We start from the raw sequence: 67,830 nt of genomic DNA on the forward strand, positions 1-67,830 counted from the left end.
GTGGGGCGCTCTTTTTGAGCGCGAGGAGGAGAATGAGTGATTGCTTAGTCTCTCCCTTGTGTTATGTAATCCCCGCTCGGTCGTATAGTACACCCGAAGCCTTAGTGCACCGCGGTTTACAAAGTCTCCTCCCCCGGCTCTAAAATTTTGGGGTGGCGCCGTGATTTATAAAATGGGATGTGGCGGAAAAAGCTTTATTTTCGTATGGTTATATCCTGCCGCGGTGGGCGCCATGTTTATCCCAGGGACTATTTTCTCTAGATTCTTAGCACCTTCTGAAAAGGAGTGATGTTGATCCACCTGCTTTCTCTTCATTCTGCGAGTTTTCCTGATTTCCTCTTCTGTCAGACGCGGGATTCTCTCAAATTGTTAATAATACTGGACGTTTCTCTCATTGTCTTGGATATTTTCAGCTCAGAAAAAGGTAGAGCTGGAAAGAGTAAGTCGTTTAGCCCAGATCTCTTTTTCGAGATGGAAATTGAGATACAGGTGTCCTATCGGAACAGCCGTCGTTCTGTTGCAGACTGTGGCCCAGCCCTCTACACTCTTTTAGAGACCTCCCACCGCAGCTCAAAACCCCACAGAAGTACAATTTTACTTTCAAAGGAATTTTCCCATCTAGATGAAGGGAAACGGCGGGGCCGGGGGGGCTGCTTCTTGGCGAACGACGTTGAATTTTGAGACCCCTTGCTTTTGGAAATGGGAATTGGACTTTGAACTACTTAAGCACAATCGTTCTTAACTTCGGGGTGCATAAAAAGTACCTTGCATATCGCTAAAAGTGCGGTTTGGGGGGGCCTCATCTCCAAGCTTTTTTGGATGGGATGGGGAGAGGGGTATCGTCTCTACATTTTTAATCTGCAGTCCTTCAGCTGAGACTGATTAGGGTAACCACCATATTGAGTTTTTGATCCAGCGTAAAGGTGCTCAGACTATAATCTTCGAACAATTAAGTGGCAATCTATGCCCTTGATTTCCTTCCCCTTTCGTATATTATGGTTATACCGTACCAGCTATGCTGATGTATCTCAAACTAAAGGAACTAACAGAATGAAGACTCTTGGGATGAACAGAATTTTGTTAGTTTCCACCCCCACCTTGAACCAGTGGTATAATCTAGAAAAGCAGTTCCCAGAATGTGGTCTGCTGACCCCTGGGAATCCCCTCAGGCCCATTCAGGAGAGCTTCGAGGTCATAACTGTTTTCAAAGTGATACTGAGACACTGTTTATCTTTTTCACTGACATTTGCACTTATCCAAAAGCAACACTTGATAAAACTACTGCAGGAAACTCTATACTTACTTGAGAATGTCCTTGATGAAGCAGTAAAAATAATTAGTTTTATTAAATTTCAGCCCTTTAGTACATGTCTTTTTAATTTATAAGAATCTATGACCAAATGGGAAGTGTGCTTGAAGCACTTAACACCGCCTGCTGAGGTTTTAGTTGTGAGTTACTTGTTTCCTGGAACAGCATTTTTACTTGAAAGAACGACTGATAAACTACAGTTTTTAACACTTGAGTGTTTGTAGATATTTTCTTGAAAAAAGTGTGAGCTTGTCACTTCAAGGAAAACGATAGTATTTGTTCCCAGTGATAAAAATTTGAGAGTGAAAATTAGAATTTTTAAAAAGTTGATACCTCAACAACTTCCTGGTACTTGAAAGACTTTTCTTATAACGTCAGTTTTAATGACTATGTTTTTTTATATTGTATGATGAAATGTGTCAATAGTTGGAAGATAGGCATAATTCAGTAAATCTGTATTTTCCAAATGACCATTGCATGAAGTTTGAAAGTCACCATGAGTAAGAAATCATTTCAAAATTTAAGGTACATCAATGGATTTTAACATAACATTCATTGACAGGGTTTCAGATTCCAAGATGCAGTTATCCTTTAAGAAACTATCATTTGTCTAGTTTTAGTACTATATCAATATACAAGCTATCTGAAAAGGTTTTTAGAATACTTTTCCCTTTTTCTATCTGTGTGACAGCAGATCTTTGCTATATACTTAACCAAAACAACATAGAACCACAGACTGAATGCAGAAGCAGTTATGAGAATCAAACTCTTCTATTAACCTAGACATGAAAGATTTGCAAAAATGTAAAACAACGTTATTTCACTCTTTGGGGGAAAAATAGTAATTTTTAATTGAAAATGTTATTTAAGTTAACATGTAATGGGTTTGTTTTTGAATATACTGATAAGTATTTACATTTTTTACGTTTTAATTTCTAATGTAAATATCAAAAGGTAAAGTCCACATAAAAAAAAGCTCTTTGGGATCCTTAATAATTTTAAGAATGTAAAGGGGTCCCGAGACCAAAAACTGGGTCTTTCCTGTCCTTCTCCTTAAATCATCCAAATCTGTCTCCCTATAGAAACTTCCGGAGAATTCAGAAATGTTGGAGTTAATAATGGAAGAGGCAATGACTTGGGGAAGAATTCCAGAGCAAAAAAAGCTTAGTAAATATCCCAGCCAGGATTCAAACTAGCTGTAACCTAGGGCAAGTTACTTGAACTCTCTAAACCTCGTTTTGACCTTATCTATAAAATGTATTACTTAGGGTATATAGTGAGAATTAATTGTGATAATGAATGTAAAGTGCATAATGCCTGTTATTAGATCATAGTAAAATAAAATGTATTCCAGATAATGTTTCAGTCTTTATTCTCCATATATGTCTTTTGGTTGAAAGTGGAGATTTCTGATTTAAATTACAAACCCTAGAGCTGGTGGTGTCTTTGTCATAATATCAGTATGGTAAGACTTTGATAGATTCTTTGGCAGTCTGGTTTGTGATAATAAGCCATATCCACAAAAACGTATTTTTACATGTAACTCCAGAGGAGAGGAGAAAGGACTAATGTTTTGCTAGTATTTGGCAGAGTTAAATGAAATTGAGTAGAAATGGAATTTAGACAACATACAACTGTCAGTGAAGAAGAACTTTTCTTGGGAGAAGAACTGAATATTGTACCCTTTAAAAATAGGAAACTTAGGGCTTCCCTGATGGCGCAGTGGTTGAGAGTCCGCCTGCCGATGCAGGGGACACGGGGTCGTGCCCCGGTCTGGGAGGATCCCACATGCCGCGGAGCGGCTGGGCCCGTGAGCCATGGCCGCTGAGCCTGCGCATCCGGAGCCTGTGCTCCGCAACGGGAGAGGCCACAACAGTGAGAGGCCCGCATACCGCGGGGGGGAAAAAAAAAAAAAGGAAACTTAACTGCTCACTTTAGTTGTTGTTTTAGTAAAGAACCCATAATGAATATATTTGGGGTCTTCTTTTTTTTTTTTTTGAAGTTGTAAGTTTACTCGGGGATACAGGACAGAACAATAATCAAAACATATTATGAAAAATGTTGGGTTCTTCTTGATAGGAGATTTGCTCTCAGATAAGTGGAAAGTATTTTATGTTTGAGAATATTAGGCAGATTATTAAGACTATTTAAGAACCCATTGTGAATATTATATGTGAGGTTCTACAGCAGTTACTGTGAGCGACAAAATGGGCCATACGGAAGACTGGGTAAATAAATGCTTCTTGTTACAAGTTTAACAATAATTAGTTTTATAGCCATACTAAGTATTCAGCCCTGTAGGTTTTCTGGAATTAATCCCTTTTAAAGTCAAAAATTGAAGTAACTTGAATACAGATTTTTTTGAGGATTATTATTGTTTATTTCTAACTCAGGAGCAAGAGTATTCTTAAATTTGTTGTTTAAGACATTTTTTCTGTTCCAAATGTTCTTTTTATCTTGATTTATGTATGAGTGGGTATGCGCTAGCAGTGAATTGAAAATGTTAGATACTGAATTCTTCATTCCTGGAGTTTACTTTAGAGCTGTAAAAGAACCAGACAAATTAAAGGAATTCAGCGCTTCAAGAGCCAAATCTGTCTGGAGAGTTTTGGTAGAAAACATGTTTTCCTAATCTTATTTGAGGTGAAGATAGGTAGACATTTCTGCCCATTAAATACTTCAGAGGTAGACTGACAGTTGTAACTGAGGGATTCTTTTTGCTGCTTTTAAATAAGATTGTATAAAGAGTCTCTTTGTATCTTGCTTTTCAGTTATGTAGGCTTTTACTGACTAGCTGATTTTATAGGACCTGAGTATAAGGTAGACTACCATATTTGCCAGCATTTAAGATACAATTCAGTCCTCCCTAGAAAGGTATGTATCTGGTACACCCATATTATGGATGGAAAAATGAATGCCAAAGACTTAAAGACTGTGGGAATCACTAACAGTCCCGTGTGAGTTGCAGTGTTGAGTAAAACCTACTGAGTGCACGAAAATCATGTTACCAGTGTAATTACTGCTACAAAATACAGAAACCAGATAGGTTACCAAGATGTCAGATAATCATGATGCGTTGATTCATGGAAGATGGCAGTGTTCATCTCATCTTACAGTACCTCCTTGGTAACCTGTATAACTCAACTTCGATTTATTTTTTCTGACATTTAATTATGGTGCAACATCTTTAGAAATGTGTATATTATAATCTATGTGAAGATTGCTCCTAGAAATGAGAACAAGTTAACAGAAAATTCAACCCATGAGGCTACCAGTTTGATTTAGTAAATGGCAAAAAGAAAATGGCAGAATATAGTAGAACAAAATATCACAACCAAGATACGAGTAGGTAGTTATTCCCCATTACTTGTTTTCTTTTCTTTTTCAAATTTCAGCTTTATTGAGGTGTAATTGACGTATAAAATTGTATGATGTTAAACTGTACATCATGGTGATTTCATATACATAAATATTGTGAAAGGATTCCCCCCATTCAGTTAATTAACACATCCATCACCTCACATATTTATCTTGTGTGTATGTGAACATTCTACTCTTTTAGCAAATATCAATTATAGTGTTATCAACTATAGCCACCATATTTTATGTTAGATTCCCAGACCTTGTTCCTCTGATCCCCCCAACTTTTTATCTTAAGAAAATTTCATGCATGTAAAAAAGGTGAAAGAATACTACAAGGAGTATCTACAATGAACCCACCACCTAGACACAACGATTTTTTTTCATAAATTTATCCATTTATTTTTGGCTGCGTTGGGTCTTCGTTGCTGCGTGCAGGCTTTCTCTAGTTGTGGTGAGCGGGGGCTACTCTTCACTGCGGAGCGGGGGCGTCTCTTGTTGCGGAGCACAGGCTCTAGGCGCACGGGCTTCAGTACTTATGGCTCGTAGGCTCTAGAGCACAGGCTCAGTAGTTGTAGTACACAGGCTTAGTTGCTCTGCGGCATGTGGGATCTTTCCGGACCAGGGCTCGAGCCCACATCCTCTGGATTGGCAGGCGGATTCTTAACCAACAGTGCCACCAGGGAAGTCCCGACACAACCATTTTTCATGTTGGCATATTTGATGTCTGTAAGAAAACGCCAAAATATATATTTGCTGAACCACCTGAAAGTCACAGTCATGATACTTCCATGCATTTGCTAAGAATAAATATGTTCTCCTACATAACTCTAATACCACTATTCTTTCTAAGAAAATTAAAAATAATTTCCAAATATCGTCTTGTATCTAGTCTATATTCAAATGTTCCGGTTCTCCCCAATATGTCATTTATATCTTTTTTATGAACCAGAATCCAGTAAAGGTTTACATGTTGCATTTTGTTACATTGCTTTAGTTTCTTTCAGTCTGGTTTAGTCTTCTCACTCTGTGTGTGGGCATGCACGTATATATACATGGGTGTGTGAGATTGACATTTTAAAACTGTTAGTAGTTTTATAAAATATTCCATATTCTGCACTTGTCTTATTTCCTTTTAAAATGTCCCACTTTTTGGATTTATCTCATTATTTCCTTGAGGTGCTACTTAACTTATTCCTCTACTGCTGTATTTCCTAAAAACTGGAAGTTAAAATTTAAGTGCTTGGTTTGATTCAGGTTAAACATTATTGTTAATAGTTTTTGTTTGTTTACAAAAGAATAAGCCACTGACGACAGAGTTTGTATTATTGGCTAACATTTTTCTGTTTAAACTTATTACTGTCATAACTTTTGGCTTTGAGACATAGAGCTACTTCCGTAATTTTAAGTTTAAGCATAACAATAGGACTTTGAGAAGGACCACAGAAATAAGTTTGCATCGTGTCATTTTGGTTCACTGCCCTCTGAGAAAATGATTGGAAAGTTGAAGAGGCAATAAGAGCTGATATATTTAGCAAAAGCAACCCACAGAGGAATAGTAAAGGGGTGAAAACCAGAAATTTTAGAAATGGAGATTTTGGGACTTTGGGAAATTATTTTCACCAAGATTATTTACCAGTTAATACTGATAGTAACCATAAATTTACAGAACTAACATCATAATGCTAAAGTTTTATAAGGAGAAATTACATACCTAGGCAGGAACAAGTTTCACAGGTAGATCATTATAGGGTGAAACAAACTAGTTGTATATGAGTTTTATAAAAATGTTTTTACTGTGTTAAGATGTAACCGTTTGAACAATTCATAGGGATCTTGTTCTCATCTTTTCTGTTGCAGAGAGGATAATTATTTTAAAAAGAAATGAGAAAATTAACATAACATTGTAAGTCAACTATATTTCAATTTAAAAAAAGAGAAATGAGAATTCTTTATGCATAGGACGTTGGATGATTTTTTAAAAAATTTTCCCCTTCAGAACATGGATTCAGTTTGATCAGGGTTTCTCAGTCTTGGCACTATTAACATTTTGTGCCAGATATGTCCCCGTCTGTCTCGTGCATTGTAGGATGTTTAGTAGCACCCCTGGCCACTTGCCACTAGATAGATGCCAGTAGCACCCTTCCCCAACCCCACCCCTAGTTATGACTACCAAAAATGTCTCCAGACATTGCCATATGTCTTCTGGGGGCAGATTATCCCTGTTTGAGTATTACTGAGTTGGATAAAAGCCACTGGCATATGTGGATTCCTTAATGATCTAGGTTTCCCTTTATATAACCTATGTACAGACTTTGAACACAGTTCCCTTCTGCAGATATGCTGCACAGCTTGGACTGTGCTTAGTATATGTTGGAGAACACTGGAATATGATGACATTTTTTAGCTCTATTGGAAATTTTGTTGAACCTAGAAATGAGCTCTTCATTTGTAAGGTGTGGGTCTTTTGCTTTATCTCATCCCCCTCCCATCTCCCAGTTTGCTTGGAAAAGAACCTTATTAGCTATGTGTTATGGGTAAAGTTTTTGTTAGGAGTAGTTGATAAATTTGATATTTTTGAGGTGATCTGTTTACATCTTGGCATTCAAGAAAAGACAGTCTTTAAAAAAATAGCTACTGGGGACTATATTCAATATTTTGTAATAACCTGTAAGGGAAAAGAATCTGAAAAAATATATATATATTATACATATGTATATTACATCCATATATATTTTATATATATGTATGTATAACTGAATCACTTTACTGACACAACATTGTAAATCAGTTGTACTTCAGTTTAATAAATAAGAAAGACATGGTTCCTGCCCTCTCAAATGTTTCAGTCTAGTAGTTAAGGGAAGAATGTTAAATTGAGTATCTTACATGTTAGTTAAATATGAATATTCCTGTTGTTTCAGAGTATCAGCTGAGGGCCCCAAACTAAGAGTCATAGGAGCTAAGCAACCCCACATTATAAAGTATGTTACGGGGACTTCCCTGGCAGTCCAGTGGTTAAGACTCCATGCTTCCAATGCAGGGGGCGTGGATTCGATCCCTGGTCAGGGAACTAAGATCTTGCATGCCCTGTGGCATGACAATAAATGGATAGATAGATAGTAAGTTACAAGACCATCTCTGCAGGACTTGTAAATTGGGTAAGTCAGAAGCTACTTAGGCTAGTGTTTGAAAAATTCGCCATTTCTTTGGAAGTTGAACATACACTTATCCTGTGGCCCAGAAATTCCTCTCCTAGTTATTTATCCAAAATAATGAAAACATATGCACATACAAAGACTTGTGCCCAAATGTTCATAGCAGGTTTATTCATAATAGCCTGAAAAATTGAAAACAACTATCTGTCAACATGTGGATGGATAGTTTATCCATAAATGGAGCACTACTCAGTAATAAAAAATGAACAAACTACTGAAAAATGCAACAAAACATAGATGATTATGTTAAGGTAATGAAGGCAGCCTCAAAAAAAGTTACTTGCTAAAGGGCTTGGTTAAACTACGTGCTGTGTCCTCTTTGTTAATCTTTGATCTTAAAAAAATTTTTTTTAACTATATGTAAATTCTGCATATAGAATTTATAGGGAAAGGTTGGAAAAAGAGTGGAAGTAATGAGAATTAGTTAGTAAAGTTTAAAAGATTGAAACATCTCCAGTAAGAATCTCAGGAGAAAATAGAAGTTTGTTTTAAGTTTCTAAGACAAGTCTTATTTGTAGATTTGGAATTTTTCTGCCAAATGACATAGAAGCGAAATTGAAGGTAGCTGACTAATAGTTGGGGGTTGATATGGAGATAATTTTATGTTTAAAATGAGCAGAGGGACATCCCTGGTGGTCCAGTGGTTAAGAGTCCGCCTTCCAATGCATGGGATGTGGGTTCGATCCCTGGTCCAGGAACTAAGATCCCACATGCTGCAGAGCAGCTAAGCCTGTGCACTCTAGAGCCTGCATGCATCACAGCTAGAGAGCCCGTGTGCCGCAACTACTGAGCCCACACACTCTAGAGCCCTCGCGCCGCAACTAGAGAGAAGCCCATGCGCCGCAACGAAAGATCCCGCGTGCTGCAACTAAGACCCGACGCAGCCAAATAATTTTTTTTTTTTTTAATCAGCAGAGAAGTCACTAGCATCTAGACTGTGATCTTGGAATATCATTCCACACCAAAAGGAATCAGGGTTCCTTAGAGAAATGGCTGAATCAGGGGCAAGAATGTATGAGATGAACCTGAAACTTACAGCCAGGATTTTATCAAACACAAGGGTTGTGTCAGAAGGACTCAGGAGCTAACTGAGAAGTTCCCAGTAGCCAAACTAGGACACTTTGAGTATCAATAAGGATAACTGCAGTGGATCAAAACATATCAAATATGTTTAAATTGATGTGTCATATGATGTGATATAATGGTAGTTTAAGAACAAGCTTATTGGACTTCCCTGGTGGCGCAGTGGTTAAGAATCCGCCTGCCAATGCAGGGGACACGGGTTCGAGCCCTGGTCCAGGAGGATCCCACATGCCATGGAGCAACTAAGCCCGTCTGCCACAACTGCTGAGCCTGCGCTCTATAGGCCACGAGCCACAACTACTGAGCCTGCGTGCCACAGCTACTGAAGCCTGTGCATCCAGAGCCTGTGCTCTGCAACAAGAGAAGCCATCGCAAGAAGTCTGTGCACCGCGACAAAGAGTAGCCCCGGCTCACCGCAACTAGAGAAAGCCTGCGTGCAGCAACAAAGACCCAACATAGCCAAAAATAAAATTAATTAATTAATTAATTTTTAAAAAAAGAACAACCTCATTGGTCACTTTGAGGAAGTGCTAGTAAAACAGATCATTATTTTGAAAACTGGTAAATAAAGGGAAAGAAGCAAGATGGAAAGAGTCGAGACTTTTACTATATGAACTGCACCACTGGGTAACCAAATAGTAGATATGTTTTGTTTTGTTTTTTAAATCAAGGTGTTTCAGTTAATAAATGAAAAGGGAATGATAGATTTAGAATGACTAGATCAAGGCATTGAGCCTGGATGGAAGGATTCCTGTTGGAAGAAAATCCTGCCCTTGTGAGTAGTCTTGGGGTAAAAAAAATGTTAAACTTGTATCTAATCATGTCTGTAGATCCAGCTATCAATTTCAGGATATACAGAGGCCAGAGGCATATATTAAATGCCATGTGTATGTAATCAACAATATCCAGACTGTAGAAATTGCAAGAGGTGACCTGGTTCTTCAACAGATAAATTACAAGGTGGGGGGAAAAAGATGAAGGAAGATCTATAAATTAAAAGAGACCTGGGCTTCCCTGGTGGTGCAGTGGTTGAGAGTCCACCTGCCGATGCAGGGAACACAGGTTCGTGCCCTGGTCTGGGAAGATCCCACATGCCACGGAGCGGCCAGGCCCCTGAGCCATGGCCTCTGAGCCTGCGCATCTGGAGCCTGTGCTCCACAACGGGAGAGGCCACAACAGTGAGAGGCCCGCATACTGCAAAAAAAAAAAGAGAGAGACCTAAGAAACTTATCAAATAATCATAATATGTGGACCTTATTTGAATCTGAACCAAACAAACTTTTAAGAAATATGGTATTTAGTTAAGACATCGAAGCAACCTAAATGTCTATCAGCAGAGGAATGGGTAAAGAAGATGTGGTACATGTATACAATGGAATATTACTCAGCCATAAAAAAGAATGAAATAATGCCATTTGCAGCAACATGCATGGACCTGGAGATTATCATACTAAGTGAAGTAAGTCAGAGAAAGACAAATATGTGATATCACTTATTTGTGGAATCTAAAAAATGATACAAATGAACTTACTTACAAAACAGAAGCAGACTCACAGACTTCAAGAACAAATTTATGGTTACCAAAGGAGAAAGGTAGGGGGAGGGATAAATTAGGAGTTTGGGATTAACATACACACACTACTATATATAAAACAGATAATCAACAAAGACCTACTATATAGTACAGAAAACTACTCAGTATTCTGTAATAACCTATATGGGAAAAGAATCTGAAAAGAAATGGATATATGAATATGTATAACTGAACCACTGCTGTACACCTGAAACTAACACAGTATTGTATATTAGCTATATTCCAATATAAAATAAATTTAAAAAGAAATAAGGCGTTTGAGAGAATTTGAGATTTCAGTGTTGACTAGATATTTGATATTGAGACTATAAATCTTTTAGGCATATTAATGGTACTATGATTTATTTATTTATTTTAAAATTTGGCCATGCAGCTTGCGGGATCTCAGTTCCCCAACCAGGGATCAGACCCGGCCCCAGCAGTGAAAGCACTGTGTCCTAACCACTGGCTGACCAAGGAATTCTCTATGATTTTTTTGGTACATGATCTTTTCAAGTCCTTATCTTTTAGAGCTACATAATAAAATATTTATAAATATGATATTAGAGATTAGTTTCAAAATAATATGAAGAAGAGAGGACATAGATGAAACAAGATTGGTTGATAATTTTTGAAGCTGGGTGATGGATACATGTCTACTTTTTTTTTTTTTTTTTTACTGGGAATCCCCATGTCTACTCTTGTATATAATTTTTTTTTTTTGGCCCCAATCAAGGATCAAACCCAGGCCCCCTGAAGTGGAAGCATGGAGTCCTAACCACTGGACTGCCAGGGAATTCCCTACTCTTGTATATAATTAAAATTGATATCTCATTTTAGGAATAGCAGAAAAGGAATCACTACAGTCTTGATTCAGAGGTTCATAGTTGTAATATGATGAAAGTTTGCCCCTTTACTTGGTTACAGTATATGATTCTCAAATTTACTACCTGTGCAAGTTTTCCTCTTGATGTAGCATGGTGTTCCCTATGTGCTGGCTTTTAATTTCTGAAATTCAGGTTTTTACCTGGCACTTTTTCAGAAGAAATGAAAATGTCCCAAAACTGAGTAAGGATTGAAGCTCAATGTAAGATTTTTGGTTTTGTTATTTATTTATTCGGCTGCATCTGGTCTTAGTTGCGGTTCGTGGGATCTTTCCTTGTGGCCTGCAAGTTTCTCTCTAGTTGTGGTGTGCGGGCTCTAGAGTGTGCAGCCTCAGTAGTTGTGGTGCATGGGCTGTAGAGCATGAGGGCTTAGTAGTTGCAGCTGCGGGCTTAGTTGCCTTGTGGCATGTGGGATCTTAGTACCCTGTCCAGGGATCAAACCTGCGTCCCCTACATTGGAAGCTGGATTCTTTTTTTTTCTTAATAAATTTATTTATTTTATTCATTTTATTTTTGGCTGTGTTGGGTCTTCGTTGCTGCGTGCAGGCTTTCTCTAGTTGCTGTGAGCAGAGGCTACTCTTCGTTGCAGCGCGTGGGCTCCTCATTGCGGTGGCTTCCTTGTTGCGGAGCACGGGCTTTAGGTACACGGGCTTCAGTAGTTGTGGCACGTGGGCTCAGTAGTTGTGGCTCATGGGTTCTAGAGCGCAGGCTCAGTAGTTGAGGCGCACAGGCTTAGTTGATCCGCGGCATGTGGGATCTTCCTGGACCAGGACTCGAACCCGTGTCCCCTGCATTGGCAGGCGGATTCTTAACCACTGGACCACCAAGGAAGTCATTGTTTGTTTTTGCATGTGAGATGTATTCCAAGCCTATGAGTACATTTATCCTTTATAGCAAAATAATAGGGTAGAGAGGGGAAAATTCCAGATTTTTCTTTTTCTTGTGAGAAATTAAGTTGAAGGTTTGGTGTAGAAAGAAGTTAAACATGAGTAGACTGATAGTTTGGGAAGATTTACCTATTTAGTAATTCCTATCTTCTTTGATCAAATATAGTTGAAAGGTGGTTATAGGCCATGGATCACTTGGAATACCGCAGAGAAAGATGGTGTTCCTTGAGCATCTTGGTAGAGATATTAAATATAGCATTTCATTATATTAATGAAGATTCCTTTTTGATAGCTGGAAAACTACTGAAGGGTGCTAAATTTGCATTTTTTAATTTTAAAGTTTATAAGGAATTTAATTCAGGTTGATACCTCTATTGTGGTATGGCCCATCTTTTCAACAGAGTTAATTCGTTGACCCTGAGCTATAGGTGCTGAAATGAAAGGAATGATCACATTCTGAGATAGAAGAGGCTAGATCAGAAACAAGGACTGTTTGGAAAACTTGGTTTCAGTGTCTTTCAGAGATGTTTTGCTGTGAGTCATAAAATATGCTCAGTCAGCAGATTTATTATTTTTGAGTTGTCAGACCTTGTTGGTTAACTGTCTTCTCCATTGTAAAAACCTTGAAAAATATTTTCTAAGTGTAATTTTCTTTCCATTTTGAATCTTTTAATTTACATTGGTTGTCTTGGCAGAGCTTATATCTGAGGAGTTATTTTTCTTTCTCACTTGGTCAAAAGTAGTTAGGACATAAACATTCTTCTTTGCCATCGTTTCACATCTGCCTTTTCCACTCTGTTTCTTAGAATACCTTGTTCATGGTAGGAATAACATAATTTGACTCCCGTCAGATGGAAGAATCTTTCATTATTTTTATTATTCTTCATTGTTTGACAGGATAAAACGTGAACTAAGTCTTTTATGATACTATAAATAGTTGAGGTAAAAGACCAGCCTTTGGATGTGCTATTAAAATATCCATAAGCATGACATTGAAAACCACAACTTGCATTCATATAGCTCTGCTTATTCCTAAGGAAAGTTTTCTACAGATTGCTCAGCGTATGTATGGAGAGTTTGCTTGCAGCTGGTCACAGCTAAAAGAAGGTCCTTGAAAACCGTCCGTAGAGGTTATCCACAGTTTATATTCATTCTGCTGGATGTTTGATAGTATGCATTAATTGTCTGTTGGCTGTGGGCTCTAAGAAAGTTACACAGCAAACAAAGAACAATAGTATAAAATTAAGCAGTTAGAAAAGAGTTGTTTAGAATGTTACCTCTTTCAGTGGAACTAGACTGGAAAATACAAAAGTGTGTTGTGTAGTCTTGACCCAAAGAATGCCTTTGATATGGATTTGGCTTCTTTTTAATTCGGTTTCTGGCTAGCATTGTCTTTTGTATATGTAAATTAAATACAAAACTAAGAAAATTTAAGTTGACACTTTAGAGCTTTTTCTTACCCTGCTCATACCTTCTTTCCTTTGTGGTTTTGGTTTGGGAACACAGAAATAATTAAAATAGAATATTAGAGACCAATTAGAATCAAATGAAGCACTTTACCCATTAAAACTGTGGGCACATCTCCTTTATCCGTTCATCCGATGATGGGCACTTAGGTTGTTTCCATCTCCGGGCTATTGTAAATAGAGCTGCAATGAACATTTTGGTACATGACTCTATTTGATTTATGGTTTTCTCAGGGTATATGCCCAGTAATGGGATTAGCTGGGTCATATGGTAGTTCTATTTGTAGTTTTTTAAGGAACCTCCATACTGTTCTCCATAGTGGCTGAACCAATTCACATTCCCACCAGCAGTGCAGGAGTGTTCCCTTTTCTCCACACCGTCTCCAGCATTTATTGTTTCTAGATTTTTTGATGATGGCCATTCTGACTGATGTGAGATGGTATCTCATTGTAGTTTTGATATACAATGGAATATTACTCAGCCATAAAAGGAAATGAAATTGAGCTATTTGTAATGAGGTGGATAGACCTAGAGTCTGTCATACAGAGTGAAGTAAGTCAGAAAGAGAAAGACAAATACCGTATGCTAACACATACATATGGAATTTAAGAAAAAAATGTCATGAAGAACCTAGGGGTAAGACAGGAATAAAGACACAGACCTACTGGAGAACGGACTTGAGGATATGGGGAGGGGGAAGGGTAAGCTGTGACAAAGCGAGAGAGAGGCATGGACATATATACACTACCAAACGTAAGGTAGATAGCTAGTGGGAAGCAGCCGCATAGCACAGGCATATTAGCTCGGTGCTTTGTGACCGCCTGGAGGGGTAGGATAGGGAGGGTGGGAGGGAGGGAGACGCAAGAGGGAAGAGATATGGGAACATATGTATATGTATAACTGATTCACTTTGTTATAAAGCAGAAACTAACACACCACTGTAAAGCAATTATACCCCAATAAAGATGTTAAAAAAACAAAAACAAAAACTGTGGGCACTTGACTAGCCAACTTACTGCGGCATTGCTGGAATATTTTAAATTTTCAAGGGGACAACGCCATCTGTTGGGCATCTTGCAAAGTAATACTATCAAATTGTAGGGACCTAACTATTTAAACACAAAGGTTAGGTTGGTTGTTTTGTTTTGGTTTTGCTTTTGGGGTGTGGTGAAAAATTTTCTGAGATACTAAGGGCACCGAGAGTCCTTGCCTTAAAAGTTTTGTTTGAACATTGAGCAGTAATGCTACTTCCATTCCAAGACAAAGAAATTGACTTTTAGTCAACTAATACTGGAGAGCAGCATAGTAATAATAACTCTTTATTTGCATTATAAAGATGAATGTAGTTTAAGCAGTGTTTAAGCAGTGTTTTCAAATTAAAGGCTGACTCCCAAAATCATGGAGTTTAAGGTAGTAGCAGGGTTGGAATTAGATTGTGACAAGTGAGGTTCTCACTTAAGTGCAAAAAAGCTCAGTAATCAAGATAAAATACTATTTTAATGTATCATTTTTATGCTATTATTTTTATTTTATTTACATTTAAATTTCACCAAACACAGAGCTCAAGTATATCCTGGCCCTTTGTTCAGATTCTTGAAACAAAGATAAATGGACAGACAGCTTTAAGGATGCAATGTATTTTACATTGCACAATATATTAAATGATTGGAGAAAATTTAGAGGGTGGTATAACTATATACCTTTATACATTTAGTAGCACAAATATAGGGACAAGCCATGCAATTGAGGAAAAACCCATTAAGGACTGAACAGAGAGGTCTTGGTTGCTGACAGAATCTCCCGTTGACTTCAGACTTGAGACAAACCAAGGAGTCTATCAGTATACAAAAACCACTGAGTTCAGAACGGTAACAACAGGATAGATATTAAGGAACTGGCTCTTGCCAGTTAGGATTGTGGGGGCCAGTCTGAAGCAAGCAGGGTTGGCTGGAGGCTGGAAATGTTGCCGCTCAAGTCCAGAATCAGTAGAACAGCAGTCTAGAGACAGAATGGTTAGCGCTTTCTTCAAAAATTCTCGGTTTTCCAAACAAGTTCCTAGGGTACTTTGCTCAAACAGCAAATGTATCATTTTTTAAAGCTCAATATTATTGCAAAAAATTTCATAATGAGCAAAATATCAATTTTAAATAAAGCAGGATCTGACCCTCCACTCGCATGATTCGCCTCACCCTAATCCCAGCCCTGGGTATTATAGATTAAATTTTCATAACCCTAATTATTAAATAATTTGCTGTGGACTCTTCCACATTAATTTTTTTTTTTCAAGAATAAAAGTTATACTTCTGGAATCTTGGAAATGGGGGGAGGTTAGGGGAAATGGTGGAGGGAGCACAAGGGAATAGGTTACCAATAGATTCAGGAATCTGATTCCATATTTTATATAAAACTATTTCTCCCATTCTGAGGTCAATATCTTATTCAATCTTCTTCTTCTTGTAGCATGGCGGACACCGACCTCTTTATGGAATGTGAGGAGGAGGAGTTGGAGCCATGGCAGAAAATCAGTGATGTCATTGAGGATTCTGTAGTTGAGGATTATAATTCAGTGGATAAAACTACTACAGGTAACAAAAATTCTTTTGCTCTTAGATCATTGTTACATTGACTGAATTGAATGGCATTTTTGTTAAAGTGTGAGGTGGAAGAAGACTTCAAGAATCCAGGGTTGCTTCACTGTGGCACTGGTGCTACCTTTTTCCGCCATGCTCTGGTCTGTAAGTGCTTTGGTTTCCTTGTACATAAAGCTAGAAACACATATTTAATAAATTGAAAACATTGAGAATTGGATTAACCAATGTTTATCAAACACATAAGCAATCCTCTTACCAAATGATGTATGAACAAGAATGCAAAGGTGTGTGTCAGTGCTCATTTATATACCCAGTCAAAAACAGGTTCCCATAGCCTTGGGGGGTTTTTTGTTTGTTTTACTTGAACTTGGTTTCCTTTGTGAGCTGAGCAGAATTCGCTTCGTGTCTGCCTCCATGGACAGTTTACAAACTTAGGCTTGTTAGCTTCTCTTTCAAAAAGGTGATGTTGCAGGGTCAAATTCTAGATTGCCCTGAATTCAGAAACTGAGTGGTAGTTCTTTTCCCCTCTAAATTGTATCTGTTGCTCTTTTAATTTTTTTTATCTTTCCTGCCTTGAGAACTGAAGATGGCATTGGTTTGGGCTGAAACAGGACAGTTCAGGGTCTTGTGGACGGCTTACTAATGCATGGTTATGAATACCAGTAGTGGAGATAATAAGCCTTTGAGTTCTAGAGGTTTGCTTGTGCTATATAAGCAAAACAGTAAAATCCGGGTTCAGTGAGCTCATAATCTAACTTAATTTACCAGGAAATGTGAGGCTAAGAAGAAGGCATTGTGTCTAATTTGTGGTGTGAGGGACACATAGGAGAAATCAGATGAACAGTTGGATTTACGAATAAAGCAGGAAAGTTTTTGGCTATAGAGACCCACAGTAAGATGAAAAGGGAAGATTAGAACAGTATCCTTTAGTGTCATCTGTCCCTGTCTCCAAGTGACTGTGCCTCCCCTTCCCCACAGTTTCTGTGAGCCAGCAGCCTGTCTCGGCTCCAGTGCCCATCGCTGCCCATGCTTCTGTTGCTGGGCACCTCTCTACATCCACCACCGTTAGTAGCAGCGGGGCACAGAACAGCGACAGTACAAAGAAGACTCTTGTCACACTAATTGCCAACAACAATGGTAAGTGGGATTATTGGGAACTTCTTCCTGGGCTAGAGGGGTGAGAGACTAAAAAAGGTCTTAGGAACAGCTGTACCTGTTCAGTTTTAGGTACTGATGTGGTTCTGCTGGTGTTGGAGTGAGTTTAGTCCTGATTCTCTGTTACGGAAGTAAGTGGTGCTGTTCCTTCTGATTTAGTGCTGAATCGATGCTAGTGTTTCAAGTCAGAGGACAGCTGAGTCTTTTTGCTGATAATTCTAGGAAAGAAAATGTAAACCCCAAATTCCTAACTATTAAAGAGATGTGTGGGGGGGGTTGTTTGATTGTTTATGTTTTTTAATTAGAAGAGCCCCACTAGTCTGCTAAGAATTCTCCGAGGGCAGCTTTGTTCCATATTTTCTTTGGCAGATTCATTTGGTTATTGGTTCCTCGGTATGAAAAATAGGATAGGGTTGTTGTCTACCTGAAGAAATGGTGAAAGAGAAGTGGTTTTTAGTGAGTTTATTGACTAGAGAAGTTATATAGTATTGGTTTCTGTTTCATTTCTGATGACTGTTTTTACATTCTGAAAGTGAGTTACTGGCAAGTTATGTCTCAAGATTCATGTGTAGAATAAGCACCTTCATAGAATCATTGCATTGCTATAAAGGACTTATTTAATTCCTTTAGCTTTATTAATACAAGAATAATATATGCATTGTAGAAAAAGTGGACAGTAAAAAAAAAAAAAATTTTTAACTGTAATCTCACTACCTGGAGATAACCATTTGTAACTTACTCTGTACATATGTACTTTTATGTACATTTATATGCTATGTGCAGTGATTCACTTTTTATAAAAATAGATCCATACAGATTGTACTTGTTTTTTTCCCTCAATATGTAGTGAATATCTTCTCATTTTAATAAATCTTTTTGTAACATTTTGATGACTATTTCCCATTGTTTGGCTAACTGTTATTAGCAATAGGTTGTAAAGCCGTGTACTACTACTTTAAAGGGCTATTGTGAACATCTCTGTCTCTCTTGTCTCTCTTGTCTTTTCTCACATCCATAGTTCTGAGAATACATTTCTAAATGTCAGATTGTTGGATCAAAGTTTATCACAATCTTTAAGGATTTTGATCAATATTTTTCCTGGATTGGCCATCTAGAAATGGTGTATCCATTTACATTTCCATTAGAGGTGCACCTGGTGTTCTTAGTGTTGGATATAACCATTTACCTCCCTTATTGTTGGACATTTACTACAATCCCATTTTTTTGTGATTACAAACAGTGCTGCAGTGAACATTCTCAGACATTGTACCTGTGCCCACTGTGTAAGCATATCTGTAAGGTAAAGTGAGATTGCTGGGTCAGGCATTTAAAATTTGTTAGCGTCAAATTGCCATAATAGATTGCTCTACATAAGTGGATACTGAAAAAATAAAAATTTTTTTATTTATTTATTTTGGCTGTGCTGGGTCTTTGTTGCAGCTCACAGGCTCTTCGGTGCAGTGTGCAGGCTTAGTTGCAGTATGTGGGAAGTTGTGGTGCACGGGCTCCCTAGTTGCAACGCGCGGGCTCTAGAGCACGTGGGCTCAGTAGTTGCATCGTGCAGGCCTAGTTGCAGTATGTGGGATCTTAGTTCCCCGACCAGAGACTGAACCCAGGCCCCCTGCGTTGGGAGCTCAGAGTCTTAACCACTGGACTACCAGGGAAGTCCCTGAAAAAATAATTTTTATCACATGAAAAATCCTTAGAATTTTTTTAAACCTATAGTGACCCTCATATATATAAAGATGAGGAACCGCTATCTAGAGATTTTCTCATTTTTACAGATGCAGAAACCAAGGCGTGGAGAGTCTAAATAATGTACTTAAGGTCAAATAGTAAGCGACTAAACTGGATTTGAATTATTTAGACTGCAAAACTTGTGGCCTTCCCACTGTATTATACTACTTTCCTATGTTTCTCTTAAAATAAGCTGTCAAAGTGGCTATTAGCCACCAGTTTAGCTGAATTTTTCTTTGATCCCAGCATTCCAAGGCCCATGATGAGCATCTCATGACACACTGATGTGACCTACTCTCTTTGAATGGACCCTTGATTCCTGTGGCCTGTGTACAAAAATTTTTTGAAATATGAAAATGGATTTTATTTACTTTAGAAAGCCCTAGTATTCAAATTAAAATGTTAACCTGTGTTCATGGTTTAAAAAAAAAGTGGGGAGCTTCCCTGGTGGCACAGTGGTTGAGAGTCCACCTGACGATGCAGGGGACACGGGTTCGTGCACCAGTCCGGGAAGATCCCACACGCCGCGAAGCAGCTAGGCCCGTGAGCCATGGCCGCTGAGCCTGCACGTCCAGAGCCTGTGCTCCGCAATGGGAGAGGCTACAACAGTGTCTCGGCCCGCATACCGGAAAAAAAAAAAAAAAAAAACTGGTAACCACAGTTACATATGTCTTGTGTGTTCATCCAAAAATTCTTTCATGCTGGGAGTTCCCTGGTGGTCCAGTGGTTAGGACTCTGTGCTTTCACTGCCGAGGGCCCGGGTTCAATCCCTGGTTGGGGAGCTAAGATCCTATAGGCCATGCAGTGTGGCCAAAAAAAAAGGGTGGGCTCCAAACTTCTTTTATGCGTAGATAAGCACACAATTGTGTGACTTTCTAAAATCAGATACTCTTGAAGTGCCAGCGTTATTCATTATAGCCCGGAATTGGAAACAACCTAAGATGTTGAATGAATAAGCAAAATGTGGGACTTCCCTGGTGGCGCAGTAGTTAAGAATCTGCCTGCCAATGCAGGGGACACGGGTTTGATCCCTGGTCCGGGAAGATCCCACATGCCATGGAGCAACTAAGCCCGTACGCCACAACTACAGAGCCTGCGCTCTAGATCCCAAGAGCCACAACTACTGAGCCTGAGTGCCAGAACTACTGAAGCCCGTGCACCCAGAGCCCGTGCTCTGCAACAAGAGAAGCCACCGCAATGAGAAACCCGCGCACTGCAACGAAGAGTAGCCCCCACTCGCTGCAACTAAAGAAAGCCTGCACGCAGCAACGAAGACCCAACACAGCCAAAAATAGATAGATAGGTAGGTAGATAGATAGATAGATAGATAGATATCAAAAAGGCCACATATATGACCCCATTGTTATGAAATGCCCATAATAGACAAATCTGTAGAGACAGAAAGTTAGATTGTTCGTTGCCAGGGCTGGGGGGAGGAGAATGGGGAATAACTGCTAATGGGTGTAAGGTTTCTTCTTGAGGTGCTGAAAATGTTCTGGAATTAAATAGTGGTGATGATTGCACAAACCTTGTGAATATACTAAAAGCCTCTAAATTGTACACTTTAAATGGGTGATAAAATATGTATGGTATGTGAATTATATCTCAATAAGGCTTTTTTCTTTAACAGAGTGTTAGGAATAAAATTTTAGAACATTTTTACTATTTTTGCTGTTCTTCAGAATCCACCACTCAGCATTTAGAAATTATTCCTATAGTTCTGACTGATCATACGTTTGCATTGGAAAGGAACATTATGAAGTGAAATGAACCACTGCTTAATTCTGAGCTGTGAATGATATGAATTTAATGTTATACATTTTTTACTGTAACTATGATTTTCAATTCCTGTTTGGCCCATTTCAACTCCATTTAGCCCTCTTATCTCTGGGGTTTAAGGCTGTGTAAGTGAACGTAAAAGAATGAAGAAAAAAAAATCAAGACCTTCAGATTTGTAAAACAAACAGAACATGTTGTGAGAGAAGCTGCTAAATCTTCTGTTATTTAATCAGTTTATGGCTGTGGTACCTAGTTTATTGGAGAACAAACTTACAGGTAGGGGATTGGTCAGATAATTCTTTTAAAGGCTTTTTTTTTTTTTTTTTGTGGTACGCGGGCCTCTCACTGTTGTGGCCTCTCCCGTTGCGGAGCACAGGCTCTGGACGTGCAGGCTCAGCGGCCATGGCTCATGGGTACAGACACTCTGCGGCATGTGGGATCTTCCCGGATTGGGGCACGAACCCGTGTCCCCTGCATCGGCAGGCGGACTCTCAACCACTGTGCCACCAGGGAAGCCCGTTTTTAAAGGCTTTTTTAAGTCTCAGGGTTCTAACTTCCTCTTTCATTCTCTGGAAATAGAACTTCATAAGACCTTTGAATTGTCAGAATTTCTTTTAGGAAAGACTTAATAAGAATGCAGAAATCATTAAAAACAACTCATTTGTTAGAATTGGAATTATTATAATTCATTAGAATTATAAGAATGAATTTATAGAATACATTAAATAAATATTTACTGTGTGACTTTAGTTTACCCAGTGTGACTTGCCGTATGCTGGTTTTTGCTTTCAGTTGAATTGTAAACCTAGTCTAGGCTTAGAAACCTACTTTTTTGTTTGCACTTTATTTTTGGAAAGGTCCTAACAATCCACCAAAATTCAGACATGACCCTGATGTCAGAGAGAATATTTGCAGAAAATGCTTGTGTTAGCATTCTTTATAGTAGTAGAGTATGTGCAGATTTCATGGGAACAAGGCCTGTCTTTTGAGACTTGCTAATGCTGGTTGATTTCACATAAATGCAAAAAATTTTCCATCCTTCCCTTCCTATATTTAGTTGAAATGTTGAGTCAGTGATTATCTTAAGAATTCTTAGGCTTAGATAAATAACCGATAATTTATTTTCTTTTACCCTAGCAGTTAAAATAGTGAATAGAAAATACATGTTTTTGCTTAGTCAATATTTTCAACCGTAAATTGCAGAGGAGTAAAAAAGAGATGGATGGGGAACCTATATATTAAAAGAGATTGAAGAGGTATGTCATCAGTTATACTTTATGAACCCTTTTGTAACATAATTCAAACAAAAAAATGTAATTGTCAATTTGAATTCTAACTGGGTATTTGATATTAAAGAATTGTTCATTCATTCATTCATTCATTTATTGCCGCACAGTGCGGCATGTGGGATCTTAGTTCCCCCAGCAGGGATGGAACCCGTGCCCCCTGCAGTGGAAGTGCAGAGTCCTAACCACTGGACTGCCAAGGAAGCTCCCAAGAATTGTTGTATATATTTAACTTTATTGAGGTATAATTGACAAATAAAATTGTAAGATATTTAATGTGTACATTGTGGTGATTTGGTATATGTATGCATTGTGCAAGGATTCCCACTATCTAGTTAATTAACACATCCATCACCTCACATATTTATCCTCTTTTGGGGGTAGGGATAGGGGGTAGTGAGAACATTTAAGTTCTGTTCTCTCAGCAAACTTCAATTATATCATACAGTATTATCCACTCTAGTTACAGAATTATTATAATATTTTTTAGGAGTGATAATGGTGTTGATATTTCCTCTTTTTTTAAAGTCCTTATCTTTTAGAGATATATGCTGAAATATTTATAGATGAAGTGATATGATCTGAAGCTTGTATCAACATAATATGGGAGCTGGTAAGAGAATGGGAAGTATAGATGAAACAAGATTGATTAAGTTGATAATTATTGAAGCTGGTATAGGTACATAGAGATTTATTATAGTGTTCTATTTTTATATGTATTTGAACATCTCCATAATAAAATATTTAAGTTAAAAATATATAGAGAGACAGTCAATAAATTGCCAGTGTAATTAGCATAGCTAGAATTTGGAATTTTTTATCTGTCAACATCTATAATTACTAGTCTGCTGGCCCAGTAACTATGAGGGTCTAGTCCACTGATGGACTGTCAGTTTCTGGGAGAACATGGGACAATCCAAGGTTGGCCCATTAATAGCCACCTGTATACCCACTTTGGTGGTCTAGCTCTGTAGCTAACTGTAGTGACACCATTTGTCAAGTGGAACTTAAAGCTTCAGGGGAGTCCATCCCATTCTGGTGGTTTGAGGTAAAAAAGTTGCAGTATTTTGCTTGAATCTTTGATTTAGGTATTGGGTTGGCCAAAAAGTTCCTTTGGTTTCAAAATAAAAATAAAAGACACATTTTTCATTTTCACCAAGAACATTATTGAACAACGTATTCACCATTTTGTTCCACTACCTTCTGCCATTTTTCAGGCAACTTCATAATTCCATCTTCCCAAAATTTTTTATCTTTTTGAGCAAAGAACTGTTCCAGGTACCTTTTACAGTCTTCCAGGGAATTGAAATTTTTTCCATTCGGAGAATTTTGTAAAGACTGAAATAAATGGAAATCCGAAGGTGCAATGTCTGGTGAATACAGTGGATGAATCACAACTCCCCAGCCAAGCTGTAACAGTTTTTGCCTGGTCATCAAAGAAACGCAGTCTTGTGTTATCCTGATGGAAGACTATGCATTTTCTGTTGACTAATTCTGGATACTTTTTGTCGAGTGCTGCTTTCATTTGGTCTAATTGGGAGCAGTACTTGTTGGAATTAATCGTTTGGATTTCCAGAAGGAGCTCATAACAGAGGACTCCCTTCCAATCCCACCATATACACAACATCACCTTCTTGGGATGAAGACCGGCCTTTGCTGTGGTTGGTGCTGGTTCATTTTGCTTGCCCCACGATCTCTTCCGTTCCACATTATTGTACAATATCCACTTTTCATCGCCCATCACAATTTTTCCGTTTTAAAAACGGAATATTTTTGTTGCATTTAAGTAGAGAATCACATGCAGAAATAAGGTCAGGAATGTTTTTTTCACCTAACTTATGTGGAACCCAAACATCAAAACGATTAACATAACCAAGCTGGTGCAAGTGATTTTCAGTGCTTGATTTAGATATTTTGAGTATGTCAGCTATCTCCCACGTGATATAACGGTGATTGTTCTAAGCTAATGTCTGGATTTGATCGCCGTCAACTTCAACTGGGCTACCCAGCCGTGGAGCGTTGTCCAGCGAGAAATCTCCAGCACGAAACTTCGCAAACCAATTTTGACAACGTTTGGTCAGTCACGGCACCTTCTCCATACACTGCACAAATCTTTTTTTGCATATCAGCATTTTTACCTTTCTTGAAATAATAAAGCATAATATTGCCAAAAATGTAAATTTTTTTCTTCCATCTTCAGTATTAAAATGGCTACACAAATAGTCAACAATCTTGATAAGTTTTTTTTAAATGCACGCTATGGCACCTGTCCCAATACAGTCTAACAAAATTGTTTTGAATGAAGTTAAAGACAACTAAGTGCTACTAGAGCCATCTTACAGAAAAAAAGAACGTGCTTTTTGGCAAACCCAATGTTTTGGCTCTCTGAAATAGAATTTCTGTTTTGGAGTATTCTTTGTAAATCAGGAAACTTAGTATAAATGATTTTTTAGCCAATTGTAGCAAATACAGGACTTAAAAACATTACAAAATTACTCTTAACACACATGAAAAAGAATTTAAAATATTTCCAAAAAATTAGCCAGTGTTTTAATATTTATGATATTTGTTACTATTTATTAATGAATGAATCTTCTTAAGTCATATCAGTTTTACTTGGTGTTGATTAGTTTTGGCCAGGTCTTTTCTTTATCAGTTCTGATGACATAAAAAAGGTAACCTGTCAGTCTCTGTGTTCCCATACCTATTAAAGACAATGGATGTTTAGAGAATCTGTTGCATTTCTGAGATTTGATGCGCTAGGAAGAGATCCCATTTTTTAGATTCTGTGTACTTGCTGAATTAATGTTTGTAGATGAATATACCTCTTTTTAAAATATAAGGTGGCTTAGCTAACAACAAATTACATTCTGATAAAATAGGTTTTTACCTAGTTAAAATGTGGGGAAGGAACTTATATCTTACTTTGTTTTGCTGATTTGGTATGGGGAGATTATTTGCGGTCACTTAAATCATCAGAGTCAAAGTGATAGCCATGTAGAAGTCTTACTGTGTGTGTTAAGACATCCCTAGTTAAGATATATGGGGGAGATTTTAGTGAACTTTCCCTTCCTGTGTATTTTTCTGTTAGTTGTAGCTTTGGGTGAAGCTTAAATATTTGGTAAGTTTGCTGACATTAAACCTGAGGTGAGTGACAGTCTTGGATATCTTGATATATGGGAACACCATTTCTTATCTAAGACCATTGTGTTGCTTATAATGGTGGGTTTATTTTCTCTTACATTGTTTTTTTTTCCTCTTCCCTTTAGCTGGCAATTCTTTGGTCCAACAAGGTGGACAGCCGCTCATCCTAACCCAGAATCCAACCTCAGGTCTGGGTACAATGGTTACTCAACCAGTATTGAGGCCTGTCCAGGTCATGCAGAATGCCAATCATGTGACTAGTTCCCCTGTGGCCTCACAACCAATATTCATCACTACACAGGTAAGTAGGACTCTGAATTCTACTGAATTCAGACATGGTAGAGGAGAGAAAGACTATGGGAACCTTTGAAGGCTCTGACTTAAGAGTCTTTATCATCATTAGAAGTGGTTCTAAGTCCTATCTTTTGATTTGGCTTTCTCATTTGCTAGTTTTTAATTTGATGCTGACTTTAGCAGAAAGCCCAACATAGTGTACAGCTGGGTAATCTCCTCTTTATACCCCTGGAGGGCTATTAAGTAATTTGATTGAGGTCTAGGCAGGAAAGAGTGGGAAGCTTGCATTAGGAAGCCTTAACACTTGGTCCTCAAGGATTCTCACCCTTTGCTTGGGCTATTTTTCTTAAAATGGGGTGAGTTAGTTGACTTATGGAAATATACATGCAAGATTGGTGAAGTGCCGGGAGATCTTTGGAAGAGAAGGAAGATGACTTATTTGATATAAATGTGAATTGGAGTTGAAAGCCTAATGCTGGTATGGAATGTAAAGGCAAATGCTTTTTTCTGCCTTGTCTAACAAATTTCCCAGAGGTGTATGGCCTTTGAAGTGGACTTTGGGAACAGTTTCGTACAGTTGTTTGTATGTTGAATCACTCCAGTGAATACTGTTAGTGTCATTTTTTTGCATTCTATGCCTTTAGCAATTGAGGGGCCAGTTTGTGGATGAGTTTTTTTTTTTTTTTTTTTTTGCGGTATGCGGGCCTCTCACTGTTGTGGCCTCTCCCGTTGAGGAGCACAGGCGCTCCGGATGCGCAGGCTCAGCGGCCATGGCTCATGGGCCTAGCCGCTCCGCGGCATGTGGGATCTTCCCGGACCGGGGCACGAACCCGTGTCCCCTGCATCGGCAGGCGGACTCTCAACCACTGCGCCACCAGGGAAGCCCCTGTGGAGGAGCTTTTTAAGCTGAGGTTCTCTTAAGACAAGAAGTAGGTTTTCATTTTTGTTCATATGTACCAAAGCTCATTCTCCAGTTTTAATATTTGCCACTCAGAAGTTTGCCAGAAGTCCAAAATTTCTCCATCTCAGTCATTTAAAAGCTCTAGTTCTAGAGAGAGAATCATTAGGTAAGGGTGTGGGCATTTTTTTGGATATAGGTCTTAATGCAGTCTCTGCTAGTGTTAGCTGATCTCCATGTTAAAGATCATTTTGCTTTTTAATGCAGGGATTTCCTGTAAGAAATGTCCGGCCTGTACAAAATGCAATGAATCAGGTTGGGATTGTGCTGAACGTACAGCAAGGCCAAACAGTTAGACCAATTACACTAGTCCCAGGTAAGGAAAAATGTCTACCCATTTGGAATAAACCAGCATCCAGAAGACTTGTTTTTGTTGTCTCAAAATATTCAAGGTCATTTAAAAAGTGTATTTAACGGAAATCTAAAACTACAAAAATCATACTGATTTAAGCCCCATTTTTAAAAAACTCTAACCTTTGGCCAGGGTGGCGGTTTTATTTTTTTAACCTTTTACCACCCTTCATAAGGCAGTAAAACAGGGTTTATATAGTTATTTTTCTGTTTCTGCTGTTTTATTCAGCTATTAAGTTTGTTATCCTGAAGAACTATTATTAATGCAAACTCCCAAATTCTGTATTCCTTATAAGTCTACTCACTTACATGGTGGGATTATAAACTTATTTTGCTTTACTTTTATAGCATAGATTTGGAATATAAATTAAACAAATGGCATACATATCCTTTGAGGATAAATATTGACAATGGCTAGTTGTTTTTTTTTAAGAAACCAAATTGAAAGATAATTTTTAAAAATCTTGTAATTTTCCCCCAGTTCCATATTTAGTGTCTATAAGTTTACTACAATTCAGGCCAAAAAAGGGTATCTTAATTTAGTTGTAGTAAAGGTATCTCTGTAGCTTGTCTTCCTAAGTTTTTGTTGTTGTTCTGAGAGCCCATAGGGGTTTTTGGCCTTCAGTCTCATGAGCCTATCCTATCTAGTTCTGATATTTCTTAAATGTTTGTCAGTGAAATTGTCTATAGTTGAGCCAGGAGACTCACCTTTGGGACATCCTAGTAGAATGGCATAGTCTGTCTTCTATTTGAGTTTGTATAAGAGAATGAAAGACTCCTTTAGTATTCTGAGAAAGATCACTTTTTTCAGAGCCAGCTCTGCCCTTTGGCCTATATATACCCATACTGCTTCCCACTCTATACCTATTATTCTCTTCCAATAACAAAGGTCAAGCTACTCATGATTGTATTCTTGGAATAGAAAAGGCAGTGTGGTAAGGTGTTTTGGGAGGAGTTGATGGGACTCTTCTTTCACTTTAATGTTTTCAGGGCTGATTACTAAGGCTAACTTGTTTTATCAGTTTGTGATACCTGTTGTCTTACACATTAGAATATATGCTTCCCTTGGGAACCTGACAGTCACCAATCAGTTTGGGGAGATAATCTTTTCCTATTCCAATATTTCCAGTAAAGACATGGAGAATGTATTACAGGTGAGCTCGTTGACCAAGTTTTGGTATTTTTGTCTCTCTTTTGAAGCCCCAGGTACCCAGTTTGTTAAGCCGACAGTTGGAGTCCCACAAGTGTTCTCTCAGATGACCCCTGTGAGGCCAGGCTCCACAATGCCTGTGCGGCCCACCACCAACACCTTCACCACCGTCATCCCAGCCACTCTCACCATTCGAAGCACCGTCCCACAGTCCCAGTCCCAGCAGACCAAGTCCACTCCCAGCACTTCTACCACTCCCACTGCCACACAGCCGACCTCATTGGGGCACCTTGCTGTTCAGCCTCCAGGCCAATCCAACCAGACTCAGAATCCCAAACTAGGTGAGGCTTGGGAAGAGGAGATGGCAGAGCTGGGATGGGTGGTGGGTGGAGAACAGATGATTATCACTTGGCCAACAAAGCTCCCTCCTTCCCCTCTCCACCTGCAGTGAGCATTGCCAGCTTTGTCACTGTGAAGCGACCTGGGGTTACAGGTGAAAATAGCAATGAAGTGGCCAAACTGGTGAATACCCTTAACACCATCCCTTCCCTGGGCCAGAGTCCTGGGCCAATGGTGGTATCCAACAACAGCTCTGCGCATGGCTCTCAGAGAACCAGCGGGCCTGAGTCTTCAATGAAAGGTATGATAACCAGAAAGACTCTGGGCAGCCAGTCATTCAAAAACATTAATAAAGTATTTGTTGTATCAGAACTCTATACTATGAAATAGAGAAATAAAATAAGGTATAGTTGCTATAGTGTGTTCTCACAGAAACTTTAGTGTAGTAAAGAGGATTGCCACTTGTGAAAAGTGTAACTGAATCAGCCAGAAGGAGTTTTGTGTTAATTGTTCTTTGGAGATTAGTAAAATGGATTGGTTGATCAGAGATCAGTGGGATAATCAAAAGATAGTTCATGGAGGAGGTGGATTTCTGAACAAGATTTTATTTTATTTTTTAATTTAATTTATTTATTTTTGGCCGCATTGGGTCTTCATTGCTGCACGCGGGCTTTCACTAGCTGTGGCGAGTGGGGGCTATCTTCATTGCGGTACACAGTCTTCTCATTGCAGTGGTTTCTCTTGTTGCGGAGCACGGGCTCTAGGCTCATGGGCTTCAGTAGTTATGGCTTGCGGGCTCTAGAGCGCAGGCTCAGTAGTTGTGGCGCACAGGCTTAGTTGCTCTGCGGCATGTGGGATCTTCCCAGACCAGGGATCGAACCCGTGTCCCCTGCATTGGCAGGCAGATTCTTAACCACTGCACCACCAGGAAAGTCCCTGAACAAGATTTTAAAGTTGATATTTAGTAGAGAGGTTTTCAGATGTAGAAGGATATGAGCATAAGGATTTTCAACGGTCTGGAGCAGAGCTTGACAGACTTTTTCTGTAAAGGACCAGATAGTAAATATTTTAGGTTTTATGTACAATATGGTCTCTGTCACAACTACTTAACTCTGCCATTGTGGTACAAAAGCAGCCACAGACAATATGTAAATAATCTACTCCACTAAAACTATTTATGGATTCTGAATTTTGAGTTTAATTTTCATGTGTCAGAAGATCATTTCTTTTGCTTTTATTTCAACCCTTTAAAAATACAAAAACCTTTAACAAATGGTGTTGAGAAAACTGGATATCCCCGTGCAAAAAAAATGAAGTTGGACCCTTTACCATGCACCATATTACAAAAACTAACTCAATGAATTAAAGACCTAAACAAAAGAACTAAAACCATAAAACTCTTAGAAGAAAGCATAGGGGAAAAGCTTTATGACACTGGGTTTGGCAGTGCTTTCTTGCATATGATACCAAAAGCATAAGCAACAAAAGGAAAAATAAATGGGACTACATCAAAATTTAAAACTTTAGGGCATCAAAGGGTTAGCGTTAGGGAGAGTGAAAAGGTAACCCACTAAATGGGAGAAAATTTTTTAAGAGTACTTTAAATCATATATCTGATAAGGGCTTAATATCCAGAATATATAAAGAACTTCTACAGCTCAACCAACAACAAAAGAACAAACAATCCAATTAAAAAATGGGCCAAGGATCTGAATAGAGATTTCTCGAGATACACAGATGGCCGTTAAACACCCAAAAAGATGCTAAACCTCACTCACTAATCATTACGGAAATGCACATCAAAATTACAATAAGATACCGCTTCACACCCATTAGGATAGCTCTTATCCAAAAAACAGAAAATAATAAGTGTTGGTGAGGATGCAGAGAAATTGGAACCCTCGTACGTTGTGGGTGGGAATGTAAAATGGGGTGATGGTCCCTCAAAAAATGACACATGAAATTACCATATGTTCCAGCATTCCACTTTGAAGTATATACCCAGAAGAATTGAAAACAGGGACCCAAACAGATATTCGTACCCCCATGTTCACAGCAACATTTCACAATAGCCTAAAGGTAGAAGCATCCCAGATGTCCATCAGCTGATGAATGGATAAACAAAATATGGTATATACATACAATGGTATATTGTTCAGGCTTAAAAAGGAAAGAAATTCTGACACATGCTACAACACTGATTAACCTTGAGGACATTATGCTAAGTGAAATAAGCCAGATACAAGAGGACAAATACTCTGTGAATCCACTTACATGAGGTACCTAGAGTAGTCAGACTCACAGAGACAAGAGAGAATGGCGATTGCTAGGGTCTAGGAGGAGGGGGCAATGGGGAATTATTTAATGGGTGTAGAGTTTCAAGTTTTGCAAGATGAAAAGAGTTTTGGAGATTGCTTGCACAAAAATGTGAATGTTCTTAACTGAACTGAACACTTAAAAATGGTTAAGAGGAAACTTTATGTTAAGTATCTGTTACCACAATTAAAGAAAAATCTTATATAACCACCACCACAACAAAAAATGTAAAAGCTGTTCTTAGTTCATGAGCCAAACAGAAACTGGCAGCTGGCTGGATTTGGTCTACTAGCTGTGATTTGCTGACCCCTGGCCTACAGTTAGAAGAATGGTAGAAGGAATGTGCCTCATAGCAGTTTCTCATGCTTGCTTACCAACCTTAATATACCCTTCAGGAAGTGTTTAACCTTTTTCCAAAAGGCCAGTAGTCTTTTTCCAGTATTATCTTATTAATCTTATTGATGTTCTCACTTCCAGTGACCTCTTCCATCCCAGTGTTTGACCTCCAGGATGGTGGACGGAAGATATGTCCACGGTGTAATGCTCAATTCCGTGTTACTGAAGCTTTGAGGGGTCACATGTGTGTAAGTGATCACCTGTGATGGAGATTCAGCTTAAATGGCTACCACTCACTGTATACCTCCTGTAGTGTAGTGTTGGGAGCTTGTGAAGCAAGGACTCTGAAATGGCTTGGAAGCTTTTTAAAGGGTTACTCTCTTTCGGCCTGTTTTAGAATGAACTCAGAAATGTGATAGGATATATTTAAAGACCCTCAAATAGGTCAGAACATATGTGACCTTAATTCCTTAGTTCGTAGATTTTGAACTGCACAGGAGGACAGGCCAACTTGGCCTCAGTCCATTTTCTATTTATTGTGTCATTGGATGAATCAGGAGCTATTAACCAATTTCTAATTCTAGTCTTTTCATTTTTTGGTATTAGTCCAGATGCAAAGGTTGAGACTTCTTCCTACCAGGGAGCTCAGAGCCAGGTTATGCTAGTGAGTGGTTAAAGGATCTAAGACAGGAAGAAGTACAAAGTATGGTGTTTGGAGTGGCATATAGCTGTAAATACACACACACACACACACACAAAAAAGAGTGAAACCTGGAAGCATTTTAGAAAACTGCAGGGTGAAAGCTGGTTGAGAATACCTAGAACCAAACACTTACAGAGAAATGTTAGTGAAGTTGAGGAGTTAGCACATCTCAGCCCCCAGGAGAACCAGGATGATCAGATGTCTTCTTTCTTTATAGTACTGTTGCCCAGAAATGGTTGAATACCAGAAGAAAGGAAAGTCTTTGGATTCAGAACCCAGTGTCCCATCAGCAGCAAAGCCCCCATCCCCTGAGAAAACAACTCCTGTTGCTTCCACTCCCTCTTCTACACCTATTCCTGCTCTGTCACCACCTACCAAAGTACCAGAGCCAAATGAGAATGTGGGTGATGCCGTCCAGACCAAGCTCATTATGCTAGTAGATGACTTCTACTATGGACGGGATGGTGGCAAAGTAGCCCAGCTCACAAACTTCCCTAAGGTCGCCACATCTTTCCGATGCCCACATTGTACCAAAAGGCTAAAAAACAACATTCGGTGAGTGTTGAAGAGCCTTGGAGCTCACCTTGGACAAGTGAAGTCTGAAAGCTTCTTACATGTTTAAGTCTCTGGAGAATGGCCCTAATTACTATCCTTTCTTGCTAAGGATTATCATTAAATCAATAACTAGTACTGTAGAAGGAGATATTGTGGTAATAAATAAAAGATAACTTTGGGTAGAGTGAGACCAGTGCATCTCCTTCCCCAGAAAACTTTCGAGATCTCTCTTAATTTCTGGGCTCAGAAGATGTCCCAAAAAGAGGAAGTTGGGTGGGAGGGTGGAGGGGGAAACATGTAATGTCTGTTCTGTGATTTCGCTGGTACATTTCTCCAAGGCTTCTGATTTTTTATGTTGTCTGTACTTTTCCTTTGTGCCGTGCTACAGATTTATGAACCATATGAAACATCACGTAGAACTTGATCAGCAGAACGGTGAGGTGGATGGTCATACTATCTGCCAGCACTGTTATCGTCAGTTTTCCACTCCCTTCCAGCTCCAGTGCCACTTGGAAAATGTTCATAGTCCCTATGAATCAACTAGTAAGTTTGGAAATTCTTAAACTCTAGGGGTATACTTCATTTTTCATTCAGTGAATGGCACTGGTGGGAGCCCATTATGTTTGTTTATATGTGGGTAACAGTGTCGAGGAAGTTCTTTGCATATTCGTAGTCAGTTTCTTACCTCACTTACCCTATTATCTTACAAGCCTGACTTCTATTCTGTTCAAGCATGAGTCGAGTTCAGTGCTTGATTCTAAATTAAGGGGCTTTCTTTCAGGACCACTGTAGAGATGTATATGTAAAGAGTTTATTACCTAGATCCTTTTATAGAAGAAGCAGGCATCTGTATTTGGGTCTCCATTTTAGTTAGTACCCTCATAGGTTTTATGAAGGATAAAAGATAATGTTATAGAATACTTTACCATTAAGACAGTGCTTTCATGAGATATAAGATGAGTTGGAGTGTTAGCTACACTGTACATCTTACGGATGAGAAACAGGCTGAATACAAGCCCAGAAACATTTAGTCATTTGCTTAAGAGCATACACTTCTAATAAGGTGAAATTGTGAGGATTTGACTGCAGTCTTGTGGAATATTTCTTTTGTCCTTTAAGGGATTTCTAGTTTTGTTGAAGAGACAAAAATTATTTAACTATAGGAAAATGTGAGAACAAGACAATATATTTGCTGTAAACATATGCATTGTATGGTACCAGTGATAGGTGAAATAGTTCAGAGAAGGGAAAAGATCCTTGTGGATTTCACAGAAAATAATGCGTAAACTTTTAGGGTCTTTAAATACAAGAAGGATTTAGATGGATGGAAAGTAGTAAGAAAAGATTTTAGGTGATAGGAAACATATAAAGACAGAAATTTTTGCTGCAAATTAAAAATCTTGACTAAAGATGGATTAAGTGTTAAGGACATCTATTATTATATGATTTAACTGAAAAGACTCAAGGTGGAGTAAGCTTCAAGCCCAGAATGCGAGTCTTCTACTTTTCAACAGTTCTCTTGGCTCTGGCTCATAGCAGGATGGTTGCGTTAGTCTCAGGAATACAGTCGGATGTAAAATTGTGCAGATGAAGAAGAGACCATATCTTCCTGTGTCTTTTCTAAGTCTGTTTCTTACAAGACAGAATTGTTTTCCCTTTATATCTCTTAGCCTTGGCCATATTGTCAAGGGAAATGGGATTGCCATGAGTGGCTCAGACTAGTGCTGGTCCACAGAAATATAATGAGTTACATATGTAATTTAAAATTTTTAGTAGTCATTTGAAATAAAAATTTTTTAAAGGCGAAATTAATTTTAATAGGGTATTTTATTTAACTCAGAATAGCCAAAATAAAATCATCTCGGTATGTAATCAGAACTTTAAAATTAATGAAATATTTACCATTCTTTTTTTTTCTTTTCTTTGTAAATATGGTGTGTATTATGACACCACAGCAAATCTCAGTTTGGGCTCACCACATTTCATGTCTTCCCTAGCCACATGTTACTGGTGGCTACCATATTAGACTGTGGAACTTTGGGCTAATCATTTGTGAGTAGAGTAGATACTGGAATCAAACATCAGAACACTACAGTGTAGTGGCAGAGTAGCCAACTTGGTCTAGGTTAGGACCCAAAATTCTTCACTGTCAGTCATGGGAAGCCCAGATAACTCATCTGAATCCCCAGTGAAAACATCTACTTTTATACAGAATCTGGTGGGGTGTGTTTTTGTTATTCCACTTATATATGTACTGTACATAAAAAGATAAATTTTTCCTAATGGGAAACAGTGCAGCACCTCATCAATCTTCTTCTCTTGGCTTACCACTCTTTTACCCTTGACTATTAATTTTTGAGTATCTTATGACTTAAAATTTACACTGATGAAAAACCTGAGAAATTGTTGATCCAAACAGGTAAATACCGTTTCTGTACTTTAGTATATATCAATCTTATTCTTGGATTCTTTTGTAATTCCCCCCCCCTTTTTTTTTTTAATAACTCCCTTTTTTTTTGCATCCATGGCAGATCCTTCATTGAAAGTAGCTTATTTTTTTTGTGTTAATATTTTGAGACCAATTGTTTTCCTTTTAGTTTTGAAAATTTCTTTTCCTTTTATTTTCTGAAGTGTTTTTAAACTAAATTATAGACATAATGATATTTCACTCCTAAATACTTCATTATGTATCTCTGAAAAGTAAGGACATTTTAAAATACATAGCCATAGTATGTTTGTCAAGACATAACAGAATTCATCATAAATGTTTCATATTATGTATCTTCATTTTCAAGTTTCCTGAATTGTCTCCAAAACATCAATGGATTATTATATTTAATTATGGTAACAGTACAATTTTTAATAGCATTATGTTTTTCTTCACACTTGTTTAAAGACAATAGACTAAGGAAGAGGTAGGGTTGAGGGAAGGATGCTTCAGGGTGATTAATCGTGTTCAGGTGTCAGGAGGGTTCTATGGAAAAAGACTGAAGAAAGGGAGAACCACTTGCTTGATAAAGTCATGGGATACGTGGAATGATGAGATCGGATGAGCCTTAGAAAGGCATAAGGAATCTGTCCTTCCAAATTTGGAAAACAGGAAGCAAAAGCTGTAGTAGTTCATGCCTGTTTTCTCAAGGCAGGAGACTATGGTAGGTGTTAGGGAGATGAGAGTGATAGTGCTGGGAGGGACAGTGTTAGGATAGCCACTTTGGAAAATCAGTTAATTCTTCCTCTTAAATCTTTTTTGACATCAACTCCAATAGGTGTGAAAGGTTACTAGAGATCTCTTAAATCCACTGATGCCTTTGGTTCGTTTCTCACTGATTTTCTTTGTATGAGATAATATATATAAATCTTAGCATGGTGTTTATGCATTAAAAATTGCTTAATAAATGTTGATGTGTGACACCTATAAGAATAGAGCGGATGTATAGGTTGTAGGAAAAGCCTTTGAGGGTAAAAGAGATTGCCCAGGGAAAACATAGAGAATAAGAAAAGCCTGGACAGAAGGTTGGGAAACACCAATGCTTAAAAGTGTTCTAGAAAAGAAAAAAAGATTAACAAATTGAATTGAGAGGTAAGGGGGAAGAAAACAGGAGAAAATATTGTCATGCCACTAGTTACTCTTTCCCAAACATGCCATGCAATACCATGCCTTTGCTCACGTTCTTCTCTCGTCTCCTCTGTCTGGCAAACCACTCGTTCAAGGTTCAGCTCGTATATCAGCTTTTCCTCATTCTAGGCAGAATTTTTAATTTCTTTATCTTGTTCTTGTATCTAATGTACCTCTAGGAAGTGGTCCTAAATGGGTTGCAGACACCTTTGAGAATAAACACAAAACTTCCCAGAAAAATACACATTTTACTCTTTTGCAGACAATTTCAGGGGCTACCTGGGTTCCCTGAGACCTCTTCCCTGGACCCCAGATTCAGACCCCTGGTTTTTGTTTTTTATATCAGCTTCACTCATTTGGGGGTACGGGGCAGGGGTTAGACATTGTCCAATAAATAAGCGCTTAGAGCTTCAAATTTACAATTTTCATGTTTGCAAAAACTTGAAAATAATTTCAGTAATGGTAATAAAAATGCAAATAACTATCATTATTTTGCCTGTATAATTCAAAATATGTAACAAAACTTTTGCCAAAAATTTAGAACTGCAGCCTTATAAAAGCTTGATAAAATGGCTAATTTTAAAGTTTAATTATCTCAGATTAGTTAATACTGAAATAACACAGTAACTTGTAAGTCAAGAAGTTCTGTTCATATTGTCAGTCTTTTAAGGACAAATCCTTCTTTGTTCTCATTTAGTAAACGTTCAATAAATGTTGAATTATTCACAGGAGATAATCATTGTCTATCCTTGAGCAGAGGGATGAAGTAATGTAGTATTTTAAAAGAATTCATTTGGCAATGGTATATAAAGAATAGATACTGTATTGGAGAGATAGGAGGTATTAAGAAGCCAGCTGATTAGCAGTAGGAAATCATATGGGCTTCTACCAAGTTTCTGCCTGTGAGAATGCAGAAGTGACAATTCCTTGATGCATTTTGAAATAATGGTGACAGAACACGGGTTTGGAATCAGATAATGCCAAAGTTTTGAGTTCAGGAGGAGGTGGGATGTGAGAAAGGAAATGATGGGAAGCAGGAGGATGCTGAATTAAGTTAGAGTAGATGGTAGAATATTATGTTTCGTAAAGAGTTCAAAATCTAGAATGGAACTTTGGTAAAGAAGTCTGAGCTAGAGACAGAAGGATAGTTTTAATCAGCAGCAAAAATGTTGAGACAGAACCATTTTAAAGAAAGACTAGAAGAGACTTCATAATTTACTGACTATTGAAAATGAAGATACAGGAGTCAGAGAAAAAGATTATGAGTCAGCAGGACTTTGGTCTTATTTTCAGGTGGATTTATTGATTATTTTTCTTCTTACAGCCAAGTGCAAGATCTGTGAGTGGGCGTTTGAGAGTGAGCCACTGTTTCTCCAGCATATGAAGGATACTCATAAGCCTGGAGAGATGCCTTATGTTTGCCAGGTATTGCCTTTTTCTCCAGGGAGATTTAGCCATTTTGCTCTCAGGCTAAATACAAAGAATCCACTAATGAACATTGCCCAGTACCTATTGCACACACTCAGTTTTAGGAACACTGAGGAAATACAGAAGAAATAGTGAACACAGGTTCTATTTTTAGGGTTTCCCATGCAGGAGAAAAACATAAAGGAATATCTGCATGTACCCAGCCGAGGAACCCAGTCTGGGAACATACATATACCTGTACTAAGGGAGTGTCTGTCTCCTGAATGTGCCCTTTGGAGATAGAAAAAAAACTCTACTCCTCTTTGTCAGAATATGGACTGTTCTCAGACTTTCCTGTCTTTCCCATTTTTATCTTATTTCACGGCTGAATTTATCACCAACATAGCCCTGCAAAAGATGTCAGAAAAATAATCTGATTTCTATACATTTAGGAAAAATTTTTTTTCGTATCTTAACATTTTTGTTGCTACCTCTTTTTTAAGGCCTCAGTTGTCCACTTCACTCTTAGCTTATTTTCCTTCTTATGTGACTCAGGTGTGTCAGTATCGCTCTTCACTCTACTCTGAGGTAGATGTCCATTTTCGGATGATCCATGAGGATACTCGGCACCTGCTCTGCCCTTATTGCTTGAAGGTCTTCAAAAATGGCAATGCATTCCAACAGCATTACATGAGGCACCAGGTACCAGGCACCAAGCAATTTCCGTGTTCGTATTTTTTAATTATGGATACAGGGGCCAGGACTGAGCTAAGCAAATAATTTTGGTAAAGAAGATAATATACATGTGTTTGAAAAATTTATTGAATTCCAGTGATGTGTGCCAGGCACTGGGCTAGATGCTAGAGATTTAGTGGTTAAACAGGACAATTAAACAGTACAATAAAGCAAGAAGAATGTTGTGTTAGGGGAAATACAAGGTTTAAAAAAGAATGTACCTATTCTGGGAGCCTAGTAAGGCTTCTAGGAAAGGGGGTGTTCAAGACCTGAAGGATGAGTAAGGATGAGCCAGATGAAGAAGTGGGATAGAAGGACAGAATGCTGTCAAAGACAGGGAAATTCAAGGAATTGAAGTTCAGTGTGGTTGGCGTGTGTAGGGTACAGGGGGAGGTTGGAAGTTAGGGAACAGATCATGGAGAATCTTGTAAGCCATATAAAAGGAATTTCAACTTTTATTATAATAAGTTGTTGGGAAGCCATTAAAGAGATTTTTAGTCCTGGAGTGATGTGTTCAAATTTGCTTTTAGTTATGATTGCACTGGCTGCTCTAAGGAGAATGAATTGAAGGAGGTTGAGACTAGAGTTAGGGAGACAAGCCAGAGGCTTTTTCAGTAGTTGAGATGAGAGATGATAGTGGCTACTAGCTTTTGAAATGAGGACAAAGAGGATAGAGATATTGAGAAGATAAGTGATATCTATGATTTAGAAATGGATTTAGGTGAAGGTAGTGAGAGAGTAGTTAAGACTAGTGCCCAGGATTCTGTCTTCGGTAATTGGATGAATGGTGGGACTGTTTATTGAGATAGGAACAGTGGAGAAAATAATTTTTGAGGGGAGGATTATAAGTTTGGATATTCTTTTTTATTACTATTATTTTTTAAAATTTTGGCCATGCCATGTGGCACACCGGATCTTATTCGTTCCTGACCAGGGATCAGACCCACACTCCCTGCAATGGAAGCATGGAGTCTTAACCACTGGACCACCAGGGAAGTCCCAAGTTTGGATATTCTTGACTTAGCAGTATCTATGGACATCAAGTATAACTGACTTTTAAATAGGTAGTTGGATATACAGGTCTGAGGCCTGGGAGAAAAGCCTGGATTGTGAAAGGTACTTAGGAATCATCATTATATAAATCAGTGGATTTTAAACTTGTAAGTGCTATGCTGCACCCCCATCCCCCACCCCCCAAATTGAGAATAAGGTGAGGCTTAGGACCATTGAAGTCTCTATCCACAAGGCCAGGACCATAGTCCTGGAAGGAAAACAAGAAGAGTCTTGGTGTCAAGGAAGCTGAGGGGACAAAAGTATTTTGAAGAAAAGAGTGTGGTCAGGTGTTACAGGAAGGTATCAGCAAGGTAGAAACTTTAGAGGCCAGCATTTAATTTAGCCGTTTTGTTGGTTAGCAAGGTGGAAGTCAGATTTCAGTGGGACAAATGATGAGAGATAAGGAAATGGAGACAACTTATTTAAAGAAATTTGTTTATGAAAAAAATAAATTAATTAAAAAATAAATTTGTTAGGGCTTCCCCGGTGGCACAGTGGTTGAGAATCCACCTGCCAATGCAGGGGACACAGGTTTGAGCCATGGTCCGGGAAGATCCCACATGCCGCGGAGCAACTAAGCCCATGAGCCACAACTACTGAGCTCGAGTGCTGTAACTACTGAAGCCGCCCGCATGCCTAGAGCCCGTGCTCCACAATAAGAGAAGCCCCCACAATAAGAGAAGCCACCACAATGAGAAGCCTGCGCGCCACAACGAAGAGTAGCCCCCGCTCGCCACAATTAGAGAAAGCCCGTGCACAGCAATGAAGACCCAACACAGCCAAAAAAATAAATAAATAAGTAAATTTGTTTATGAAGGGGAGGACCAAGGGTGGTAGATCCAGGAAAAGAGGTAGCAAGGGAGAATTTGTTGTTGCTTTTGTGTTTTGTTTTTAAGATGGAATAGGTATGCCTTTGTTTTAAAATACTGCAGGAAAGGAGCCACTGGAGGAGAAGAGTGAAGGTACATAGGGAACAGAAGAGAGAACAAGATGGGTGGGTGTACCTGTGCATAACATTCACGTGTGTGCACACGTGCCCTCACTCTTACTTGTAAGCAGGCACTTCTTAGGCTCACACTAGTGACTGCTGATAATCCACCACTAATGCATTTCCATATAGTAGCATGGAAATTATCACCTGTAACTCAGCTGAGGTTACAGAGAGAGCCTTGCTATCCTAGGGAAGAAAATCATAGACATGTCGTATTTCAATACTGGGCAGATTGAATCCTCAAAATGGCCTTGGAGGGAGGCATATCTGTATGCATTGATGTGTTAAGAGGAAAAAAACAGCACTGTGTAGAAAGGACTATCATTTTTGTTAAAGAAAGAGAAAGGAAAACAGGTGGTGATTGGAGATGTATGTGTTTGCTATATGGTTATATGCATAGACTATCTGTGAAAGAATACCCAAGAGACTTGGTAACAAGTTGTTTCTATGGAGAGGGACTGACGGTTGGAGTTGAAGGCAAGCTTACCACATGAAGGAGTACAGAATAAAAGTATGATTTTTTTTTTTTTACCACGTACATATTTATTGTATTTAAAAAGAAATAAGAATATCCAGAAGTAGTAGCACTGTCCATCCACACTGTAAAGATAAAGTAGTAGGGGCAAGTGAAGCGTAAGCCACTCAGCCAAATTGTTAAAGCAAGTCAGCGGGAGATGCTTTGAGGACCTAGTTATTCTGACTTTGAGTCTGCCTTTCTCTGGGAGCATGGGAGGTGATGATTCTCACCACCCAATAATAGGTTTGTAACTTTACTTCAAAATAAATAAAGTTATATAAAAAGATAAAAAAATACTAGGTTTGGTGTTATGTTGTGTATTTCTCTTTTTTCCTCTGTTAAATTACCAGCAGAAGGGTGGGAAGAATACGATTGGCAATGATGTACCTTCTCCTCAGGGAAGAAAATTCATTGGGAACCTTTAAAGGATTCTGTCTCTTTTTATTCCCCCTTCAGAAGAGGAATGTTTATCATTGCAACAAATGCCGGCTGCAGTTTCTCTTTGCCAAGGACAAAATTGAACACAAGCTTCAGCACCATAAAACCTTCCGTAAACCCAAGCAGCTGGAAGGTTTGAAACCAGGCACCAAGGTAAAGGGTTTGTTGACATTCTCTTTACAGATCCAAGAAGGGGAGGAATAGAGATTTTCCGCGTTCTGAGGTTTAACGTGGGTAGTGTCTAATTATCCCTTCCCTTGACTCACAGGTGACAATCCGGGCTTCCCGAGGGCAGCCACGCACTGTTCCTGTACCCTCCAGTGATGTCCCTCCCAGCACCTTGCAGGAGGCAGCACCACTGGCCTCCTCAGCGGACCCTCTGCCCGTCTTCCTTTATCCCCCTGTCCAGCGCAACGTCCAGAAGAGAGCTGTTAGGAAAATGTCAGTGCCTTCTTCTGGAGGCTGGGGGCCGGGTGGGCACAGTTATTCCTGATAGTGTAATCTGGTAGCCTTTTAGGCAGTATCTGTTGTCTAAGTCGCCTACAATTTAGGAACCCCTGAGGCAGTAATAAGAATTTTCCTTGTTTCTTGACAGGAGTGTCATGGGCCGGCAGACATGTCTGGAGTGCAGCTTTGAGATCCCAGATTTCCCTAACCATTTCCCTACTTATGTTCACTGCTCTCTATGTCGCTATAGTACCTGCTGTTCTCGAGCTTATGCCAACCACATGATCAAGTAAGTCAGGATTAAACCAATGTTCCTATGTGGGATTTCAGGTTCTCCAGAACTCAGTGCATTCCCTCCCCTGCTTCTGGGGTTTCCTTCTTCAACTTTTAGAGCTGTTTGCCCACCTGTCCTAGCAGGTAAGAGGCCAGACCCGGCTCCATTTGGCTTTGATGGTCTGTGCTCTGATTTTGTAGGACCTTGCTACCCAAAATGTGGTCCAAGGACCAGCAGCACTCATTTGGAGCTTCTTAGAAATGTAGCATCTGACCCTGGTCACCACCACGCCACCCCCAACCAGAATGTGCCTTTTAATAGATTTCCCCCCACCCCCATGATTCGTTTGCATATTAATAGGAAATATTAATGTGATAGGAAAACAGGCTTGGGTTGAGGTTAGGATTGAGTGAAGAGGCATTTCTTTTGTTGGGGCATTGTCAGTCGCTGGTGATCTCTAGTTTAGCAAGCAGAACCACGTAACTCATACCACTTTTTGTTTGTCTTCCTCAGCAATCATGTTCCACGGAAGAGCCCCAAGTATTTGGCTTTGTTTAAAAATTCTGTGAGGTAACAAAAAACTTATTGATGGTCTGTTAATTTTTCAAGTTTTTACATTAAATCCCTTTTAATATTTTGGGGGGTGGATATATGAATTAATTTGACAGAGAGGAGAAAGGAGGGACACTCTTTTTCTTTATTAAGCCTCAAAGCTTAACTCTTTCTAGTGTCACTGCTACATTTGTCTTATATACTTTTGACTCTCTTTCTTAGTGGAATCAAGCTGGCCTGCACTTCATGTACCTTTGTTACTTCTGTTGGAGATGCCATGGCTAAGCATTTGGTATTCAACCCCTCTCACAGATCCAGTAGCATCCTGCCACGGGGTAAGTAGGAGAGATGGGGATTAGGGAAAAAAGCTAAGGATACAGGTCATACCATGAGTCTGGTGCATCTCTACCTGGCCTGACCCATTCACTGTTTAGATACACTTCACCAAATTGGAAGCATTCTAACCTGAAATTTATATAAGACTGGGAAGGCAGCAGGTTTGCTTTTTTGGTTGAAATCTAAAGAACTCTTCGGAGGGTTTGTTTCTTCACTGAGCTAACATTTTTTTATTGTCTTTATTTCCCATAGGACTCACTTGGATATCTCACTCAAGGTAACAGAAACTCGCTTGATGGTTTAATTTCTATTTTATAGTATGTTTGGTCTTTATTATTACTACTATTACTATTATTATTTCATTTTTCTAGTTTAACTGAGCTTTTTCCTCCTCTCGTTGCTAACCTTTTAGGCATGGCCAGACTCGTGACCGAGTGCACGACCGGAACTTGAAGAATTTGTACCCTCCTCCTTCCTTCCCCTCTATTAAAGCTGCCACTGTGAAATCTGCGGGGGCCACCCCAGCTGAGCCTGAAGAGCTACCAGCTCCCATGGCCCAGGCACTCCCGTCACCAGCCTCAACTGCAACCCCACCACCAACCCCCACTCATCCCCAGCCTTTAGCCCTTCCACCCTTGGCTACGGAGGGGGCGGAATGTCTGAATGTCGATGACCAGGATGAAGGGAGCCCAGTCACCCAGGAGCCTGAGCCAGCATCAGGGGGTGGTAGTAGCAGTGTGATTGGCAAGAAGGAGCAGCTTTCTGTGAAGAAGCTTCGAGTGGTACTGTTTGCCCTGTGCTGCAATACGGAACAGGCAGCTGAACACTTCCGAAACCCCCAACGACGCATCCGGCGTTGGCTTCGGCGCTTCCAGGCCTCACAGGGGGAGAATCTGGAGGGCAAATATCTGAGCTTAGAGGCAGAAGAGAAACTGGCTGAGTGGGTGCTGACCCAGCGAGAGCAACAGCTACCTGTAAATGAGGAGACCTTGTTCCAGAAGGCCACCAAAATAGGACGTTCTTTGGAGGGGGGGTTTAAGATCTCTTATGAGTGGGCTGTGCGTTTCATGCTACGGCACCACCTGACTCCCCACGCTCGGCGAGCTGTGGCCCACACTCTACCTAAGGATGTGGCAGAGAATGCAGGACTCTTCATTGAATTTGTACAACGGCAGATTCACAACCAGGACTTACCCTTGTCTATGATTGTGGCTATTGATGAGATCTCCTTGTTCCTGGATACGGAGGTACTGAGCAGTGACGACCGAAAGGAAAATGCCCTGCAGACAGTGGGCACAGGGGAGCCTTGGTGTGATGTGGTGCTGGCCATTCTGGCAGATGGCACTGTCCTCCCTACCCTGGTTTTCTACCGAGGACAGATGGATCAGCCTGCTAATGTGCCAGATTCCATCTTGCTAGAGGCGAAGGAGAGTGGCTACAGTGACGATGAGATCATGGAGCTGTGGTCAACCCGAGTGTGGCAGAAGCACACAGCTTGCCAGCGCAGCAAAGGCATGCTTGTGATGGACTGTCATCGCACTCACCTGTCAGAAGAGGTGCTGGCCATGCTTAGTGCCTCTAGCACTTTGCCTGCAGTTGTCCCAGCAGGCTGTAGCTCCAAAATCCAGCCATTAGATGTATGCATCAAACGAACTGTCAAGAACTTCCTGCACAAAAAGTGGAAGGAGCAGGCTCGGGAAATGGCAGACAGTGCGTGTGATTCTGATGTCCTGCTTCAGCTGCTGCTGGTCTGGCTGGCTGAGGTGCTTGGTGTCATTGGGGACTGTCCAGAGCTAGTTCAGCGGTCCTTCCTTGTGGCCAGCGTTCTGCCTGGCCCTGATGGCAACATTAACTCACCTACAAGAAATGCTGACATGCAGGAGGAGCTAATTGCCTCCCTAGAGGAGCAACTGAAGCTGAGTGGGGAACAGTCTGAGGAGGCCTCAGCTTCCACTCCCCGACCCAGGTCATCTCCTGAAGAGACAGTTGAGCCTGAAAGCCTTCACCAGCTCTTTGAGGGTGAAAGTGAGACCGAGTCCTTCTATGGCTTTGAAGAAGCTGACCTAGATCTGATGGAGATTTAAGTGTTGGGGTCATGAGGGGGTGTGGAGTGGGGGTGGGAAAGTGTTAGGGAGGGTAGAGGTAAAGGGGGGTATACCAGGTGGGGGTATTTGGGTTATATTTTTTAATTTTATGCCACCACTCCCCGCTGATGTTGACTTATATACATCCTTGTGGATTTGTGGATTATTAGGAAAACCAATAGTGATCACGTCTGAGCCGATGAGCTGGTCCTGGCCCCATTGGTCATTCACTTCTGCTAAAAACAGGTTTTTGTGACTTTTTTTTAAATTTAAATCACTGTGCTTGGTATTTTTCTGACAAAATCAAGAAAAAGGAAAAAAAAAAATATTTCGTGGGCGAATGTTAAATCTTTTGTTTCCCCTTTTACCTCAACTGTATCATAGTACATCTGGGTTTTGTTTTACTGTGTGGCCAGTGTCTTTGGGCATGATGCTATCCAACCATTGTCAATGTGAGAACATTTCTGAAGATGGGAAAGACAAAAATTGTAGCTCACAAACTGGTTTATTATATATATATATGGATAAAAAAGTTTTTTCATTGTGGTCTTAACACTTTTATATAAAAATGAAAATGGAAAAAAAATCCCACTGAACTCTCTCTTCCTTCTCCTTTCTTTCCTTCCCTCTCCAGAGATGTTGGTTTCTACAGCAACTCTTAAATATAAAATTGTGGCTTTAAAAATGCATGAAACCACCTTTAATCGTCCAGAATGATGAGTAGATTTTTTCCCTCACCACCCTCCCTCCGACAAAAACACAACAAAACCAATATTCTTTGCACCTGTGATCCTTGGCCCCCTTCCCCATTCTCACACCGTCACTCTGGACAAAGGATCATACATGGGTCATTAGCAAGCAAGAGGTACTGAGGTGATCACACAGAACCTTAGGGTGGAAGCCATTCCCAGTGTATGGGTCTTCATCCTGCAATCCATGGGGGCAGTCCCTGCTTTGTTGAACTTCCTCCTGTTAAGTGGACAGCATACCTGTTCAAGGGATCACATGTCCGCCAGCCAGCAGCTAATTGTGCAAGAAGTTGTATTGAACTTTAAAAAGACCACTTGTTGAAATTCTGCTTACCCTGTGGCTTTCCCCTATTTCTCTTAATGCTTAGAGAAGAATCTGATAAGAAGAAACACATAGGGGTGTGCACAAAGAAAAAGACATGAATCTTTATTTTTCACTGCCAGCTTCAAGGAAAGAAAATTTTTTCTACAATTTGCATGAGGGATTTTTTTTTTAATTGTATGTACTCAATGGCTATAAACTGAAACGTACTGTAACACACAGAGAAAAGGAGCAAAAATCCAGGTCCACCTTTCCCACAACTATACTATACTTCTGTCCATCCTGAGGCTTTCTGCAACGTTTCCCTCCTGTGAGCCAAGGAGGCAACCTGCACAGGCTTGTAAATGGTTCATCTTTAAAATGTACATAAGTGGAACATTTAAAAAAAATGAGGGGAAATGGATTTATAAACAATGTGGTTTTTTTCTAGGTGACCCTATTTGATTGAGCAGGCTTTCAGAGACTGGGAGATGCTCAAGATGTGATGGGCCTGGTGGTACAGGTGTGACATTTGTTACCACCTGTTTCTCCTCATCCGTTTTTTTTGTTTGTTTTTTAACTCCCAGCACACTATAATATAGTGAACTGGAGTATTCCCCTCCATAAACAGCTTGGCCAGCTTTGTGAACCCATGGCATCTGAAAACTGAACTGAGGATCCACCTGGGCTTCTCTTCCCCAGCTTTTTGCCTGATGCCATTTTGACAGAATATGGACTTTTGAGTCAAAACTTTGCTTTTCAGAAAGTTCAAGAACTATGGTCAACGCTATCTGCAGTGACTTAATCCTTCTCTTTGGTAGTCTCCGCAGCAGCCCCAGATTTAGCAGAGCTGGGTTCCTGGCCTCTGCACACTGTATGACTTTCTCAATGGGTAATTTTTTTAAGGCCATAATACCAACAGTGGATCAGCTGGGTTTTGGCCAGGAAGTTACCTTTGTGGATTCTGCCCGCATGGCTTCGTAGTATAGGAAGTTTTTTTTGTTTTGTTTTTTATAATTCAGTTTAATCAATAAACAAGTATTTATTGACTACTTTGTGTTGAGACTGAATGTGTGGAAGATTCAAATTGAAAGCTGACAGTTTTCTTTGGCTTGAATTTACTAGTTGTAATCATGGGTAATACACGTGGAGGGGTTTTAATTTCTCTTTCAGCTCTCACCTCACTGAATTTCTATACAGGCATACCTTGGAGATACTGTGGGTTGGGGTCCAGACCACTGCAGTGAAGCAACTATCATAGCAAAGCGAGTCACAGTCTCTTTGGTTTTCCAGTGCATGTAAGTTTATACTATAGTATATTAAATGTGCAATAACACTATGTATGTCTAAAAAATGATATACCTTAATTTAAAAATACTTTATTGCCAAAAATGCTGACCACCCTGAGCCTTCAGCAAGTTGTCATCTTTTTTGCAGTAGTAACGTCAAAGATCACTGATCACCATCTCAAATAAAATAATGAAAAAGTTTGAAATACTGCAAGAATCACCAAATGTGACATAGACACAAAGTAAGCAAATGCTACTGGAAAAATGGCACCAAGACTTTCTCAATGCAGGGTGGACACAGACCTTCAGTTTGTAAAACAATACTGCAGTATCTGCAAAGCATAAAAAACAAGATATGCCTGTAATAGTTTTGGGGTTTACTGCCTATACTAGTTTCTCAAAAAGAGGTTTAGAGAGGATATGCATCAGAATCACCCAGGGTGTTTTTTTAAATTCGGGTTTAACGCCATCCTGGTGATGGAACTGGCTAATAACCCCAACTGATTTGACTCACCACTACACCTAGGACTTAGTGAACACAATACTTGTAAGAGGTCTTCTGACAGTGCTAGAAATTAGTAGAAGACTTAGCTTAAATGTCGAAATTACTTAGTATTCCCCATGAAGGGTGAGGAGGTTGGACGGGTGTGGGATCAAGGCTGTTTGTTAGTTCCAGTTTGGGAGTAACCTTATACAGCTCTACGAGATGTTACATTTCCATCTTTGAAATGGTTTTAACTAAAATCACATATAGAGCCAACATTAACCAGAAAGTCTGTATTTTAGACTAGTGCATGGGTGAAAACATTGAAGAAATGTTAAACACAAAAGCTAATTATGTTACCACACAAAGATTAAGTCTGACTTCTGTACAAAGCAGCCTTCCGTACAGACCCAGATGAAGACAGTAATGGGTCTTTGGTATTATCATGCAGACCATTCTATATATATGCTACCAGAACCAAGAACCAAAGGGTTCTCTGACCAGGGAGGGAGATGGCACACAGCAGTACTTAGCAGTTTCACTCTTGGTGTGACCTAGTCAAACAGTACAACCACTCAGCAAGTGTTTCAAAGGATTTATTTTACAAAAGAATAATACCTTTGAACCAGCCAAGTTCAAAGTTAGAAGAAGGGTACAACTTCAGTTCTGGATAATGCCTCTGTATTTCATTCAAAGCCACTAAAAAGGAAGAGATCATAATAAAATGGTGAAGCCATAGAGTGAGGAATCAATTCGTAAAAGCAGCTCTATCCTCAGCCCAAACCCTTGCCACCCAGAGAATTTTTTGGTTGAGACCTCCAGAAAAACCAAGCTTACTGCAACCAAAGGATCTCCCAACTATCTCTTCTACTGTAATTTTAATTTCAGTCACCTGATCATGTGGGCAATATCCCAGCTGGTCTCTGCAGACAGGGGTCCCTCTATTTCAACACCTTTTTCAGTTACAGTGGCGATTTGAAACTGAAAGAAAGCAGAGCTCTCAATGAAAATGCCAACCCTTATGTCAAAGGTCAAGTGGAGGGTCTTTCCCAAATGTGAAAACAGGAGACACAGAAATGGGGCACTCTGTGCTTCAAAGTTTAGAGACTCGGGGATTGCAAAGCCTGCCAATTAGCTCCGCATCACTTCTTATTCACACTTCTCACCCGGTTATAAGAACGGGCATCTCGATAGTACAGCACTCGCATGCAGCGTTCCACTAGCTCTTGGGCCTCAGTCTGGCTCAGCACTGGCTTCTTCTCCAGAACTTCTCGCAGCAGAGGCTAGGGATATGGGGGGTGCGGGGGTGGGGGAACATGGGAGATATCACGAGCTGAATACCAGGCGATTTGTCGCAAATCCACGGTGTGAAAAGAATCATAAATGAGTGAAAAGGCGACATTCCACCTACTGCCTCAGCAAAATGAACTCTGCTTACTTGTGCTAAGACCCACTTGAAGGGGAAATTCTAGGGTGTCCTCTCTTAGCACATGTATACTGACTCCCTCCAGGACATACCCCACCGTGTCATTATGGCCTCTGGACCAAAAAGAAAACCATCCGCCCAGCAGTACAGATCCTAGCCTGTTCCTCATGTCAGAATTTCAAGGGTAGAACAAGCAGACAACCACTAACCCCCCCTGCCTTCTGTCTTCTATCCCTCATCCCTCAACTGGCTACTTACCTGAGCCAAGTATGCACCATAACCGGTGGCCACCGAAGGGGCTTCATAGGCTACACCAAGCATGTCCACGTAACCCAGGAAGCTAACAGGACACAATAGGTCATCTTAGGTTTCTGTATCTTAGCTGTAGGAAGGGACCATGGGGTCTGAGGTAGAAGTGGGAGTCACTCAGGGGGAAGAGACAGACACTACACGGGCACTAGAGTTTGGGTAGTCAAGGAAGTGAGTTATTTGTATTCAAGTCAACCTCTCTCCATCAGCATAGCCTCCAATGACCATGGTGTTCCACAGGGGGTTCATCTTGGAGCGCCGGCTGTACGTAGCCCTGGTCAGCCATGAATGAATAGCTTTAGGGCTATAGCTGTGTCCATCTCCCAACAGCTCCTCATCGATCCTTAAAAACAATTGGTTGTGAAAAAAGGGAGAACGGAAATCGGGGTTTCCATCCACCCCCAAAAGATGTTACCACAATCTTCCCTATTTAAACTAAAATAAACTACTTATTTGCAAACATCCTCAAATCTTCCACGCCAAGTCTCCCTGTCCTCTGCTGCAGCTTCAAGTTTCTCCACCCTAGAACTTCCTGAGGGGATAAAAAACAGTGGATTCCCCTCCCCACTTGGAAACTACTCCTATTCTCGAGATGACTTACACCATTTGGCCGAGAACTTGCTTCAAATATTGGAAATCAGCGTAGTCTCCGGAAGCACCCAGCATGGTGCTGTTGTTGACTCGCATAATGCGAGAGATGTTGCGGAAACGAGCCAAGGAGCCGTACGAGCCCAGCATGTCTGCTGCAATCACCACTCCGCCCTCAAACTTGACGCCCAGGACCGAGGTCCCGGTCACCATGGGGTTCCTGGACAGAGAGGGTGGTCTGGAGAGGAGCGGCGCGGGGGGAGAGCCTGAGCCCGCTTCCCGCGCTGTGGGTTCCGCCTCTGACTTTCAACGGCTCCTTTCATTCTCCGGGACCCTCCTCCCCGAGTTCCCCCGCCGTTAGCGCGCCCCGGGGTGCCCCCCTCGCCTTCTCCGGCTCCCAGAACCTGCCGGCCGCACCAGGCCCCACGGTCCCTCCCCCTGCGCAGGCTAAGGCTCCGAGAGCTTACTGGGTGCGCGTAATCGGACCCCCGTAGAGCGCGGACGCCGGATCCACAGAGGAACCGGGAGTGGGCGGGATGCGGTAAAACTGCCCAGGGGCCGGTCCGCACCGCGACTCCAAAAGCGCTTCCATCTTAGTCACGGTAGCACGAGAAACGAAAGCGTTGGCGCCGACGGAAGCGGAAGTGATCCTTCAGTGCCACACCTTTCTTCTTCCTGCAAGCTACTTCCAGCTGCCATGTTGAAAGGGTCAGAGCCGACCGTACCAGTGTCCCGGGTGGCGACCAAAACCCAGAGATGTGGAGTTACCAGACGTCGTATCACATCGCGGTAGAGTCTGGACTAGAACAGTATTCTGACGCACAAAGTCAAGGAAGGGGTGGGTGGTGTGGGAGATGGGTATGGGTCGGGGGTGGATGGGAGGGCGGGGCACTTCAAGACGCTGACGCTGAGCGAGGAAGCAGAAATTCTCCTTTCCTTTTTGGATCCTTATGAAAAAGAAAAACAAAAAACCCACACGAAACTAACAGTGAACCCAGGATCATGTGGCATATTCGACCCATTTTATAGATAAGAAACCGAGACTTGTGTAGTGATTTACCCGATTACACAGCAAGCAGTAGAAGATCTGAGTCTTCAAACTCAGAACTAAAATAGGAACCATACAGTTGCGCGTACCTTGGGGTGTATGATATCTCAGATGGATCACTCACTCTGTAGGACCTTGGACAAATCTCTGAAAGTTTCCTAATTGTCAAAGGCTCTTGCTTACCTCTTAAACATCAGAAAAATTCCATTGACTGTGGGAGTGTAACTAAATTACAGGCGTTCCCTTCTCAATGTGGTTCTGTAGCAAGGGCTGGAAGCAGTGTCTAGAATCAAACACTAAACCTAAAACCACTACTTTGCCGCAACTCCCTTCACAACTAGATTTTAAATTTTTCACTCAGCAGGAAACCAAATCAGTTTTGTTTTTTAAAATTCCCTGAGTTAATTTGAACCAAAGCAATGCAAAAAATTTTAGCCTAATTGAAATAAAATATTTTATTAGGTCATGAAACCTTGGAAAGGGAAGGGTCAAGATCTTGTGTTAGAGGCACCCAAATGATGCTCTTTGTATCACCTTTGGGACTTGAAAACTAGGTAGTAGATTTTTTCTTCAAAGTAATAGCCACATTCTCGCAAACCCCATATTCCAGGTGGCTCTTGGACCTCTCTGAGGCTTACCTGGACAAATAGCAGGTGTCGTTTGTGATGACAAAAGGCTTACTGGGATTCCTCCAAAACTGCTTGAATACTTCACTTTCATAGCTACCAGAGTCCTCTTCATATGAACTTTAAAGCAATTAGCCATCAATTAATTGGCTATATCCTTGTTTAGAAGTGGCCTGAGGTGGCTTGCTGGTTTCTGGTCTCACTCCTTTCAAGGTCCCTAGATTAAGGCTCTGGTGGGGCCAGTACCAGTTCCAGAGATCAGGCAGGTTGTCAAATTCCACAGAGTCTAAAAGAAGAAAAGTGAAAGGATCTAGAATCATTCAGCCTGAGAGTAGGATGACAGGGAAAGCAAACCACTAACATTTGATGATGCAATATTCAGAGGAAGGTGACCAGCATGTCTTTTGTGCTAAGATGAAAACAAGACGTAAGTTAAACTGAAGGGGAAACTTAAAGGGAAACTTATAGGAAGTTTCTTCTCTTTTTAAAGCATTTTTAAGTTTGCCCAGTTTTCTATGGTTGGCTATTACTTCGAGTTTAATTAGTATTTAGCTCTCACCAGTGTTTGAGCTTTTAAGTCAATAATCATCAGACTGGTTTTGTAACATGTCAGGGTATCTCTGGTTATGGGGAATGTCTTGAAATTCTCAGAAAAGAATAACACTAGACTAAATTGGAATTAATAATCACCATCATCACCACCTCACAAACATTTTCACTGCTCCATATTTTAGGAGAAGTGGTATTTGAAACTTCAACTCCAAAAGAGTTAAGGATCATTTCTTGACCTGCTCAGGGCCTGGCTCCAGGGGGCTGTAACAGAAAGATGAGAAAGAAAATGTGTCTAGCTTGTCCATGGCTGCACTACCCTGTGGGTATGCCCTGAGGATTTTTGTAATTTTACATCCTCTATAATTCAGTTCTGCAATATCTCTCTTGCAGGATGTGTCACACTTGTCTAAAGACTGACTTGCTAAAGCAAAAGTTCCACAAAAGCAGAAACAGATTGTCTTTCAACAGTGTCCCTTGATGCACAGAAGATTCAGATTCAGATGTGGTCCTGTTTATCTTTTTTTGTTGCCCATACTTTTGATATCATATCCATACTTTTGATGTCATATCCAAGAAATCATTACCAAATGCAATGTTAAGAAGCGTTTCCACTATGTTTTCCTCTAAGAGTTTTGTACTTTTAGTCCTTATGTTTAGATCTCTTAGCCATTTTGAGTTAAATTTTGTCTATGGTGTAAGGTAAGGGTCTAACTTCATTCTTATACACGTAGGTATCCAGTTTTCTCAACATCATTTGTTGAAAAGACTGTCTTTTCCTCATTGAATGGTCTTGGCACCCTTGTTGAAATCATTGATCATATGTGAGGGTTTATTTCTGGGTTCTCTATTTTATTCCACATAGTCTATATGTCTGTCTTTATGACAGCGCCACACTGTTTTGATTACTGTAGCTTTGTAGTAAGTTTTGAAATCAGACTGTACAAGACATTATTCTTCTTTTTCAAAATTGTTTTGGTAAAGATATCTTTAAATTTTATATTTTATGGCATTTTTTTCCTTTTGGTATAGAATTCTAAATTGACAGTTATTTTCTTTTGGAACTTTAAATATGTTATTTCATTTTCTTCTGGCTTCCATTGTTTTTGTTGAGAAGTCATCTGTTAGTCATACTGTTGTTTCTTTGAAGATAATGGGGCTTTTTTCTTCTGACTTCTTTTAAGATACCCAACAGTGTCTCTGATGTTCAACATCAGAGACACAACGTGGCTAGGATATGCCTAGCGATGGTTTTATTTGTATCTATCCTGCTTGGGTTTGCTGAGCTTCTTGAATCTGTGGTTTGATATCTTTCATCAGTTTTGGAAAATTCTCAGCCATTATCTCTTTAAATATTGCTTTTTCCCAATATTCTCTCCTCTTTTTTAAGATTCCAGTTAAACATGTGCTAGATATTTGAGCATGTCTCCTATGCTTCTTACTTTCTTTTTGTTTTCCATTCTATTTTATCTCTGTGTTTCAGTTTGGGTGTTTTCTACTGACCTATCTTCCAGTTCTCTAATTCTGTGCCCAATCAGCTGTTAAACCCTTACATTTCAGATTTTGGCTTTTTGTTTGTTTTTCAGTTCTAGAATGTCCATTTGAGTTTTTGGGGGGTTTTTTTGTGGTATGCGGGCCTCTCACTGTTGTGGCCTCTCCCGTTGCAGAGCACAGGCTCTGGACACGCAGGCTTAGCGGTCATGGCTCACAGGCCCAGCCGCTCCGCGGCATGTGGGATCTTCCTGGACCGGGGCACGAACCCATGTCTCCTGCATCAGCAGGCGGAATCTCAACCACTGTGCCACCAGGGAAGCCCCATTTGAGTTTTTTATAGATTCCAATTTTCTGTTTAAATTCATTTTCATTTATATGTCCATAATTTTTGCTATTTTCTTTAACATGTTAATCATTGTTATTTTTACATTCTTGTATGCTAATTTTAGTATCTGGATCATCTATGAGTCTTTTTATATTTTTTTTCTTTTCATTTTGGTCATATTTTTTTTTCTCTTTACAAGTCTCATGATTTTTTACTGTTTGCCAGAAATTATGAATAACTACAGAAGGCTCCATATCATGTTCTCTTCCACTAGAGAGGGTTCTCACTTTTTCCTATTAGGCAGATAGGGTGAGGGACTGATTCACCTCAATCCAGTCAAGGATTAGGCTGTCTCAGGGTTGGGTTGCTGTTTCAGTCTGGTTCATCCATATTCTTCAGGCATGTTCCTCACAATCTTTTGACTGAAAGATGGGCAGGTATTCATCTCCTTAGCTCTGAAGTGCTGAAGAAGATTGAGCCAGCTCTGCAGGCTCCTGTTCCAGGGAGTCTCAAAATCTGGCAAATATCTTGAGGAGGAGACCAGTTGAGTAGTTGAGGCTCTTCTCCTTTCCCTGCCTCAGCAGGTCTTCACTTCCTAATCAATAATGCCAGACTGTGGGAGGTTTATTGTGCCTTTTAGAAGCTTTTAACCCAACTCTCCAGCCTCATGAACATTCCAGGAGTTCCGCAAATTTTCCATAGATAAAACTAGCCATCATTAGAGGCCCTTTAAAATTTTAACTCATCACTCCAGCATTGCATGACCACCAAAGTCTTTGGTGATTTCTTTTCCCCAAGCAGAGGCATTCTGTCTAGGTTAGGCCTTATCTTCAGCCTGTGCTCAGCTCACTTCAGAAACATTCTCCTGTCTCTGGAATTTTACTTGATCTAGTCCTCATTCCTTTGACATCCCCTTGTTGCCTTTAAAAAACATGGTTTTTGTAGTTTTTCTAGCTTCTTATTGCAGGAGGAAGACTGACCTGCCATGACCTACAGCTTACCTGTATTGGTTTATTGGTGTATTGGTTTCCTGTGGGTGCTATAGCAAATAACCACAATCTTAGTGGCTTAAAACAACAGAAATTTATTCTCTCACGATTCTAGAGGCCAGAATCTGAAAGCAAGGCAACCTCAGGGCCACACTCCCTCTGGAGGGTCTGGAGGGGGATTCATTCCTTGCCTCTTCTAGCTTCTGGCATTATTTGGTGTTCTTTGGCATGTGGGTACATAACTCCAATCTCTCTCCATCTTCTTCTCACCTTCTCCTCTTGGTCAAATCCCCCTCTGCTTTTCTCTTATAAGGACACTTGTGGTTACATTTAGGGCCCACCCACGTAATGCATTATAGTCTCTTCATTTAAAGATCCTTAGTTTAATCACATCTGGAGGAGAAAAAAAAACCCTTTTTCCAAATAAAAACCTTTTTTCTTATTTTTCAAAAAAGGTAACATTCACAGGTTCCAGGGATTAGGCTGTGGATATATCTTGAGAAGCCATTATCAGCCTACCACATCTGGAATCAGAAGTCCATGATCTGTTTTTTTTTACCTTTATAACTGAAAAATAAAGCACACATATAGAAAATCACATAAAACAAATACATGACTTGAATTACTTTAAGGCCAACACCCTTGAAACGACCATCTAAATCAAGAAATGGAACTTCTCCAGCTAGCCCAGTTCCAATCACAATTGTTTCCCTCTCCTAGAAGATAGCCACTATCCTGACTTTTATGATAATTATCCCCTTGGATTTCTTTATAGTTTCATCATCCAAGTGTGCTTCCCTGGACACTATACTTCAGATTTCCCATTTATTTGATTTTATATGTATTTTGAGTTTTTTAATCTACAGATTTCCTCCTCTAGACCTTTCTTTTCATAACAGTGTATCTGTTAAAGACCCCAGGATGTTTGATCTGTATACCCTACTTTCTGCCCACAGTCTGGGTTTTGCTGATTGCATACTAATAGTTTAGTTCAACATGTTCCTCAGTCCTCTGCAGTTCCTGCACGTGGACAGCTCAATCCAGAGGTCTGTTCAGACTCAGGTTTGATGCCTTTGGCAAGACGGTAAGTGGTGGTGTGTTTTTTCACCAGGAGGCCCATTGTGTCTGGTTGTCTCTTTTTCTTGTGATGTTAGCAATTGATTCTGTTCAGTTAATTCATTTGGTATTGCACAATAATGATATTCTAATTCTATAACTTCGTTTTCATTCATTAACGTGAATATTTCCATAAGGGGACACTTTTCTAATCTACTTTTTTGGTTACCCAGTGTTAAGCTCATATAAGAAAGGTCAAATAAATGCTTTATTCTTTCTCTTTAAAGACTTTTAAAATGATTTTGCCCCATCATTATCTAAATGTGACCAGTTAGCATTTTTTGTATTTTTATGAACTCATAGATTTAAACATTCATTCTGATGCTCAAATTATTCCAGATTTGGCCAGTGAGAGCCTTTTCAAACTGGCTTCTAACAGCATTGTAAATCAACTATACTCCAATAAAAATCAATTTTAAAGAAAACTGGCTTCTGGGTCCTTTTAACACGTCCCCATCATTATTTGAGCACATCGTTACTTTTTGGCAAAACAGGATGTTCCAGGCTCATACTTTCTCTGCACCAGCCCTGGAATCAGTCATTTCTCCAAAGGGCCTTGATTCCTTTTAGTGGAAACTGGTATTTATTCCTTTTTTTGTTTTTTTGTTTGTTTGTTTGTTTTTGGCCGAGCAGCTTGTGGGATTTTAGTTCCCCAACCAGGAATCGAACTTGGGCCCTTGGCAGTGAGAGGACAGAGTTCTAACTGCTGGACTGCCAGGGAATTCCTGAGACTGGTATTTAGAAACCAAGATTTAGTCCCTAGGTGAGCTCATTACTGAGATATTGCTGTCCCCAATACCTCTCAGTGGAGAGAGCTATGCACATACATTTACATCAATATTTATTTCTATATCTATCTATCTACTTATTAGTAGATAGTAGATAACTTATTAGTTATCTATCTATCTATCCACTGAAAACTACAAGTTTACACCAGTATCTCCAATTTCAATTCAATACTACTGGACATAACATATTCTAACTTTCTCCCTTTCCATATTTGTTATTCCCTTTTCTGAAAGTGAAAGTGAGAAACCTGGCTCCCATTATCCTCTCTATATATGTAAATCAATTCCCTTATGCATAACCAATCTCCCATCACTGCCACCAACTCCATCCCTTTGCCAATGCCCTCCTCACTCTGCTCCAGCTCCAACATCCTACTGCACCATCCCCTCATGAAGATTTTCTCTGTACCCGACCTTACTATGGACCATCTCTCCAAGTACACACCCCCTTTATCCTACTGTGGCTCCAACAACCTACATCAGGTCACTGTCACTGCCACCTCCCTGCTTAGACGTCTTCCTCACATCTCATGCTGGGCCACTGTGGCTCTGCACCATTTTCTGCTTCACACCTTTGCCTCCCTTGCTTGGTCCCACTTAATGGCTTTGGACTAAATTGTTCACAAAAGGAAGGGTTAGAGGAAAAGGAAAACATACAGATATATTTATTCTTAGTTCTACAAGTTATACATATATTTATATCTCTATCTATCTATCTATCTCTGGCTTACCACCAATCCTTATGTTGATGTTGCTCTAATCATTTTGTTTGTAAAGTTTTTTTCTAGATCCTTCAGGGAGGGCTCATGGAATCCACATTCTCTTAGTTATTGAATACTGGTAACAGTTGTGTGTGCCCTTCAAACTTCCAAGTCAATTTTTTTAAAATTTTATTTTATTATTATTTTTTAATACAGCAGGTTCTTATTAGCTATCTGTTTTATACATATTAGTGTATACATGTCAATCCCAATATCCCAATTCATCCCACCCCAACACCCCCACCACCCCTGGCTTTACCCCCTTGGTGTCCATACATTTGGTCTCTACATCTGTGTCTCCATTTCTGCCTTGCAAACCGGTTCATCTGTACAATTTTTTCTAGATTCCACATATATGCGTTAATATACGATATTTGTTTTTCTCTTTCTGACTTAACTTCAGTCTGTATGACAGTCTCTAGGTCCATCCATGTCTCTACAAAAGACCCAATTTCATTCCTTTTTTGGCTGAGTAACATTCCATTGTATATATGTACCGCATCTCCTTTATCCATTCGTCTGTCGATGGGCATTTAGGTTGCTTCCATGACCTGGCTATTGTAAATAGTGCTGCAATGAACATTGAGGTGCATGTGTCTTTTTGAATTATGGTTTTCTCTGGGTACATACCCAGGAGTGGGATTGCTGGGTCATATGGTAATTCTATTTTTAGTTTTTTAAGGAACCTCCATAGTGGCTGTATCAATTTACATTCCCACCAACAGTGCAAGAGGATTCCCTTTTCTCCACACCCCAAGTCAATTTTGCTGGGTATAAAACCCTTAGCCTTGGGACTTCCCTGGCGGTCCAGTGGTTAAGACTCCATGCTTCCACTGCAGGGGGCACAGGTTCAATCCATGGTCAGGAGGTCCCTCATGCCTTGTGGTGTGGCCAAAAAACAAACCAAAAAAAAACCCTTAGCTTACATTTTTTTGCCTTAAGTATGTCTTAGTTATGTTGCCCTAATTTCTCTGACATAAATCGTTCCTGTCAAACAGTCTAATGACAATATAATTTTCCCCCTTTTCTAGGTCACTTGCTCTTTTGGCCTACATGATGAAATAATAATTTTTTCCTTAAAGTTCAATAATTTTACTAGAACAGGACTATGTTGGTCATTCTGAGTTCATAATCTTATATATGCAGTGTGTTATTTCAATATGTAGTGGTTTAATTTTTTTTCCTTGATTTTAGCTTTTAGTATGTATTCTCTATATCCCTTCATTTATTTTCAACTTAAAAAAAATTTACCTTCTATTTCTCTTAAGGCATTATCTATTATATTTACTTAGTCTTATATTCCTTTTACTTTAGTCTTCATTTCTGAAGAGATTTTTTTCCTTTCTTAAAAATATTTATTTTGGGCTGCGTCGTGTCTTAGTTGTGGTGTTCAGGCTCTTCATACGGCACACGGGCTTCTTGGGCTTCTATCTAGTTGTGGTGCACAGGCTCAGTAGTTGCAGCATGCAGGCTTAGTTGCTCCACGGCATGTGGGATCTTAGTTACCCAACCAGAGATTGAACCCGCATCCCCTGCATTGGAAGGGGGATTCTAAACTACTGGACCACCAGGGAAGTCCCAGATTTTTTCTTTTATTTCCAGTTCTTTCCCGAGTTTAGTCACCTAATAGCTGCATTTTCAAATTCTGACTTCTGTTGTTCTTTTATTTCTTACATTATTTTCACAGTATCTTTCAGCTCATTTTGAAATGGTGGATTACGGTCTGTTTTGCTTGTGGACATGACTGTCTGGCGTGCTTTCATTGTCAGTAGAGATGTTATTCTGCTTCTTATTCTCTTTATTTTTGTAATAACTGTGTGGGATTTGCCCTCGATCCTTTGACCCTCTTTTCTTTTGGAAACATTTGTTTTCCTGAACTTTTAGGAGGCAAGGTTCAGGATAGCTTTTCTAACTTCACAGAGCTCCCTCTGCTGTTCTTTTTGTGTAATTTTCAAAAACATGACCAGTTGCTCTCTCAAGATTTCCTAGCTTTGTTCTTCTTCTCCACTTTCATCCAGAGCTTCCTTCTCTTCGTGTGGCTCTGTTGTCCTGTTTTAATTAATTTTTATTCTACTTCCATCAGTTTCTCCTCACTGTGGAACCCTGTTCTAGCAGGAGCCTTGCTGGTCAGTTGGAGAGTTCCTGGGACTTAGACTACTCCAGCCTCTTCAGACCTTACCATGGACTCCTTGCATGTGTCAGCTATTGGACTGGGCAAAGCCCTGCTCTGTTTGAACTGCTGTTTTCAAATTACCCTGTTGTCCTTTCCTGTGAATATCTGTTGGCTCTTTTGGGGTCTGCTGTTCTCAGGTGTGTCAGAGGCCCCAGTGTTTCGCTCTGCTCTCTCCCACACAAATGCTGACACCACGCCGGTCTTTTAACTGTTGGTGGTTTGTCCCCACTCACTTGTTTTCGGATTCATGGGGATACCTTGTCATGTCATTTTGTAATTGTTGGCAATGCTGTTGATGGGATTTTGGCTTTGCTGTCTAGTTGTTCTGTTTTTATGAGAATTGGGTGAGATTCAAAAACTATGTAATCATCATTGTTCCAGAATCCTGTGCTTTGTTTTTATGATGTACAAATACAGAAAAGTGTACAGTAGAAAACAAATTCACCCGTTAGTGAATTTTAGTGTATGTAAATTATACATCAATAAAGTTGATTTTAGATGTTAAAAACAAAATTTAAGAGCTTCCCTGGTGGCGCAGTGGTTGAGAGTCTACCTGCCAATGCAGGGGACACGGGTTCGTGCCCCGGTCCGGGAAGATCCCACATGCCACAGAGTGGCTGGGAGGAAATACATGGAAATACATCTACCAAATTGCTAACATTGTTTACCTGGGCCAGTGGGATTGGAGAGGAGAGGGAGATTATTAATTTTGGAAAGACATATTTGTATCATTTGACATTTACTTTATCTTTGAAGAAAAAATATTTCCCTAAAATGAACTATTATTAAACTACCCTTTAACATTTTTTGTAAAGCTGATTTCATGGTGCCAAACTCTTTTAGCTTTTGCTTATCTGTAAAACTTGAGCTTGCCTTCAAATTTGAATGAAAGCCTTTGGGTAGTGTATTCCTGGTTGTAGGTTTTTTCCTTTTCATCACTTTAATTATATCATGCCCCTCCCTTCTGGCCTGCAGAGTTTCTGCTGAAAAGTCAACTGATAGCCTTATGGGATTTCCCTTGTATATAACTTGTTGTTTTTCCCTTGCTTTTTTTAAAAATTAATTTATTTATTATTTTTTAAAATATATTTATTTATTTGGGGGCTGCATTGGGTCTTCGTTGCTGCGTGCAGGCTTTCTCTAGCTGCGGCAAGCAGGAGCTACTCTTCGTTGCAGTGTGCAGGCTTCTCATTGCTCTGGCTTCTCTGTTGCAGAGCACGGGCTATAGGCACGCGGGCTTCAGTAGTTGTGGCTCACAGGCTCTAGAGCACAAGCTCAGTAGTTGTGACGCACAGGCTTAGTTGCTCCACGGCATGTGGGACCTTCCCGGACCAGGGGTCAAACCCATGTCCCCTGCATTGGCAGGCGGATTCTTAACCACTGCACCACCAGGGAAGTCCTCCCTTGCTGTTTTTAATATTCCTTCTTTATCTTTAATTTTGGCTATTTTAATTACAGTGTGTCTTGGTGTGGTCCTCTTTGGGTTGATCTTATTTGGGATTCTCTGTGCTTCCTGGACCTGGATGTCTGTTTCCTCTCCCAAGTTAGGGAAGTTTTCAGCTATTATGTCTTCAGGTATGTTCTCTGTATGTTTCTCTCTCTCTTCTCCTTCTGGGACTTTTATAATGTGAATGTTAGTATGCTTGATGTTTTCCCAGAGGTCTCTTAAACTGTCTTCATTTTTGAAAATTCTTTTTTTCTGATCATCTTGAATGATTTCCACTACTCTATCTTCCAGTTTGCTGATCTGTTCCTCTGTATCATTTAATCTACCATTGATTCCTTCTAGTGTTATTTTTTATTTCAGTTATTGTATTCTTCAGCTCTGTTTGGTTCTTCTTTATATTTTCTAACTCTTTGTTAAAAACTTCTAACTTCTTACTCTGTTCATCCATTCTTCTTCTGAGTTCTTTGAGAATCTTTATGAGTATTGCCTTAAACTCTTTATTGGTAGATTGCTTATCTCCACTTAACTTAGTTTTTCTTCTGGCGTTTCTTCTTATTCCTTCATTTGGAACACATTCCATTGTTGCCTCATTTTGCCTAACTTACTGTTTTAATTTCTATGTGTTTGGTAGGTTGTTTATGTTTCCCAATCTTGAAGAAGTGACCTTATGTAGGAAATCTCCTTTGGGGCCCAGCAGCACACTCTGTTCTGGTCCCCAGAGCTATATGCTTTAGGGTTGCTCTCTACATGTGCTGCACATGCTCTCTACATGTGCTCTCTAGATTGTGTCTGGCTGACTACTTTGGGTGCATTGGTAGACATGGCTGGTCCCTGGTCTGGTTGGTTGCCAGGCCCTGCCTTGTGTGGAGGCTGCCAACTGCTGGTGGTTGGGGCCAGGTCCTGGCTGCAGCTGGCTACATGGCCAGGGGAATCCCAGTCCTGGTGCCAGCCCACTAGTGGGTGGAGCCAGGTCCTGGTGTGATTGGCTACAGGCCCGGGGGTTTCAGAGCTAGTGTCAGACTGCTGATGGGCAGGATTGTAGCATGGAGGGAGGTTCAGGGACTGTTGTCGGCCTGCTGGTGGGAAGGGCCAATTCCTGACATGGCTGGCTGCAGGGTCTGGAGTGACCTGGAGCTGGTGATGGCCTGCTGGTGGGTGAGGCCAGGTCCCAGGGCTGGGTCTGATGGCTAACTGCAAGGGCCCCAGGGCTAATGCTGGTACACTAGTGGGAAGGTCTGGGTCCTGGGCCCCCTGGTATGTGGGGCCAGGTCCCCAGGCAGCTGGGGACTCAGGGGGTCCTAGCGCAACTAGCCTGCTGGTGAGTGGGACTGTGTCCTCATTCAGCTAACTGCTTGGCCTGGGACATCCCAGAATGGGTGCCAACTGGCTGGTGGGCAGGGCCAGGGCCGGCACTAATAAGCTGGAGGGAAGATTCCAAAATGGTCCTTACCACCACCAGTGTCCTTGTGGTGGGATGCACTCCCAAAAACAGCTGCTGCCAACATCTGTGTCCCCAGGGTGAATTTCAGTTGCCTCCTGCCTCTCTGGGAGGCTCTCTGAGATCAGCAAGTGGGTCTGACCCTCTCAAATCACTGCTTCTACCCTGGGTCTTGGAGTATGTGAGATTTTGTGTGTGCCCTTTAAGAGTGGGGTCTATTTACTACATCCCTCTGGCTCTCCCAAAACCAAGCCCTGCTGGTCTTCAAAGCCAAATGTTCTGGGGACTTGTCTTCCTGATGCAGGACCCCCTGGCCTGGGGAGTCCAACGTGGGGCCTGGACCCCTTGCTTCTTAGGGAAAACCTCTGCAATTATAATTATCCTCCTGTTTGTGGGTTGCCCACACAGGGGTATGGGCCTTGACTATACCCCCATCTCCACCTCTCTACCCCTCCTGTCTCTTTGTGGTTCCTTCCTTATATTTTTAGCTGTAGAAGATCTTTTCCGCTAGTCCTGAGGTCACTTTCATGGATAGTTGCTCTGTAAATGTTGCAGTTTTGATGTGCTTGTGGGAGGAGGTGAGCTCAGGGTCTTCGTACTCTGCCATCCTGGCCACATCCCTCATTGGGGTTCTTAATGGAAAATAAACAGTTGAGAAGGATTGACATTTTTATATTAAATTTTCCCTTCTAGAAATACAGTCATTTCTTGATCTTTAAAGTAAGATTTCATCTTTTTCCTTATATAGACCATGGACTTTAAGTTTAATGCTTTTTACTAATTATGTCAACATTAATTCACTATATCAATAAAATAAGGGAGAGAACCCATAAGATTGTATCAATAGATACTCCCAAAGTAGCACTGTGTGAAAATCAGCCGCCATTCCTAATAAAACTCTATGCAAAATAGGAATAGAAATAGAAATCGTAAACATAACAGTGTCTATTTGCCAAAAACCACCAACAAACACATTAACTGCCGAAGTATTCAAATTAAGAACTAGACCAGGGGACTTCCCTGGCAGTCCAGTGGTTAAGATTCCACACTTCTACTGCAGGGGGCGCCGGTTTAATCCCTGGTCTGGGAACTAAGATCCCAAATGCTGCAGGGCGTGGCAAAAAAAAAAAAAAAGAACTAAAGAGGGAAGTCTACTGTTAGCATAAATATTCAACGTTATTTTGAAGATTGTACGTGATTTATTTATTCATTCAACAAATGTTTATTGAGTGTTTGCTATGAACTGTTTTAGGCAAACAGTCTATAGAGTAGTGAATAAAATTCTTGCCTTTGTGGAGCTTATAGCTGAAGCAATGAGACAATAAAGTGGAAAGAGTGGCATAAATATTTGAAAAGAGATAAAATTATTTATACTTTCAAATATGATTGTACTTCTAGAAATCCTAATCAATTAAAAACTATAAAAATTTATAAGAGAATTTAATAAAGTGACTGATAAAAATAAAGGTACACAAGCTTTTGAGAGTAGCAATGACCAGTGCAATAGACATGATTAAAATATCCCACTTATTGAAGTATTTTTTATTCATACTCATAGATTCACTGTATTTAAGAGTCCTAAATTTAAAAGAGCAAGCAGATGTTCACAACACATGCTCTCCCCAAACCACCCGGCCTGACCCATCCCATTCAGAGGACCCCTCATGCTGTGAAAGCTCATCTCCTGGAATGATGAAAAGCCAACTGAAAAGCCAGAAGAAAAACCAACTATTTGCACATCCAGTTCTATTGCCTCTGTTCTTTGTGTTGGGGGGCCCATAACTTGTGTATTAAATTAAGACTATGCAGGGCTTCCCTGGTGGCGCAGTGGTTGAGAGTCCGCCTGCCGATGCAGGGGACACGGGTTCGTGCCCCAGTCCGGGAAGATCCCACATGCCGCGGAGCGGCTGGGCCCATGAGCCATGGCCGCTGGGCCTGTGCGTCCGGAGCCTGTGCTCTGCAACGGGAGAGGCCACAACAGTGAGAGGCCCGCGTACCGCAAAAAAAAAAAAAAAAGACTATGCAGACTATGACCTGCTGAATGAAGAGGCACAAGCCACCCACATAGGTTAACAGGTAGCTCCTTCAGCATCCGTGCTCACAGTTTGGGGAAGTAAAACCCTGGGGTCGTTTTGATTGAAGGCACCGTCTCAGTCCACTCACACAAAGGGAGTCGCAATACATTACTTACAGTTCCCAGAAACGGGCGGGCGGGGGGACAGGGGAATGCACAATGAACCAGGGAAAGGTCATTTCTCTGTCCCACATCACAAACAAGCAAGACATAGAGAGCAAGGTAGCAAGCAAGGGGCAGAGGTCACCAACTTTGTGGGCCTCAACTCTAAGGGGTTATTTTAAAAGATTCCCACCAACTAGAGTAATGAAAATAAAAACAAAAATAAACAAATAGGACCTAATTAAACTTAAAAGCTTTTGCACAGCAAAGGAAACCATAAACAAAATGAAAAGACAACCCACAGAATAGAAGAAAATATTTGCAAATGAAGCAACCAGCAAGAGATTAATCTCCAAAATATACAAACAGCTCATGCAGCTCAACATCAAAAAAACAAGCAACCCAATCAAAAAATGGGCAGAAGATCTAAATAGACATTTCTCCAATGAAGACACAGATGGCCAAGAGGCACATGAAAAGATGCTCAACATCACTAATTATCAGAGAAATGCAAATCCAAACTGACTGGTATTACCTCATACCAGTCAGAATGGCCATTGCCAAAAAATCTGCAAACAATGAATGCTGGAGAGTATGTGGAGAAAAGGGCGCCCTCCTACACTGTTGGTTGGAAGGTAAATTGGTACAGCCACCATAGAGAACAGTGTGGAGGTTCCTTAAAAAACTAAAAATAGAGCTACCATGTGATCCAGCAATCCCACTCCTGGGCATATATCCGGAGAAAACCATAATTCGAAAAGATATATGTGCCCCAATGTTCATTGCAGCATTATTTACAATAGCCAGAACATGGAAGCAACTTAAATGTCCATCGATGGAGGAATGGATAAAGAAGATGTGGTATATATACATACAGTGGAATATTACTCAGCTGCAAAAAGGAAAGAAATAATGCCATTTGCAGCGACATGGATGGACCTAGAGATTGTCATACAGAGTGAAGTAAGTCTGACAGAGAAAGACAAATATCATATGATATCACTTATATGTGGAATCTAAAAAAATGGTACAAATGAACCTATTTACAAAATATAGTAACAGATGTAGAAAATAAACTTACGGTTACCAAGGGGGTAAGGGGTGGGGGAGGGATAAATTGGGAGATTGGGATTGACATATACACACTACTATATATAAAATAGATAACTACAGCAATAAGAACATACTGTTTAGCACAGGGAACTCTACTCAATACTCTGAAATGACCTATATGGGAATAGAATCTAAAAGAGTGGATATATGTATATGTATAACTGATTCAGTTTGCTGTACAGCAGAAACTAGCACAGCATTGTAAATCAACTATACCCCTTTAAAAATTAATTTAAAAGAATAAAAAACTGGGGCTTCCCTGGTGGCGCAGTGGTTGAGAGTCCGCCTGCCGATGCAGGGGACACGGGTTCATGCCCCGGTCCGGGAAGATCCCACATGCCGCGGAGCGGCTGTGCCCGTGAGCCATGGCCGCTGAGCCTGCGCGTCCAGAGCCTGTGCTCAGCAACGGGAGAGGCCACAACAGTGAGAGGCCCGCGTACCGAAAAAAATAAAAAAAAAAAAAAAAGAAGAATAAAAAACTGAAAAATAAAAAGGTTTGGGACTTCCCTGGTGGCACAGTGTTAGGAATCCGCCTGCCAATGCAGGAGACACGGGTTCGAGCCCTGGTCCAGGAAGATCCCACATGCCGTGGAGCAGCTAAGCCCATGTGCTACAACTACCGAGCCTGTACTCTAAAGCCCATGAGCCACAATTACTGAGCCCGTGTGCCACAACTACTGAAGCCCGCCCACCTAGAGCCTGTGCTCCACAACAAGAGAAGCCACCGCAATGAGAAGCCCGCGCACCTCAACGAAGAATAGCCTCATAAATAAAACAGAGGGAGAGAGGGAGGGAGGAAGGAAAAAGAAAAGAATAGGAATTGAGAAAGAAGAAAAAATTGTGTAGAGGCAAAATGATTGCCTATATAGAAAATCAAAGAGAGTAAATGGACATGCTCTTAAAATGTAATGAAATATAGAATGCCATTCAGAAGAGCATAAGAATATTGAGGAATAGAATTATTATGAGAACTAAATGAAAATTAAAGTAAAACATAAATCCAGACAAAATGGTGTAATGAGAGGCCTGTAAGGAAATATTTATAGACAAAAGATTTTTTCAGTATATAAATCTCTGAGTTTGTTACCTTTTGTCAAAAGTTAAAGATAAAAATATCCTTTCTTGGGCTTCCCTGGTGGCGCAGTGGTTGAGAGTCCGTGTGCCAATGCAGGGGACATGGGTTCGTGCCCCGGTCCCGGAAGATCCCACATGCCGCGGAGCGGCTGGGCCCATGAGCCATGGCAGCTGAGCCTGCGCATCCGGAACCTGTGCTCCGCAACGGGCGAGGCCACAATGAGAGGGCTGCGTACCGCAAAAACAAACAAACAAATATACATATCCTTTCTCCAACCCCCAGCCAGCGATAGCTGTAATAGCTCTTTTACATTTTTTGCGCGTCTGACAAGGTGGAGTGTGATATCTCATTGTTACTTTAAATTGCATTTCCTGGGCAAATGGTGAATTTAAGCATCTTTTCATTATTTCTTGGCAGAAAATTTTCTCCTCTCTGCATTGTTTGTTCATATTGTTTGTTCATTATTATATTGAATTAAGTTATAAGAGCTTTTGATATATTATGGATATTAATCCATTGTCTGCTTGGAGTATTCTTTCTTTCTTTCTGGCCGCGCCGTGTGGCTTGCAGGATCTTAGTTCCCAACCATGGATTGAACCCGGCCCTGACAGTGAAACGGCTGAGTCCTAACCACTGTACTG

At 40.3% G+C, this 67,830-nt stretch overlaps 2 protein-coding genes across 6 annotated transcripts; one reads left to right on the forward strand and one right to left on the reverse strand.

The window, feature by feature from the left end:
* The first annotated feature begins 16,212 nt into the window (after positions 1 to 16,212).
* Positions 16,213 to 44,936, forward strand: POGZ (pogo transposable element derived with ZNF domain). 5 transcript variants are annotated; one of them, XM_024762852.1, is made up of 18 exons: positions 16,213 to 16,366; positions 17,351 to 17,509; positions 25,599 to 25,774; positions 26,933 to 27,041; positions 28,277 to 28,567; positions 28,648 to 28,866; positions 31,359 to 31,465; positions 32,138 to 32,475; positions 32,864 to 33,018; positions 37,416 to 37,516; positions 38,054 to 38,200; positions 41,251 to 41,385; positions 41,501 to 41,673; positions 41,828 to 41,968; positions 42,467 to 42,523; positions 42,728 to 42,840; positions 43,094 to 43,118; positions 43,254 to 44,936. In XM_024762852.1, the coding sequence occupies exons 1-18, from the start codon at positions 16,243 to 16,245 to the stop codon at positions 44,923 to 44,925; spliced, it is 4,242 nt and encodes a 1,413-aa protein (XP_024618620.1). In that variant the 5' UTR covers positions 16,213 to 16,242; the 3' UTR covers positions 44,926 to 44,936. The 5 variants fall into 5 exon arrangements, with proteins under 5 accessions (XP_024618620.1, XP_024618621.1, XP_024618622.1 ...); XM_024762853.1 differs by having other exon boundaries at positions 28,675 to 28,866; XM_024762854.1 differs by lacking the exon at positions 17,351 to 17,509.
* A 3,392-nt stretch (positions 44,937 to 48,328) lies between these two features.
* Positions 48,329 to 50,700, reverse strand: PSMB4 (proteasome 20S subunit beta 4). The gene is made up of 7 exons (XM_024762859.1): positions 50,539 to 50,700; positions 50,085 to 50,291; positions 49,680 to 49,826; positions 49,433 to 49,514; positions 48,915 to 49,031; positions 48,641 to 48,729; positions 48,329 to 48,447 (listed from the first exon to the last, which is right to left on the reverse strand). Exons 1-7 carry the CDS (start codon positions 50,661 to 50,663, stop codon positions 48,435 to 48,437), a joined length of 780 nt encoding a protein of 259 aa, XP_024618627.1. The 5' UTR covers positions 50,664 to 50,700; the 3' UTR covers positions 48,329 to 48,434.
* Between the last annotated feature and the right edge of the window lie 17,130 nt (positions 50,701 to 67,830).

This window comes from Neophocaena asiaeorientalis, unplaced genomic scaffold (assembly GCF_003031525.2).
Source record: "Neophocaena asiaeorientalis asiaeorientalis breed wild unplaced genomic scaffold, Neophocaena_asiaeorientalis_V1.1 scaffold167, whole genome shotgun sequence".
Classification (NCBI taxonomy): domain Eukaryota; kingdom Metazoa; phylum Chordata; class Mammalia; order Artiodactyla; family Phocoenidae; genus Neophocaena; species Neophocaena asiaeorientalis.

Excerpts from the sequence above, each read along its gene's own strand:
- POGZ (XM_024762852.1), top strand. The coding sequence starts at position 16,243 with ATGGCGGACACCGACCTCTTTATGGAATGTGAGGAGGAGGAGTTGGAG. Across the intron at positions 28,568-28,647 it reads GACTCAGAATCCCAAACTAG|CTCCCTCCTTCCCCTCTCCA; the intron begins GTGAGGCTTGGG and ends TGGCCAACAAAG. Across the intron at positions 33,019-37,415 it reads TAGTCCCTATGAATCAACTA|CCAAGTGCAAGATCTGTGAG; the intron begins GTAAGTTTGGAA and ends TTCTTCTTACAG.
- PSMB4 (XM_024762859.1), bottom strand. The coding sequence starts at position 50,663 with ATGGAAGCGCTTTTGGAGTCGCGGTGCGGACCGGCCCCTGGGCAGTTT. Across the intron at positions 49,827-50,084 it reads CAAGTTCTCGGCCAAATGGT|GATCGATGAGGAGCTGTTGG; the intron begins GTAAGTCATCTC and ends ATTGTTTTTAAG. Across the intron at positions 49,515-49,679 it reads GGCTATGCTGATGGAGAGAG|CTTCCTGGGTTACGTGGACA; the intron begins GTTGACTTGAAT and ends GTGTCCTGTTAG.